Below are 72,089 nucleotides of genomic sequence, written 5' to 3'. Positions count from 1 at the left end.
CCTGTTTTAAGCACAATGATCCAAATGGGTCCTGATTGGACAGTAATCGCAGAGAAATTGTACATATGTAGTTATAGCCATGTTCATGAAGCAGAGATTCCTTTATATTTCACACTTATTTGTAGCAAAGGTGATTGTTCAGAACAGGCTGCCTGCCAACTTACAGTACTGCAGTGAAACCTCTGGACACTCATCATTCAATCATCGTTCACGTCTCCAACAGAGGGCACAGACGTCGGCTTTCATTCTTCCTTCAAATCAAATCAATGTCTGTTCCATCATGGAGCCCCATTGCTTCAGGGGCTAGTTAGGATCAATCTGCAGGGTATTGTCTTGCAGGATGATGTCTGTTCACTAGCTAGCTGCTTATATCTGGTACTGAGGCACGTGTGTCTATAGACTAATTGAATTATCAGGGGTAGTACGCTCCCTTGGGATATTTCCATATGGTTTCATATGTATCTGACAATATTAGGTGACTTAAAGATATATGGGGTGACAGGTACCCTAGTGGTTAGAGCGTTGGGCCAGTAACCGAAAGGTTGCTGGATCGTCTCCCTGAGCTGACATGGTAAAACTTTGTCTGTCTACCCCTGAACAAGGCAGTTAACCCACTGTTCCCCACTTAAGGTTCTTAACTGACTTGCCTATTTAATTAAAGGAGAAATAATATTTTTGTGTTATTTAATTGTATATATCAGAACTGTCTTCTGTGTCTTAGTGGAGATTCTCAGTGCATATCAGGTAGTCCTTAGATGTTATTCAATTATTGTGATTATGATCCAAAGGAGATCTTTTATGTATTTCAAATAACTTGCTTTTGTCCTCTCCTGTGACCTCCTACACCCCAGTGTGTCAGTCAGTACATCAGTCTTACTCGCCTAACAATGTCCAAAAAGAGTTACTCAACCACAGACTCACCACCTGTGCCTCTCCCTCAAGACAACAGTCTCCCATTTCCAAGCTATTCTCTTAGTCATGATTCATTGAATGAAGTACTTTTCGTGCCCACGGGCAGGTTTTCATAATAGGCAAAAGAAAAGTTGTTTAGTAAATCATAATTTATCTCAGGCCACTTCAGGGCATTCTCTCCAAAGGGATTGTGATGGCATATTCCCTTTGTAACTGAGAGTAAAATGAATACAATAAATCACATCATAAAATGAATACACTTGCAATCAGTTATATACTGTAATGTTGGGTCTCAGACAACTATTTCCTTTGTTCTACTGCTGCAAAAATGCTCTTCTAGTTGTTTAATGTAGGATCAGTGTGGCAATATCTCATTCCATCCAAACACAAGGTCCATCTTTATTTCAGAGGGAGATAATCCCAAAAACTCCAATCCAGGAAAGAACATTTATCCCTTTTAAATATCAACAATTTGAACAAATGGTGCAAACAGACATTCTGTTCAACATATGGTTGTGTGGGAGAATATACTAATCACTATCCGTTTATGTTGTTGGCATCACCAGTTAATCTTGGCCCAAACAAGCACATAAACACACAGTGAGATATACCTCAAGATGGGTGCAGACATGCAGCTTTTCGTTTAGTCTCTTTTTTGTGACCAACTTTTTATTCAGTTGTGTCATTGTTAGGATGCCACCTTTCCAACAAGTCAGGTTGTTACATTTCTGCCCTGAGAGAGCTTCCCCGGTCAACTGTAAGTGCTGTTATTGTGAAGTGGAAACGTCCAGGAGCAACAACGGCTCAGCCGTGAAGTGGTATAACACACAAGCTCACAGAACGGGACTGGCGGGTGCTGAAGCACGTAGCGCGTAATAATTGTCTGTCCTCGTTTGCAACATCATCAGCAGCATACCACCCTGCATCCCACTGCTGGCTTGCTTCTGAAACTTAGCAGGGTTGGTCCTGGTCAGTCCCTGGATGGGAAACCAGATGCTGCTGGAGGTGGTGTTGGAGGGCCAGTAAGAGGCACTCTTTCCTCTGGTCTAAAAAAATATCCCAATTCCCCAGGGCAGTGATTGTGGGCATTTCCCTTTGTAGGGTGTCGTCTTTCAGATGGGATGTTAAACAGGTGTCTTGACTCTCTGTAGTCACTAAAGATTCCATGGCACTTATTGTAAGAGTAGTGGTGTTAACCCTGCTATCCTGGCTAAATTCCCAATCTGGCCATCATACCATCATTGCCACCTAATCATCCCCAGCTTACAATTGGCTCATTTATCCCCCTTCCTCTCACCTGTAACTATTCCCCAGGTGGTTGCTGTAATGAGAATGTGTTCTCAGTCAACTTACCTGGTAAAATAAGGGTTAAATAAAATAACACTGCCTCTGAAAGCAAAAGCTGTTTTTCATGCTTTGGGCTAGGCCCCTTAGTTCCAGTGAAGGGATATCTTAACGCTACAGCATACAATGACATTCTAGACCATTCTGTGCTTCCAACTTTGTGGCAACAGTTTGGGGAAGGCCTTTTCCTGTTTCAGCAAGACAATGCTCCCGTGCACAAAGCAAGGTCCATACAGAAATGCTTTGTGGAGATTGGTGTGGAAGAATTTGACTGGCTTGCACAAAGCCCTGACCTCAACCTCATCGAATACCTTTGGGTTGAATTGGGACACCGACTGCGAGCCAGGCATAATCGCCCAACATCAGTTCCCGACATCACTAATGCTCTTGTGGCTGAATGGAAGCAAGTCCCTGTAGCAATGTATTAATCCAGGGCTTTTGATCAGGGAAGCAAACCCTCACCGTGGGGCAACGTCACCAATGAATTTCCTAATGAAGCCAGTGACGGAGATGCTTAGCTCAATGTTATCAGTGGAGTCTCGGAACATATACCAATCAGCGCTAGCAAAGCAGTCCTGTAGCATAATCTCTGATTCTGGTGACCATTTCTCAACAAAGCGAGTCACAGGTACTTCCTGTTTGAGTTTCTGCTTGTAAACAGGAAGCAGGAGTACGTAATTATGATCTGATTTGCCGGAAGGCGGACGAGGTAAGGCCTTGTATGCTTGCTTGTGGGTAGAATAGCAGTGTTCTAGGACTTCATTGCCCCTAATGGCATTGAAGACGTGTTGATGGAAGTTGGGCATCAAGTCTCTTGGTGACACGGAATTAAAATAGCCGGAAACCAGAAAAGCAGCCTCTGGATATAGGTTTTCTTGTTTGTTTATAGCTCATAGTTTATAACTTCCACCTCGCTGGAGTTAGCACACTAGCTGGTGTTGATGTAGAGGACCCTCCCTTGATTTCCCTGACATCACTTTCCTGTCCGCCTGGTGAATGGAGAATCCATCAAGTTGGATAGTATCTGTCCAAGAGCCATGTTTCAGAAAAGCAAAGAATATTGCAGCTTCGAGAGTCCTGTTGGTAGCAAATCCGTGATCGGAGGTCATCCATCTTATTTTCAAGTGACTGTAGAATGGAGGGAAGAGGTGACCGGTTTCCCTTCAACTTAATATCACCAGCACCCCCCCCATAGGGCCGGAATTACAGAGAGAGCCCAGGGAAGATGAGCAGAAGCTGAAGCTGGGATTGGGGTAAGTAGCTGCCAATCTGATGTTCAAAATTTCTTGTCGGTTGTAAGAAATAATAGAGGATACATTTTGTGAAAATAAAGTAAAAATAAACAACAAAATAATCACAAAATAACAATGTTGGGTCGGCGCTTGCAAAACGGCAGCCATCCAGTACGGCACCATTTTTGTTTAAGGGATACATCAGTGAAGAACACCTCTTCCAGGGCAATAGGAGACACCATATTTCTCTCTATACTCAGCCAGGGGCAGAAGAATCATGTTTAAACAGATTTAAGATGGGGCAAAATGCTTGTGCATGGAAATACAATTTAAAGTTAGGTACGAATAGTCCTCCTACGTCTTTCTCACTTAGTAAATGTGTTCATTGTATCCGGGATCGTTTACCTTGCCATATATATTTTGAAACCACACTATTAATTTTTTCCCAATAGCCAGAAGGAGGAGGAGCCATGGGAAGCATTAAACGACAGAAATTCAGCCATAGCAATACATATTTTTTGACAATAGATATTATGCCGGGTAAAGCAACTGGGATTTTATTGCAGCTACTGAGGTCGGGTTTAATTGATTTGAGCATTCTGTTCAAGTTTCTGGCAATGGTTTTATCTAAAGAAGGAAATATCTACTCTCAAATATTTAAAATGGGAAACAAGCGGGATTCCATAAGTAGAGATTGAGTCCACCATTGGGGTTTTGAGAGGACGTAGGGCTGATTTGGCTAGATACATTTTATAACTTGAGAGGAAACTGAATTTATCTATGATCTTCAATGAGCTTGGGAGCAATTGAGAAACATTTTTCTAGATATAGCAAAATATTGTCTGCGTATAATGACATGAAGTGATCAGTAGATTTGAGAGAAATTTGTGTTATTTCCTTCAATTAACAAATTGCCTGGGCCAGGGGTTCCACGCATAACAAGAATAGTAGAGGTGAAATTGGATCACCTTGTATACTGCTCCTAGTGATTCTGAATGGAGCATAACAGATATTGCCTGTTATAACTATGTCTGAGGGATTGGCATATAGTACTTTAATTATATAAATAAAATTGGAGCCAAGTCCCACATGTTCCAAGACAGACCAGAGAAATGACCATTCAAGCCTATCAAAAGCTTTTTCTGCAACGAGAGATAATATAGCCAAGGAGCTGTTGCCAAGTAAGTCTCAAGACGGGACGACAACATTTTGGAAAATCTGTGTTTATCAAAGATAGTGGGCGACAGTGGCAACACTGGGTGGCATCCTTAACTTTTTTTTTTTAATTATAAAAGTGAAATTAGTGCTGTATTCACATCTCTCTCAAATTAATCTTTGTGAATGGCTCTATTAATAATGTCAATCAATAGTGGACCTAATTGAGTCCAACATTTTAAATAGACCTCAGGAGGAATACTGTCCCATTCAGGTGATTTGCCTTTATTCATGCTATCCAATGCCTTTTTGAGTTAATTGAGAGAGATTTGGGTTCCCAGCGAGGTGGCTTCCTCTGTTCAGATTACCATGGAAGTAATGGTGGAGTCTTACTCGATGGATGGCAAATTCTGTTCTCTGTCTTATCAATAAATTAATCTATGTCTTGACTTTGGTAAGAGTAATAGCTACCTTGTCTAAAAAGAGTGTTTGCTCTAACACAGCTAACAATATTTCCAATTCTGATATTTTCTTTAATTGTGATTTATTCAACCCATATCCAAATGCAGTTGTATTATTTTGTATAAAATCTTTGGTGGCATCCCATAGAATCCGAGGGGGTCATTGACTGAATGACAGAATGTAGAATTTTGCAGTAATGATGTTTTGTGATAATTAAATGCTGAAATGCCCTGTTGGGGCTCTTTTAGGTGGGATTCTGAAATTTGAAGTTGGCAGTAGTAAGCGTGGTGGTCAGACAAAGCTCATATGTGGGATTTCAATTTTTTGGATCAAAGAAAATAGATGTGTAGATAATAGTATGATATCAATTCGTGAGAACGATTTATGCCTGTTTTAGTAGAAAGTGTACTCTTGCTTTAGGATTATGTGCTCGCTAGGCATCAATAAGGTTGTAATCAGAGTATATGCTGGAAAGCCTTGGTTGCATGTGGATTGTAGTTGATCTTATTACATTTGTCTAGCGTGTAATTTTTTATTTTTTTTGATGTATGCCTGTCCCAATAACCTGATGGAATTCGGTTAGTTCATAATTCATATAAATTTGGATCATATACATACATTTTCTTTCCATTATGGATACATGTAAGGAAAGAGATTCTTCCTTCTCGTCTTTACCCAAGATGGTAATTTTGAGTTTCTTATGTATCATTACGATTACACCTTTAGTTTTGTTTGGGACTGATGGAAAAGCAGCCAGTTTGCACAAATTGTTCTCTGTTCTATTTTTTACTGTCTCTCCTGACAAAACTCCTACTAAACAGTCAGCAGCTGTTACCTCAAACGACAGTGGTGTCCCACGGCTTGTTGTTGTTCTCTGTCTGGTTACTCATTACTGATCACACCACAACTTTGCCTTTACTTCTGTCTGTCTGCTGAATGTTGTGTGTCCTCTGATAGATGAGCCAGATGCTGAGAGCCGAAGGGGCTGCTGTGAAATCAATAGGCCTCACAGATTGATGAGTCACTATCACACAGACTCATCTACCCCACCCCTTTGCACTTCCCTGATCTTGGTTTGTGTGAGAGCTAGAAGAACAAGAAAGACGAACCCAGCTAACAACGAACGTTCCCACAACAAGAGAGAATGTTCCCTTAAGAGTCTCATTAGTTCATTACCTAACGTTTTCATAGGAATGTTCCAGTGATGTTTCCAAGAGACCATTCAAACATAACTTACCCAGAACGTGGTTACCGTGTTCTCAGAATATTCCATATTAATGTTTCATTGGAACGTGTTTTCTGAGGGTTAGGAGAATATCCATCAACGTCACACCTAACATACACAGAACATGGTTTCCATGTTCTCAGAATATAAGATATTAATGTTCTAGACACGTTTCATGGGAATGTGGCAAAAAAAGTAACGTGTCCAGTTTTCTGAGGGTTAGGAGAATATTCCAACAACGTCCCAACAAACATACACAGAACATGGTTGCCATGTTCTCAGAATATAAGATATTAATGTTCTAGAAAGGTTTCATGGGAATGTTGCAAAAACATTCCTGTGTCCAACTATGTTTTGGTATTTTCTTCATTAATCCACTGTTTGTACAGTGCTAAAAGGTTTTGCATGTCAGCAGTCAAGTTTTCAAGATAATATCTGTCACTTGCCACATCATCATTATATAGTTTTTGAGTGGTTGTACCTTTTAAGTGAAAATTCTCCTAACTCAAAATGCAAAACATGCTAAATAGATTCTCAGGACGTTTTTAGCTAACATACATAGAATGTTCCCGTAACTAGGGAACATTGTCACTAAGGAAAACGGGACACTCAAACACCAGGGGAACATTACAGGTAACATTACAAAAACGTTCTCTCTCTCCCTATAATTGTTAGTTGGGAAGTGAGTGTACTTGTTTTTGTGTCTGCTGCATGCACACTGTCGAACTGATGACAGATTGTGTCAAAATACTCTTCCTGTTTACACCATCATTAATTGTTAGAGACCGTTTGGAAATGAAGGATCTGTCTTCTCAGGCTAAAATCAGTAGTCTGTAAAAAGGTAATAGTTTACCAAGTGAAAGTCTCCTTACAATACTGTGGAACTAATCCTGTGGAAACAAGTGGTGAGTTTCACCTCCCACGAATGAACTAAACCAAACAATCTCTGTACCGACGGCATTAACCCTTATAGAAAGAGACACTGGATAAATATTTAATGGCTCTGAAGTCTTCCTCATTAGTGCGTTCCTCTGATTTGGTCATTGTGCTTGTATAGTACCCTCTATAAGGCAGATGGCCTGTTCTCTCAGTTGAGGATGAGGGGGGTTGAAGTGTGCCTGGTCTGTAGTCAATGGCCAGTGCTTAGCTCAACAGGCCATAGACACAAAGGCCAAAGGCATTAAGAGGGTGACATCCCCAGGCCACTGTGAAAGCCTACGAGTGAAGCCCGGCCAGTGTGCTTTGTGGCTCTGGACAATGCAGGACGGCATATATGGAGCAGGGCCATACTCAGCTCAGTGTGGCAATCCTCCTACTGAGAGGCTTTACACCAGCTGTTCATTGAGAAGAAAAGGACATATCTATGGGTTGTGTTACTACCAGACGATTGGTGTGCAGTGTTTATATTTGTTCAACTGAAATTAGGAATACTCAGTTTAGCCACACATTCGAGGGACTACAGAAATTAGACATTCAGAAAATACACAGTACAATAATTTGTTTTGGACCGGTCAACTGAAAACGGTCTCTGTGATGGTAAGGGAAAGATTACCCTGGCTGACCCTTTCAGAGATTATGTGTTTACTCAGTGTGTGTCAAGTTATTAGTGTAACTAACAAGCTCTTACAGGTACCTAAGCTCTAACAGGTGTCTAAACTTTAACCCTTCAAGTGACCCGCAAATAACGTACATAAAAGTGTTGCAAATGTGAGTAGATGCTCTTTTACACTGTCACTGTGGTTCATCCATCCAAACTCTGATAAGATTTAAAGCTTGGGCAAGTTAAAACAGTAGACATTTTAAGGTCATCAGTCATTTACAGATTATATCACCATCTAATTTGTAAAGATGACACAATGTTAGACCTCTGGTTTTGGTTTTAAAGTAATATATAACACCACTGGAATGTGTATAATAATTAAAGAGGTGGTTGGAATAGCATCAATCACAGTGAAATGTAGTAGGTCTAGTAGTTCTAAATGACAGTGGTGAAAAAAGTACACAATTGTCATACTTGAGTAAAAGTATAGGTACCTTAATAGAAAGTTACTCAAGTCAAAGTGAAAGTCAGCAAGTAAAATACTACTTGAGTAAAAGTATAAAAGTATATGGTTTTAAATATACTTAAGTATCAAAAGTAAATGTAATTGCTAAAATATACTTAAGTATAAAAGTAAAAGTATAAATACCTTAAAATTCCTTATATTAAGCAAAGCAGACTACACTATTTTGTTTTATTTTTTAAATTTACGGATAGCCAGGGGCACACTCAAACACTCAGAGATTATATACAAAAGATGCATTTGTGCTTAGTGAGTTCGCCAAGCCAGAGGCAGTAGGGATGACCACGTGTTGTCTTGATAAGTGCGTGAATTTGACTATTTTCCTGTCCTGCTAAGCAATCAAAATGTAACGAGTACTTTTGGTTGTCAGGGGAAATGTATGTAGTAAAAAGCACAATATTTTCTTTAGGAATGTAGTAAAGTTAAAATAAAAGTTGTCAAAAATTTCAACAGTAAAGTAATGTACATACACCATAAAAAAACTACTTAAGTAATACTTTTAAGTATTTTTACTTAAGTACTTTACACCACTGCTAAATGATAAGAGATATATCTTGACATTAGGACCCACTGTGGTTGACACAAATATTACTATACAAATTACTATACAAAATTCTTGCAACTTTTAGAATGTTATATATATGGGGATACAATCTTCCCAGCTCTGCAGATTCTGCTGTGAGGAGGCAGAGTCATTAGATCATTTATTTTGGTATTGTCCATATGTAGCTCGTTTTTGGTCACAGGTCCAGGAATGGCTGAAGAATTGCAACATTTGCCTAGAACTAATGATGCAGACAGCAATACTGGGTGATTTGAAAAGCCATAGTCAATCAATCAATAATATAATAATTATTTTAGCAAAAATGTTTATTTTTAATTTACAATCTGTAGAAGCTATGAGAATAGAAAGGTTCAATTAGTTTGTGAAGCATTAAAGCACAGTTGAGAAATATATGGCAAATAGAAATCCAAAATGAATGATGTTGAGAGATAGATGGGAGAGGTTGCATGGAGCTGAAGGGAGGGACTAATAGCAAGATAAACCATGTAAAACATACGGGGTCTGTAAAATGTATATAGGTTCAGATCTGTTGTGAAATAGCACAGTTACAAATAGAAATCAAACTGGATGGACATCAGAAAAAGAGGAAGGACTAAAAACAAAAACAAAAATAACTACTGTAAAATAGACTGTGTATGTCAAATGTGTATTAGATGTATAAATTGAAGGTAAAAGCCGAAGTGTTTATTAGTTTACTCCAATTGGGGGATCGGTGGTAGGGTTTGCGGGGAATAATAATAAAGGTATATTCTTTTAAAAAGTATGTATGTCTATATAGGTATGTGTATGTATATATGTATGCATGTGTGTATGGATATATATATTTACCAAAATGATGCAGACAATTACATTGATGGAACCAATATTCTTTCCGCAATATTAAGCTGATCCACCTCTTTAAAAAAAATATATATATTTTTTTTAAAGGGGTATATATATGCAAATAAAATTGTTAACATTGTTGGGAAAAGTGGTTCTAAGAGAGCACAACTCAAAACACAAACACTGGAAACAAGGTGTCACATGAGGTTCGATGTTGTTTTTGAGTTTTATTTTTTAAGAACTATTCTCATGCTGGGTTTCAAACCCGGTTTCAGCTAAAGCTGTCACTATAGATTCTTATTAAGTTGAATTTATAATGCAGTAAGTGAGGTTCTAAGCCTCCCTCTCGGGTCACTCTAGGTTGTGCATATGACACAGTGACCATAAATCTCTGCCCCAGCGACCCCTTGTCACTCTCTAATGCCTGTGATTGGTTAACAAAGACAGATCAGGGTCAGACCTGGTTGTTTTGACTTCAGAGATAAAATTACTCTGCCTGTTAGAGGTTCCCCACCCCCTGCTCCAAGTCACAGAAACACACAAGTAGCATGTGCATTACCAGTTAGACAACTGTCTATTGCATAATTATGTGTGCACTGTTGTGTTTTTGTTTGTGTATACTTTTCACTTTCTAAAGAGAAGCACCAAAAACACAGAGACAACTAATTCAAGCCCTGGCAGGGAAAACTATGTAGAGAATCACCCTTGGGTGGTATTTTATGACGCCTAGACCTCTGTTGTAAAAGAGAATCCTGTCTGTGCAGTGAGTGCTCTTCTATTCACATGTGTCTGTTGTATATTATGTGGAAGGACTGAAAGCCATTGGAGGAATTGCCTGCATGCTCCATTGTATCTGATATGAATTATGTTTCAGGCCATGAAGAGAAAAGCCAATAGATGGTGCTAATCTTTTCCTTTATTTATTCATTTATATAATCATTTAGTATTTACATAACTCATGCATACTTCTACTGATCTAGGATCTTATTAACAACTAATTCGTAACATATAGTACGAATTGGATTCGTTACACATATCATAAGAATTGCAAAACCAAAAAAAGGGCAGAAAATAACACATCATATGAAATTGATGATGTAAGTACACAATTTGATGACATAGTACACAAAAAAGCAGAGACCACAAGTATTAGAGTTAGGAGAACATTCCCCTTTCCTGCAGTCAAATCGCCTAGTGGCCTCATGGGTGGAATATTATAAATATTTTTAATAATTTCATAATTCAAAAACATTATTTAAAAAAAGCAAAAATCCATTGTTTGTTTGTCAAACGGTTTTGTTATACAGTATTTCAGTCTTCCGTTATGTATATAAAGTGTAGTATTAGGATGCAAACTCAACATTGAATACATTTCATCCCTATATCTGACATGGTGCAGGTGTATTCTTTTTTTTAAGCCGATAACCATGTATGTGAGGTGTATACTTTTGTTTCAAAGTATATTTGTTTAAGACTACCAAGAAAGACTCTGTGTGACACTGATTTAGCCCACTGCAGTAAAAGGTTAATGTCAAACAGAACTTACCCGGAACATGGTGGCCATGTTCTCAGAATATCTAATATTAAATTTTTTTACTTTTACTGTTGAAAAGTGATATCCCAGGGATAAATACAGTAAAGTACACACTAAAGGGTAACAAAAATTAGTTTTGAGCAAAATAGTGTAAACTTCAAAGAGTAGGGCATTCAAGGAGTTGGTCTGATGGTAATCCGTGATGTCATCGGCCTCCCACCTTGGTTATGGAACAATAGAGAAGCAATAGAGAACAAAAGAGGAAAAGCCCACCACCCACTTGTGCTATACCATGACTTACCGTGACCACCTACTGAGATTTGCCTTTTGTTAAGTAAATCTAATGTTAAAAAAGGTGAAAATGAGACTGGAGTTCCACTCCCAACTCACAATCACAGCTGCTGCTCCTGAGTGGCGCAGCAGTCTAAGACACTGCATTTCAGTGCCTGAGGCATCACTACAGACACCCTGGTTCAAATCCAGGCTGTATCACAACTGGCTGTGGGAGTCCCACAGGGCAGTACACAATTGGCCCAGCATTTGTCCAGTGTAGGCAGCCAAGGTAAATAAGAATTTGTTTTAAACTGACATTTCTCGGTAAATGAAATAAAAATTATGTTCTAGACATGTTTCATTGGAATGTTGCATTAACATTCCTCTGTCCAACCACTTTAAAACACAGGACATTCTGCCATAGTCCCCTGGAGGCGTTTGGCTTGCTCAAATCAAATCAAACTTTATTTGTCACATGCACTGAATACAACAAGTATCAAGTACTTTACCGTGAAATGCTTACTTACAAGTCCTTAACCAAAAGAGCAGTTCAAGAAGAGTTAATAAAATATTACCAAATAAACTAAAGTAAAAAACTATAAAAAGTAACACAATAACATAATAATAACGAGGCTATAAACAGGAGGTAGCAGCAGTGTACAAAACAAATGGGGGGCGGTCAATGTAATAGTCCGTTGGCCATTTGATTAATTGTTCAGCAGTCTTATGGCTTGGAGGTAGAAGCTGTTAAGGAGCCTTTTGGTCCTAGACTTGGCGCTCCGGTATCGCTTGCCATGCAGTAGCAGAGAAAACAGTCTATGACTTGGGTGACTAGAGTCTGACAATTTTATGGGCTTTCCTCTGACACCGCCTATAATATAGGTCCTGGATTGCAGGAAGCTTTGCCCCGGTGATGTACTAGGCCATACGCATTACCCTCTGTAGCGCCTTACGGTAAGATGCCGAGCAGTTGCCATACCAGGTGGTGATGCAACCGGCCAGGATGCTCTCGATGGTGCAGTTGTAGAACTCTTTGAGGATCTGGGGACCCATGCCAAATATTTTCAGTCTCCTGAGGGGGAAAATGTTTTTGTCGTGCCCTCTTCACGACTGTGTGTGTGTTTGGACCATGATAGTTCAGTGGGGATGTGGACACCAAGGAACTTGAAACTCTCGACCCGCTCCACTACAGCCCCGTTGATGTTAATGGGGGCCTGTTCGGCCTGTTTTTTCCTGTAGTCCACGATCAGCTCCTTTGTCTTGCTCACATAGAGGGAGAGGTTGCTGTCCTGGAACCACACTGCCAGTTCACTGACCTCCTCCCTATAGGCTGTCTCATCGTTGTCGGTGATCAGGCCTACCACTGTTGTGTCATCAGCAAACTTAATGATGGTGTTGGAGTCGCGTTTGGCCACGCAGTCATTATTGAACAGGGAGTACAGGAGGCGACTAAGTACAAACCCCAAAGTGGCCCCAGTGTTGAGGATCAATGATGCAGATGTGTTGTTACCTACTCTTACCACCTGGGGGTGGCCTGTCAGGAAGTTCAGGATCCAGTTGCAGTGGGAGGTGTTTAGTCCCAGGGTCCTTAGCTTAGCGATGAGCTTTGTGGGCACTATGGTGTTGAACGCTGAGCTGTAGTCAATGAACAGCATTCTCACATAGGTGTTCCTTTTATCCAGGTAGGAAAGGGCAGTGTGGAGTGTGATTGAGATTGCGTCATCTGTGGATCTGTTGGGACAGTATACAAATTGGAGTGGGTCTAGGGTATCCGGGAGGATGCTGTTGATGTGAGCCATGACCAACCTTTCAAAGCACTCCATGGCTACAGACATGAGTAATACGGGGCGGTAATCATTTAGGCAGGTTACCTTCACTTCCTTGGGCACAGGGACTATGGTGGTCTGCTTGTAACATGTAGGTATTACAGACTCAGTCAGGGAGAGGTTGAAAATGTCAGTGAAGACACTTGCCAGTTGGTCCACGCATGCTTTGAGTACACGTCCTGGTAATCCATCTGGCCACTCGACTTTGTGAATGTTGACCTGTTTAAAAGTCTTGCTCACTACCGAGATCGTTATCACATAGTCATCCAGAACAGCTGGTGCTCTCGTGCATGCTTCAGTGTTGCTTGCCTCGAAGCGAGCATAAAAGGTATTTAGCTCGTCTGGTAGGCTTGTGTAACTGGGCAGCTTGCGTCTGGGTTTCTCTTTGTAGTCCGTAATAGTTTTCAAGCCCTGCCACATCTGACGAGTGTCTGAGTCGGTGTAGTAGGATTCAACCTTAATCCTGTATTGACGCTTTGCTTGTTTGATGGTTCGTCTGAGGGCATAGCGGGATTTCTTATAAGCGTCCGGATTAGTGACCCGCTCCTTGAAAGCGGCAGCTCTAGCCTTTAGCTCGATGCGGATGTTGCCTGTAATCCTGTGGGGATGACGTCTTTGATGCACTTATTGATGAAGCCGATGACTGAGGTGGTATACTCCTCAATGCCATTGGATGAATCCCAGAACACATTCCAGTCTGTGCTAGCAAAGCAGTCCTGTAGCGTAGCATCCGCGTGGGGGTGCATCTGACCACTTTATTGAGCAAGTCACGGGTACTTCCTGCTTTAGTTTTTGCTTGTAAGCAGGAATCAGGAGGATATAATTATGGTCAGTTTTAACAAATGGAGGACAGCTTTGTATGCATCTCTGTGTGTGGAGTAAAGGTGGTCCAGAGTTTTCACCGGGGACATACCCTAAATACATTTTTAGGACATCACCTTATCCCCAAATTTGTTTTGTTTTTGTTACTGTTGTCAAGAACTTCAAGTCTCTGATTGGTGAACCACTGATTCATTCCAAGCTCTTTGTCTGTTGGCAAGGTTAGGGACACCCACACAGTGCTTTCAACATAGAGCATATTTGGCACGCAACTACCTTGGGCATTTTCATTTATACAGTAATTATTATTCAACATGTCCTCACTTGGGATTTGAACTTACAACCTCTTAGTTCACCGCATTCCGATCTTCCTACTACGCCACCATATCTGTGTGAATGAGTGACTTCACCTGTATTGCTACAATTTGCACTTCAAAGTAAATCTTAGCTCTGTTAAAGATACTGACACAGACATGGTGGCTTAGCAGGAAGATTGGAATTCCGTGAACCAAGATGTTGTGAATTCAAATGAACGTAATCAATGTAATCCTGTTTGTCAAATATGTACGTTGAAAGCATTGTTCATGTGTGTGGGTGTCCCTAACCTTGCCAGCAGACAAAGAGCTGTGAATAGATCAGTGGTTCACCAATCAGGGCCTTGATGGGTTTGGAAAATTTTAATTTCTTTAAGTGCAGTCGCAAAAACTAGCGCTTTGATGAAAATGGCTCTCAAGAGGACCGCTACAGGAAAGGAATACCCAGAGTTACCTCTGCTACAGAGGACAAGTTCATTCGAGTTACCAGCCTCAGAAATCAGCAATTTATTGCACCTCAGATTGCAGCCCAAATAATTGCTTCACAGAGTTCAAGTAAAAGACACATCTCAACATCAACTGTTCAGAGGAGACTGCGTGAATCAGGCCTTCATGGTTGAATTGATGCAAAGAAACAACTACTAAAGGACATCAATAAGAAGAAGAGACTTGCTTGGAACAATAAACACGAGCACTGGACACTAGACCGGTGGAAGTCTGTCTGATGAATCCAAATTTTTCTTTGTGAGATGCAGAGTAGTTGAACGGATGATCTTTACATGTGTGGTTCCCACCGTGAAGCATGGAGTAGGAGGTGTGATGGTGTGGGGGTGCTTAGCTGGTGACACTGTCGGTGATGTATTTAGAATTCAAGGCACACTTAACCAGCATTGCTAACACAGCATTCTGCAGCGATACGCCATCCTATCTGGCCTGCGCTTAGTGGGACTATCATTTGTTTTTCAACAGGACAATGACCCAAGACACACCTCCAGGCTGCGTAAGAGCTATTTGACCAAGAAGGAGAGTGATGGAGTGCTGCATCAAAGGACCTGCCCTCCACAATCACCTGACCTCAACCCAATTCAGATGGTTTGGGATGAGTAGGACCGCAGAGTGAAGGAAAAGTAGCCAACAAGTGCTGAGCATATGTGGGAACTCCTTCAAGACTGTTGTAAAAGCATTCCAGGTAAAGCTGGTTGAGAGAATGCTAAGAGTGTGCAAAGCTGTCATCAAGGCAAAGGGTGGCTATTTTGAAGAATCTCAAATGTAAAATATATTTTCATTTGTTTAACATTTTTTTTACTTACTACATGATTCTATATGTGTTATTTCATCGTTTTGATGTCTTCACTATTATTCTACAATGTAGATAGTAAAAATAGTAAAAATAAAATAAAAACCCTTGAGGCAGGAGACAGTCTCAGGTTTATAACTACTGAATTTATTAAAGCACCATACATAAAAGCGGGACGAAACCCAAAATGACAAAATAATGAAGTACTCAGGAAATAGTAGGAGAGTTTCCTCTCAGGAAAACAACCAGCATTTTACTACATGATTCCATATGTGTTATTTCATACTTTTATTTCAAAGTAGATTTGTTTGACTACCAACAAACCCTATGTGTGACCCTGATTTAAAGGTTGTTAAAAGGTTGTGTGGATGTCCCTGACCTTGCCAACATACAAAGAGCTATGAATGGATCAGTGGTTCACCAATCAGGGCCTTAATGGGCTCAGCAACAGTAACAAGACGTGGTGTGTAAAGAAACGTTTCTTTTTTTGGAGAACCATCGAGCAACGTCCTAAAAACGTCTTTAGGGATGTCCCAGAACAAGCTGGGAACTAGACAAAAACCTGCAGGGTTTGTTCTTGCAACTTTAACATGAAACGTGTCTGGAACATTAATATCTTATATTCTGAGATCATGACAACCATGTTCATTGTATGTTTGAAATGTGATATTGATGGAATATTCTCCTAACCCTCAGAAAACTGGCCACATGGTTACCAAGTTCTGGGTATGTTCTGTTTGAAAATAAGGGAATGGTTTCTTGGAAACAGTCCTTGCACATCACTGGAACAATCCTATGAAAACGTTAAGTAATTACCCAATGCAACTCTTAAGGGACATTTTTTTGTTAGCTGGGTCACTACCAAGAGTTCAGGCACTCATAGTTTAATGTTTCACATCAGATATTATTTATTGATTTCACCTTTATTTAACCACGTAGGCCAGTTGAGAACAAGTTCTCATTTACAACTGCGACCTAGCCAAGATAATGCAAAGCAGTGCGACACAAACAACAACACAGAGTTACAAATGGAATAAACAAATGTACAGTCAATAACACAATAGAAAAAGTATATACAGTGCCTTGCGAAAGTATTCGGCCCCCTTGAACTTTGCGACCTTTTGCCACATTTCAGGCTTCAAACATAAAGATATAAAACTGTATTTTTTTTGTGAAGAATCAACAACAAGTGGGACACAATCATGAAGTGGAATGACATTTATTGGATATTTCAAACTTTTTTAACAAATCAAAAACAGAAAAATTGGGCGTGCAAAATTATTCAGCCCCTTTACTTTCAGTGCAGCAAACTCTCTCCAGAAGTTCAGTGAGGATCTCTGAATGATCCAATGTTGACCTAAATGACTAATGATGATAAATACAATCCACCTGTGTGTAATCAAGTCTCCGTATAAATGCACCTGCACTGTGATAGTCTCAGAGGTCCGTTAAAAGCGCAGAGAGCATCATGAAGAACAAGGAACACACCAGGCAGGTCCGAGATACTGTTGTGAAGAAGTTTAAAGCCGGATTTGGATACAACAGGATTTCCCAAGCTTTAAACATCCCAAGGAGCACTGTGCAAGCGATAATATTGAAATGGAAGGAGTATCAGACCACTGCAAATCTACCAAGACCTGGCCGTCCCTCTAAACTTTCAGCTCATACAAGGAGAAGACTGATCAGAGATGCAGCCAAGAGGCCCATGATCACTCTGGATGAACTGCAGAGATCTACAGCTGAGGTGGGAGACTCTGTCCATAGGACAACAATCAGTCGTATATTGCACAAATCTGGCCTTTATGGAAGAGTGGCAAGAAGAAAGCCATATCTTAAAGATATCCATAAAAAGTGTTGTTTAAAGTTTGCCACAAGCCACCTGGGAGACACACCAAACGTGGAAGAAGGTGCTCTGGTCAGGTGAAACCAAAATGGAACTTTTTGGCAACAATGCAAAACGTTATGTTTGGCGTAAAAGCAACACAGCTCATCACCCTGAACACACCATCCCCACTGTCAAACATGGTGGTGGCAGCATCATGGTTTTGGCCTGCTTTTCTTCAGCAGGGACAGGGAAGATGGTTAAAATTGATGGGAAGATGGATGGAGCCAAATACAGGACCATTCTGGAAGAAAACCTGATGGAGTCTGCAAAAGACCTGAGACTGGGACGGAGATTTGTCTTCCAACAAGACAATGATCCAAAACATAAAGCAAAATCTACAATGGAATGGTTCAAAAATAAACATATCCAGGTGTTAGAATGGCCAAGTCAAAGGTGGAATGGGAAAAAAATTCAGTCTCTCGATGTGCAAAACTGATAGAGACATACCCCAAGCGACTTACAGCTGTAATCGCAGCAAAAGGTGGTGCTACAAAGTATTAACTTAAGGGGGCTGAATAATTTTGCACGCCCAATTTTTCAGTTTTTGATTTGTTAAAAAAGTTTGAAATATCCAATAAATGTCATTCCACTTCATGATTGTGTCCCACTTGTTGTTGATTCTTCACAAAAAAATACAGTTTTATATCTTTATGTTTGAAGCCTGAAATGTGGCAAAAGGTTGCAAAGTTCAAGGGGGCCGAATACTTTCGCAAGGCACTGTATACAGTGTGTGCAAATGGCGTGAGGAGGTAAGGCAATAAATAGGCCATAGTAGCGAAGTAATTACAATTTAGCAAATTAACACTGGAGTGATAGATGTGCAGATGATGATATGCAAGTAGAAATACTGGTGTGCAAAAGAGCAGAAAAGTAAATAAAAACACTATGGGGATGAGGTAGGTAGATTGTATGGGCTATTTACAGATGGGATATGTACAGCTGCAGAGATCGGTTAGCTGCTCAGATAGCTGATGTTTAAAGTTAGTGAGGGAGATATAAATCTCCAACTTCAGCAATTTTTGCAATTCATTCCAGTCATGGGCAGCAGAGAACTGGAAGGAAAGGCGGCCAAAGCAGGAGTTGGCGTTGGGGATGACCAGTGTGATATACCTGCTGGAGTGCGTGCTACGAGAGGGTGTTGCTATGGTGACCAGTGAGCTGAGATAAGGCGGAGCTTTACCTAGCATAGACTTATAGATGACTTGGAGCAAGTGCATCTGGCGACGAGTATGTAGCGAGGGCTAGCCGACGAGAGCATACAGGTCGCAGTGGTGGGTGGTATATGGGGCTTTGGTGACAAAACGGATGGCACTGTGTTAGACTGCATCCAGTTTGCTGAGTAGAGTGTTGGAGACTATTTTATAAATGACATCGCCGAAGTCGAGGATCGGTAGGATAGTCAGAGGGTATGTTTGGCAGCGTGAGTGAAAGAGGCTTTGTTGCGAAATAGGAAGCTGATTTTGAATTGGAGATGTTTCATATGATTCTGGAAGAAGAGTTTACAGTCTAGCGAGAAACCTAGGTATTTGTAGTTGTCCACATATCGGAACCGTCCAGAGTAGTGATGCTAGTCGGGCGGGCGGGTGCAGGCAGTGAATGGTTGAAAAGCATGCCTTTAGTTTTACTAGCGTTTAAGAGCAGTTGTAGGCCACGGAAGGAGTATTGTGTGGCATTGATGCTCGTTTGGAGGTTTGTTAACACAGTGTCCAAAGAAGGGCTAGATGTTTACAAAATGGTGTCGTCTGCATAGAGGTGGATCAGGGAATCACCCGCAGCAAGAGCGAAATCGTTGATATATACAGGGAAAAGAGTTGGCCTGAGAATTGAACCCTGTGGTATTCCCATAGAGACTGCCAGAGGTCCGGACAACAGGCCCTCCGATTTGACACACTGAACTCTATCTGAGAAGTAGTTAGTGAAGCAGGTGAGGCAGTCATTTGAGAAACCAAGGCTGTTGAGTCTGCCGATAAGAATACTGTGATTGACAGTCGAAAGCCTTGGCCAGGTTGATGAATATGGCTGCACAGAACTGTCTTTTATCGATGGCACACCCGTGACCAGCTCGGAAACCAGATTACACAGCGGACACGGTACGGTGGGATTCGAAATGGTCAGTGGTCTGTTTGTTAACTTGGCTTTCAAAGACTTTAGAAAGGCAGGGCAGGATGGATATAGGTCTATAAAAGTTTGGGTCTAGAGTGACACCCCCTTTGAAGAGGGGGATGAATGCAGCAACTTTCCAATCTTTAGGGATCTCGGACAATACGAAAGAGAGGTTGAACAGACTGGTAATAGGGGTTGCAACAATGGCAGCGGATAATTTTAGAAAGAAAGGGTCCAGATTGTCTAGCCAAGCTGATTTGTACAGGTCCAGGTTTTGCAGCTCTTTCAGAACATCTGCTATCTGGATTTGGGGGAAGGAGAAGCTGGGGAGGCTTGGGCAAGTCGCTGCGGGGGGTGTGGAGCTGTTGGCCGGGGTTGGGGTAGCCAGGAGGAAAGCATGTCCAGCCGTAGAGAAATGCTTATGGAAATTTTCGATTATCGTGGATTTATCGGTGGTGACAGTGTTTCCTAGCCTCAGTGCAGTGGGCGGCTGGGAGGAGTTGCTTTTATTCTCCATGGACTTTACAGTGTCCCAAAACTGTTTGGAGTTAGAGCTACAGGATGTAAATTTCTATTTGAAAAAGCTAGCCTTAGCTTTCCTAACTGACTGCGTGTATTGGTTCCTGACATCCCTGAAAAGTTGCATATCGCGGGGACTATTCGATGCTAGTGCAGTCTGCCACAGGATGTTTTTGTGCTGGTCAAGGGCAGTCAGGTCTGGAGTGAACCAAGGGCTATATCTGTTCTTAGTTCTACATTTTTTTTAATGGGGCATGCTTATTTAAGATGGTGAGGAAATTACTTTTAAAGAACGACCAGGCATCCTCTACCGACGAGATGAGGTCAATATCCTTCCAGGATATCCAGGCCAGGTCGATTAGAAAGACCTGCTTGCAGAAGTGTTTTAGGGAGCATTTGACAGTGATGAGGGGTGGTTGTTTGACCACGGACCCATAGTGGATGCAGGCAATGCGGCAGTGATCGCTGAGATCCTGATTGAAAACAGCAGAGGTGTATTTGGAGGGCAAGTTGGTCAGGAAAATATCTATGAGGATGCCCATGGTTACGGATTTAGGGTTGTACCTGGTGGGTTCCTTGATAATTTGTGTGAGATTGAGGGCATCTATCTTAGATTGTAAAACTGCCTGGGGTGTTAAGCATATCCCAGTTTAGGTCACCTAACAAAATGAACTCTGAAGATAGATGGGGGGCAATCAATTCACATATGGTGTCCAGGGCACAGGTGGGAGCTGAGGGGGATCTGTAACAGCCGGCAACAGTGAGAGACTTATTTCTGGAGAGATTCATTATTAAAATTAGAAGCTCAAACTGCTTGGGAATGGACCTGGAAAGTATGACAGAACTTTGCAGGCTATCTCTGCAGTAGATTGGGACTCGTCCCCCTTTGGCAGTTCTATCTTGATGGAAAATGTTGTAGTTGGGGATGGAAATCTCCGAATTTTTGGTGGCCTTCCTAAGCCAGGATTCAGACATGGCAAGGACATCAGGGTTGGCGCAGTGTGCTAAAGCAGTGAGTAAAACAAACTTAGTGAGGAGGCTTCTGATGTTAACATGCATGAAACCAAGGCTTTTACAGTTACAGAAGTCAACAAATGAGAACGCCTGGGGACACGCAGTGCCTGGTTATGGTTTTGTAATGTTTTGAACTTATTTTTCCATTTCTTTGAATGTCTTGAACTGAAAGGATATATCAGAGATTTGCATACTTTTAGGTAAAAGCCAATGAGAGGAGCTCAAGATTTGAAAGAGAAAATAGGGGGGAGATGTTCAAATGAGCATTACAATAAAGAGTTAACTGACCCAGGGATGAATGATGGCTGCCACACCACACAGCACCTGCATGCTCTCTCCCACGCCCACCCCTCCAGCCACTCTGTTTGGCCATTGACCATGTTTTCTCCTGTTTCCTTGCGATTAATAAGTTGACCTCTCTCTTGGTTTATCATCCTCTTTTCCCAATAAATCAAGAGAGGAATGGTACCAACTCCAGCATAGAGCTCCACTTTGCCCTGCAGCCATGACAGGGGCTCTGCACTCCAGTGACATAGAGTATTCCCATGTGTATCTGTGTATGGATTCCAGGGTCGGTGCTGCCAAAAGAAACAAAAGATGGCTTGTAATGTTGTGACCAAGGCCCCAAAGGCTAATTTGTAAGGAAAAAGGGAAACTTTCATCCAAAGATGCCTTGGGAGGCAAATCAATCAAAGTGTTGAGCAATATGTCTTGACACTAAATAATACATTACATGTTCTCTCTTACAAACTGTTTTTTTTTGTAAATTTTATTGTATTTAATAATGAACGTCACATTCAAGCATTCATTGAGGTCCACTGTACAAGGGAGAGCAGAGTTCCACTGAAGTCCACAGTGAGAATATTAGAGAAGAGGCTGTGGAATGATTTCACTATGAAACCGTCACTGATGATAGCATGTGACAGTCTGCTGAGCAAACCACTTCCTGAATTGGGTGGAACATATTGTGCTTTGCCATGTTGTGATATATTTTCCAAAAGATAGCTATTTTTAGTCTCACTTTACGTAATACTTTATCTATGCAATGTAAACAACAACTTTCTACTTCAGGAAGTTGACATCTAATACACAGGTGGATCTGCTCGTTTACAAAATTCTAAATTATTTTCTCATAAACTATGTACAATACAAAGGCTAATACTGTATCAATTGGCATCTGTTTCTATTTCCTGTTGGAATATGCTAGCAAGGTTAGAATCTGAATAAGCTAGTCTGCACACATTCAAAAACAAATCTTTAATATTTTTAATTAAATATTTAACTATGAAGTTGAACATGTTTATGAATGTATTTTAGGGAGGATAGGGAGGATTGCATCGAGTGTCAGAGTTCAATTAACAATAAATGTTTTTACTTGGTGTAAGGGCCATCTAGTGGAAAGACTGCTGTCATTACACAATGGGTGCACCCTACAAGGTTGACTTATTTTCTCAGAATGGTCTGAAATGTGTCCAGTCCAGTCTTATGTTTCTTTGCACAATTGAGAACAAACCAGATCAGATCCCCAGGGAAAACAAAGCGTTGTTGTGACTCTTGTTGTGACTCACCTAATGATATGTAAGCTCCTATCAGGAATAAGAGAGCTTAAGTTCAATACAGGATGTCATCAAGTGATACTATTAGGTTACCGACGGACATTGGCTAGTAGTGAAAAGGTTTGTGAGAAGAAAGTTAGACCCTCATGGTTGGATTAAATAGCAGATCAGAAGCTCAGTAGATAGATTACAAAGCAGCTCTTGCTGCTGGTGAGTCTCTGATCCACCTCTACGCAGACGACACCATTCTGTATACTTCCGGCCCTTCTTTGGACATTGTGTTAACAACCCTCCAGGCAAGCTTCAATGCCATACAACTCTCCTTCCGTGGCCTCCAATTGCTCTTAAATACAAGTAAAACTAAATGCATGCTCTTCAACCGATCGCTACCTGCACCTACCCGCCTGTCCAACATCACTACTCTGGACGGCTCTGACTTAGAATACGTGGACAACTACAAATACTTAGGTGTCTGGTTAGACTGTAAACTCTCCTTCCAGACCCATATCAAACATCTCCAATCCAAAGTTAAATCTAGAATTGGCTTCCTATTTCGCAACAAAGCATCCTTCACTCATGCTGCCAAACATACCCTTGTAAAACTGACCATCCTACCAATCCTCGACTTTGGCGATGTCATTTACAAAATAGCCTCCAATACCCTACTCAACAAATTGGATGCAGTCTATCACAGTGCAATCCGTTTTGTCACCAAAGCCCCATATACTACCCACCATTGCGACCTGTACGCTCTCGTTGGCTGGCCCTCGCTTCATACTCGTCGCCAAACCCACTGGCTCCATGTCATCTACAAGACCCTGCTAGGTAAAGTCCCCCTTATCTCAGCTCGCTGGTCACCATAGCATCTCCCACCTGTAGCACACGCTCCAGCAGGTATATCTCTCTAGTCACCCCCAAAACCAATTCTTTCTTTGGCCGCCTCTCCTTCCAGTTCTCTGCTGCCAATGACTGGAACAAACTACAAAAATCTCTGAAACTGGAAACACTTATCTCCCTCACTAGCTTTAAGCACCAACTGTCAGAGCAGCTCACAGATTACTGCACCTGTACATAGCCCACCTATAATTTAGCCCAAACAACTACCTCTTTACCAACTGTATTTAATTTTAATTTATTTATTTATTTTGCTCCTTTGCACCCCATTATTTTTATTTCTACTTTGCACATTCTTCCATTGCAAAACTACCATTCCAGTGTTTTACTTGCTATATTGTATTTACTTTGCCACCATGGCCTTTTTTGCCTTTACCTACCTTCTCACCTCATTTGCTCACATTGTATATAGACCTGTTTATACTGTATTATTGACTGTATGTTTGTTTTACTCCATGTGTAACTCTGTGTCGTTGTATCTGTCGAACTGCTTTGCTTTATCTTGGCCAGGTCGCAATTGTAAATGAGAACTTGTTCTCAACTTGCCTACCTGGTTAAATAAAGGTAAAATAAAAAAATAAAAAATAAAAAACAAATAAAATTGTAATTGATTTACTACTATTTGTGAGTAAATTATGCACTTTATCTGAAAATGCCGAATGATAATATAAGTGAAGTGTAGTGATGTATTTCAGTGATCACGTGATGTGAGTGCAAACTGTAACCAGATCCAAAATTAAAGTAGTTATCATTAATGGCAGGCTAAATGTAGGCTCAATGTTGTTTGTTGAATACTGTTTGTTGTGTGCAAATGTGGTGAAATGTACAATCTAGTAGTGTTTGGGAGAATCTCAATTGCATTTCCTTGATTCCTCAATCCTTCTCTCCTTGTCGCCTACTCAAAACCCACTGGATGAAAAGGTCAGGGGGCGGGATTGGATGAGAAGGTCACAGGGGAGGAACCTCTGAACTTTTGAGAAGGTGGCGAAGAAAGGAACCAAGAAAATGCCATTTATATTCTCCCTTTTTCCTGTAGTTTGAGACAAGGCATCTAGATGGCATGCTAACACAGACATAAAAGTACACAGAACAAAAATACAAACGCAACATCCAACAATTTCTAAGATTTTACTGAGCTACAGTTCATTTAAGGAAATCAGTGAATTAAAATCAATTCATTAGGCTAATCTATGGATTTCACATGACTGGAAATACAGATATGCATCTGTTGGTCACAGATACCTGTCACAGATACCAGTCAGTATCTGTGTGACCACCATTTTCCTCATGCAGCGCAACATCTCCTTTGCATAGAGTTGATCAGGGTGTTTATTGTGCCCTGTGGAATGTTGTCCCACACCTCTGCAATGGCTGTGCGAAGTTGCTGGATATTGGTGGGAACTGCTGTCCTACACGTCGATCCAGAGCATCCCAAACATGCTCAATGGGTGACATGTCTGGTGAGTATGCAGCCAATGAAAGAACTGGGACATTTCATCTTCCAGGAATTGTGTACAGATCCTTGCAACATGGGGCCATTATCATTCTGAAACATGACGTCATGGTGGCGGATGAACGGCACGACAATGGGCCTCAGGATCTCGTCGTGGTATCTCTGTGCATTCAAATTGCCATTGATAAAATGCAATTGTGTTCGCTGTCTGTAGCTTATGCCTGCCCATTCCATAACCCCACCGCACCATGGGGCTCTCTGTTCACAATGTTGACATCAGAAAACCGCTCGCCCACACGATGCCATACACGCTGTCTGCCATCTGCCCAGTACAGTTGAAACCAGGATTAATCCGTGAAGAGCACACTTCTCCAGCGTGTCTATGGCCATCGAAGGTGAGCATTTGCCTTCTGAAGTCAGTTACAAAGCTGAACTGCAGTCAGGTTAAGACCCTGGTGAGGACGACGAGCACGCAGAGGAGCTTCCTTGAGACCGTTTCTGACAGTTTGTGCAGCAATTCTTTGGTTGTGCAAACCCATAGTTACATCAGCTGACCAGGGTGGTTGGTCTCAGACCATCCCGCAAGTGAAGAAGCTGGATGTGGATGTCCGGGGCTGGCATGGTTATATGTGGTCTGCGGTTGTGAGGCCGGTTGGACGTACTGACAAATTCTCTAAAATGACGTTGGAGGCGGCTTATGGTAGAGAAATGAGCATTCAATTATCTGGCAACAGATGGTTGGTGGACATTCCTGCAGTCAGCATGCCAATTGCACAATCCCTCAAAACTTGAAACATCTGTGGCATTTTGTTGTATGACAAAACTGATCATGCTGTTAAATCAGCATCTTTAAAAAAATATATATATATTTTTTTTTACAGCTTTTCTGCTACATATACATACACTTTATATATACATTTTACATACACATTTTACATACATAGTACTTTTATATAAATCAGTCCCATAACAATAATACATTACCAAACATAAACTCTTTAATCCCACCCCTCAACCACTCTCAGCCCATCCCACCTATCAGCATAGACCACCCTCGTTTGGTTTCCATGTGCTATTAATCATTCCCATCTGTTCATTTCCAGCTGCCAAAGAGAAGTTGGAAAGTGGTCCGAAATGTCAGTATAAAGTATAGCTGTATTAGACACATTATTCAAAGAATTTGTAAAAAATATTATCAATAAAGGTGGCATATGATTCTCACTTTATATAAATGTATGTTGAAATCATCCAATAGAAAACAAATTGTATCTTCATTATTAATCAAATCCTAGGTTGATGCAAGGATATCAATGAAACTACCAATGTCAGAATCAGGTGATGAACAAAAATGGACACTCCTCTCACTCTTGATGTTCTACAGTGGTGAACAGCATTATAAGGAGACATGTCATAAAGCATGGTTGTCAACCATGTTTCTGGAAGGGCAACAATGGAAAGTTCATGACTGAGAGAAGACAGATAATGAACAAGGTGGTCATGATTTTTAAGAAGACTGAACGTTCAAACGAAAGGTAGAAAATAAGCTTGTCTTGGAATTAGATAAACTGCTATACAGGTTGATAAATTGCTTAACAATAAATTACTTCTGGTAAATGTCAAGAAATTTGAATCTGGATCAAACACAATCATTATATTTATAATTTGCTTCATTAATATCTAATGGGTTAAAAACCATGTTATCAGGTTTGATATCCTGCCCAACTAAGTGATTGTCGACTACAGGAAAAGGAGGACCGAGCACGCCCCATTCTCATCGACGGGGCTGTAGTGGAGCAGGTTGAGAGCTTCAAGCTCCTTGGTGTCCACATCACCAACAACCTATCATGGTCCAAACACACCAAGACAGTCATGAAGAGGGGACGACAAAGCCTATTCCCCCTCAGGATTTGGCATGGGACCTCAGATCCTCAAGTCTCTCACCGTTGCCACTTGTTATAAACCCTCCTCAGCCCTCAGCTGTGCACTGGACACCATTTGTGAATTGATCGCCCCCCATCTAGCTTTACAGTTTGTTCTGTTAGGTGACCTAAACTGGGATATACTTAACACCCCGGCTGTCCTACAATCTAAACTAGGTGCCCTCAATCTCACACAAATTATCAAGGAATCTACCAGGTAATCCCTAAATCCATAACCATGGGCATCCTCTTAGATATCATCCTGACCAACCTGCCCTCTAAATACACCTCTGTTGTCTTCAACCAGGATCTCAGCAATCATTGCCTCATTGCCTGCATCCGTAATGGGTCTGCGGTCAAACAACCACCCATCATCACTGTCAAAAACTCCCTAAAACACTTCTGCGAGCAGGCCTTTCTAATCAACCTGGCCCGGGTATCCGGGAAGGATATTGACCTCATCCTGTCAGTAGAGGATGCCTGATTGCTCTTTAAAAGTAATTTCCTCACCATCTTAAATAAGCATGCCCCATGGGAAGTCAGGAGCCAATATACACAGTCAGTTAGGAAAGTTAAGGCTAGCTTTTTCAAACAGAAATTTGCATCCTTTAGCACTAATTCCAAAATGTTTTGAGACACTGTAAAGTCCATGGAGAATAAGAGCTCCTCCTCCCAACTGCCCACTACACTGAGGCTAGGAAACACTGTCACCACCGATAAATCCACGATAATAGATTATTTCGTATCGTCTGAGATCCCCAAAGATTGGAAAGCTGCCGCGGTCATCCTCCTCTTCAGGGGGGTGACAATCTAGACCCAAACTGTTAGAGACCTATATCCATCCTGCCCTGCCTTTCTAAAATCTTCAAAAGCCAAGTTAACAAACAGATCACTGACCATTTCGAATCCCACTGTACCTTCTCCACTATGCAATCTGGTTTCCGAGCTGGTCACGGGTGCACCTCAGCCACGCTCAAGGTCCTAAATGATATCATAACTGCCATCGACAAAAGACACTACTGTGCAGCCATCTTCATCGACCTGGCCAAGGCTTTCGACTCTGTCAATCACCGCATTCTTATCGGCAGACTCATTAGCCTTGGTCTCTCAAATGACTGCCTGGCCAGGTTCACCAACTACTCAAATAGAGTTCAGTGGTACAAATCAGAGTGCCTGTTGTCCGGACCTCTGGCAGTCTCTATGGGGTGCCACTGGGTTCAATTCTCGGGCCGACTCTTTTCTCTGTATATATCAATGATGACTCTTGCTGCTGGTGTTTCTCTGATCCACCTCTATGCATACGACACCATTCTGTATACATCTTCAATGCCATACAACACTCCTTCCGTGTCCTCCAACTGCTCTTAAATCTAGTCAAACTAAATACATGCTTGATTAACATCACTACTCTGGACGGTTCTGACTTAGAATATGTGGATAACTACAAATACCTAGGTGTCTGGCAAGACTGTAAACTCTCCTTCCAGACTCAAATTAAGTATCTCCAATCCAAAATTAATTCTTGAATCAGCTTCCTATTTCACAACAAAGCCTCCTTCACTCATGCTGCCAAACATACCCTCGTAAAACTGACTATCCTACCGATCCTCGACGATGTCATTTATAAAATAGCATCCATCACTCTACTCAACAAACTGGATGTAGTCTATCACAGTGCCATCCGTTTTGTCATGAAAATCCCATATACTACCCACCACTGCGACCTATATGCTCTCGTTGGCTGGCCCTCGCTACGTATTCGTCGCCAAACCCACTGGCTCCAGGTTATTCTATAAGTCTTTGCTACGTAAAACCCCACTTTATATCAGCTCACTGGTCACCATAGCAGCACCCACCCCTAGCACACGCTCCAGCAGGTGTATTTCACTGGTCATCCCCAAAGCCAACACTTCCTTTGGCTGCCTTTCCTTCCAGTTCTTTGCTGCCAATGACTGGAACGAATTGCAAAAATCACTAAAGCTGGAGACTTATATCTCCCTCTCTAACTTTAAGCATGTCAGAGCAGCTTACCGATCCCTGTACCTGTACACAGCCAATCTGTAAATAGCACACCAAACTACCTCATCCCCATGTTGTTTTTCTTTCTTCTTGCTCTTTTGCACCCCAGTATCTTTACTTGCACATCATCATCTGCACATCTATCACTCCAGTGTTAATGCTAAATCGTAATTATTTCACCTCTATGGCATATTTATTGCCTTGCCTCCCTATTCTTCTACATTTGCACACACTGGCCATAGACTTTTCTATTGTGTTGACTGTACATTTGTTTATGTGTAACTCTGTGTGACGAGCTAGCTGAGGTATCCTCGGTAGACTCAGCAACAGACGCTTGACCGGCCAACCAATTCTTGTGAACCTGAAGTGCTGGCTGAGGCATCCTTGGTTGCTCCGGCAGTGGCATCCGGACCCGACCTTACCTACCAACACAGAAAACCCTCCCTGATACTCCCCTTAGGTGAGGCGTTATATGTAACGTGTACGCTGAGAGTTAGGAAGCAAGTAAAGGGAGTGAATAATTTCATAAATAAACAAACACGGTCAAAACAAGAAACACGAGCAAAGTACAGACATGAAACAACGGAACAGAAATGCATGGGGAAGGAACCAAAGAGAGTGACAGATATAGGGAAGGTAATCAAGAAGGTGATGAACTCCAGGTGAGTCTGATGAGGCGATGGTGACAGGTGTGCGTATTAATGAGCAGCCTGGTGACCTAGAGTGCCAGAGAAGGAGTATACATGACAATTGTGACTTGTTAAGCACATTTTTACTCCTGAAAATATTTAGACTTACCATAACAAAGGGGTTGAATACTTGGCTCAAGACATTTCAGCTTTTTATTTAAAATTAATTTGTAAGAATTTCTACAAAAATGATTCCACTTTGACATTATGGGTTATTGTGACCCGTGACCAACAAATCTCAATTTAATCCATTTTAAATTCAGTCTAACACAAAATGTGGAACAGGCATTCAAAACCTTTTACGGTTGTTTTAATGCATTAGTGTAATTTTCACAGTTATGTGGTACATTCTCACAACTCTCAGTACAAAACAGACTAAAAAGGCAGTTGTTTCAACTCTAAGCACATTTTAAATTGACTAAGTACAACATACTCATGCAATACATATTCATATCAAGTAATTGCTTTCACAATACAATGCTCACAATACTTTTAATATGATTCTCTTCTCATTTGTTAAAATACAATTTACTATTACTTAATCCGACTGCTCTTAATTGATAATCACTTAAATGTTTGGTAAACCTATAGATTTTACATGTAAACTGGTTTGTCTACTAGTTTTGAGAACTACATAATGAAAATGTATGTCTGTAAAGTAGAAACAAAAAGTATAATATTAAGTGCGTTTTGAAAGTATTCAAACCCATTGACTTTTTCCAAATTTTGTTACATTAAAATTGCTTATTTTCCTCAATCTATACACAATACCTGATGACAAAGCAAAAACAGTTTTTTGCTAATTCATATAAAAATATTCTTAAATATCACACTTAGATAAGTATTCAGACCCTTTACTCAGTACTTTGTTGAAGCACCTTTGGCAGCGATTACAACCTTGAGTCTTCTTGAGTATGATGCTACAAGCTTGGCACACCTATATTTTGTGAGATTCTCCCATTGTTCTTTACAGATCCTCTCAACCACCCTCACCCCAGTCGGAGGTCCTTAGCACTCTGGAGCAGGTTTTCATCAAGGATCTCTGTATTCCGTTCATCTTTCCCTCGATCCTGACTAGTCACCCAGTCCCTGCTTCTGAAAAACAGCCCCACGGCATGCTGCTGCCACCACCATGCTTCACCGTAGGGATGGTGCCAGGTTTCCTCCAGACGTGACACTTGGCATTCAGGCCAAAGAGTTCAATCTTGGGTTCATCAGACCAGATAATCTTGTTTCTCATGGTCTGAGAGTCCTTTAGGTCCCGTGTGCCAAACGCCAAGTGGGCGGTCATGTGCCTTCCGTCTGGCCACTATACCATAAAAGCCTGATTGGTGGAGTGTTGCAGAGATGGTTGGCCTTCTGGAAGGTTCTCCATTCTCCACAGAGAAAGTCTGGAGCTCTGTCAGAGTGATTATTAATTTCTTGGTCACCTCCCTGAATAGTGCCCTTCTCCCCAGATTGCTCAATTTGGCCAGGAGGCCAGTTCTAGAAAGAGACTCGGTGGGTCTAAACTTCTTCCATTGAAGAATGATGGAGGTCACTGTGTTCTTAGGGGACCTTAGATGTTGCAGACATTTTTTGGTACCCTTCCCCAGATCTGTGCCTCAACACAATAATGTCTCGGCACCTCTACGGACAATTCCTTCAACATCATGGCTTAGTTTTTGCTCTGACATGCACTGTCAACTGTGGGACCTCACGTCTGTAGCCATGAAGTGCTTTAAAAGGCTGGTAAATGCTCACATCAACACCATTATCCCAGAAACCCTAGACCCACTCCAATTTGCATATCACCCAAACAGATCCACAGATGATGTAATCTCTATTGCACTCCACACTGCCCTTTCCTACATGGACAAAATTAACACTTATGTGAGAATGCTATTCATTGACTACAGCTCAGCATTCAACACCATATAGTACCCTCAAAGCTCATCACTAAGCTAAGGATCCTGGGACTAAACACCTCCCTCTGCAACTGGATCCTGTACTTCCTGATGGGCCGCCCCCAGGTGGTGAGGGTAGGTAGCAACACATCTGCCACGCTGATCCGCAACACTGGAGCCCCCCAGGGGTGCGTGCTCAGTCCCCTCCTGTACTCCCTGTTCACCCACGACTGCATGGCCAGGCACGACTCCAACACCATTATTACGTTTGCAGTGGTAGGCCTGATCATCGACAACGACGAGACAGCCTATAGGGAGGAGATCAGAGGCCTGGCCGGATGGTGCCAGAATAACAACTGATCCCTCAACGTAACCAAGACTAAGGAGATGATTGTGGACTACAGAAAACGGAGGACTGAGTACGCCCCCATTCTCATTGACGGGGCTGTAGTGGAGCAGGTTGAGAGCTACAAGTTCCTTGTTGTCCACATCACCAACAAACTAGAATGGTCCAAACACACCAAGACAGTTGTGAAGATGGCACAACAAACCTATTCTCCCTCAGGAGACTAAAAAGATTTGGCATGGGTCCTGAGATCCTCAAAAGGTTCTACAGCTGCAACATCAAGAACCTTGTGACCGGTTGCATCACGGCCTGGTACATCAATTGCTCGGCCTCCGACAACAAGGCACTACAGAGGGTAGTGCGTACGGCCCAGTACATCACTGGGGCTAAGCTGCCTTCCATCCAGGACCTCTACACCAGGCGGTGTCAGAGGAAGGCCATAAAAATTGTCAAAGACCCCAGCCATAGACTGTTCTCTCTACTATCGCATGGCAAGCGGTACAGAAGTGCCAAGTCTAGGACAAAAAGAAATCTCAACAGTTTTCTACCCCCAAGCCATAAGACTCATGAACAGGTAATCAACCCCCCCCAACCCCTCTTCTACGCTTCTGCTACTCTTTGTTTATCATATATGCACAGTCACTTTAACTATACATTCATGTACATACTACCTCAATTGGCCCCACCAACCAGTGCTCCCGCACATTGGCTAACCGGGCTATTTGCATTGTGTCGCGCCACCCACCACCCGCCAATCCCTCTTTATGATACTGCTACTCTCTGTTCATCTTATAGGCATAGTCACTTTAACCATATCTACATGTACATACTACCTCAATCAGTCTGACTCACCGGTGTCTCTATGTAGCCTCGCTACTGTATATAGCCTCGCTACTGTATATAGCCTCGCTACTGTATATAGCCTCGCTACTGTATATAGCCTCGCTACTGTTTTTCACTGTCTTTTTACTGTTGTATTTATTTCTTTACTTAACTATTGTTCACCTACTACCTTTTTTGGCACTATTGGTTAGAGCCTGTAAGTAAGCATTTCACTGTTGTATTCGGCGCACGTGACAAATAAACTTTGATTTGATTTATATAGACAGATGTGTGCCTTGTTGTGTACCTGCAACATGTCATTTCCGGTCACAACTTGCAGACTTGTTTTCGAGTTGCTGTGCGTTTTGTTGCCAACCTATTTTGCTACCTGACAACTTTACGGTTTTTACTTTTTAATTACCGTTTATATTTTTGTTTTTTTCCCCTCAACTTTTTCACTCCGGACGCTTTATCTGGACACGATTCGTCAGGACCTCCAACAGCCGAAGCTAAGTATTAACATTAACATGATGCCTTCTAATTGCGGTCGCTGTACTCGCCTTACGGCGAGGATAACTGTGCTGCAAGCCCAGCTTCAGATGCAATCGTTAGGCAAGGATGAAACAGCGTCTGTGCCACCAGTAAGTACAGATAGTAGTATAAATCACCTGGCACAGTCCCCGCAGCCGGACAACTTTCTCACGGTTTCTGGAAGGAAATGCTGTAGGAACGCTCAACCGGTGTCGCTCATTCAGCCGACAGAAACTTTCAACCGGTTTTCCCCATTAAGCAGCGAGTCGGAGTCAGAGGCCGAGTCTTCTCTGGTCTCTACTCCTCTCGTTACGGGGTCTGAGACGCCGAAGCTTCCCACCATTAGCTCTGACAAATTGAAAACTCTAGTCATTGGCGACTCCATTACCCGCCGCAGTATTAGACTTAAAACGAATCATCCAGCGATCATACACTGTTTTCCAGGGGGCAGGGCTACCGACGTTAAGGCTAATCTGAAGATGGTGCTGGCTAAAGCTAAAACTGGCGAGTGTAGAGAGTATAGAGATATTGTTATCCACGTCGGCACCAACGATGTTAGGATGAAACAGTCAGAGATCACCAAGCGCAACATAGCTTCTGCGTGTAAATCAGCTAGAAAGATGTGTCGGCATCGAGTAATTGTCTCTGGCCCCCTCCCAGTTAGGGGAAGTGATGAGCTCTACAGCAGAGTCTCACAACTCAATCGCTGGTTTTCTGCCCCTCCCAAAAGATAGAATTTGTAGATAATTGGCCCTCTTTCTGGGACTCACCCACAAACAGGACCAAGCCTGACCTGCTGAAGAGTGACGGACTCCATCCTAGCTGAAGGGGTGCTCTCATCTTATCTACCAACATAGACAGGGCTCTAACTCCTCTAGCTCCACAATGAAATAGGGTGCAGGCCAGGCAGCAGGCTGTTAGCCAGCCTGCCAGCATAGCGGAGTCTGCCACTAGCACAGTCAGTGTAGTCAGCTCAGCTATCACCATTGAGACCGTGTCTGTGCCTCGACCTGGGTTGGGCAAAACTAAACATGGCGGTGTTCGCCTTAGCAATCTCACTAGGTTAAAGACCACCTCCATTCCTGTCAGTATTGAAAGAGATCATGATACCTCACATCTCAAAATAGGGCTACTTAATGTTAGATCCCTTACTTCAAAGGCAATTATAGTCAATGAACGAATCACTGATCATAATCTTGATGTGATTGGCCTGACTGAAACATGGCTTAAGCCTGATGAATTTACTGTGTTAAATGAGGCCTCACCTCCTGGCTACACTAGTGACCATATCCCCTGTGCATCCCGCAAAGGCGGAGGTGTTGCTAACATTTACGATAGCAAATTTAAATTTACCAAAAAAAATGACGTTTTCGTCTTTTGAGCTTCTAGTCATGAAATCTATGCAGCCTACTCAATCACTTTTTATAGCTACTGTGTACAGGCCTCCTGGGCCATATACAGCGTTCCTCACTGAGTTCCCTGAATTCCTATCGGACCTTGTAGTCATAGCAGATAATATTCTAATCTTTGGTGACTTTAATATTCACATGGAAAAGTCCACAGACCCACTCCAAAAGGCTTTCGGAGCCATCATCGACTCAGTGGGTTTTGTCCAACATGTCTCTGGACCCACTCACTGTCACAGTCATACGCTGGACCTAGTTTTGTCCCATGGAAATAATGTTGTGGATCTTAATGTTTTTCCTCATAATCCTGGACTATCGGACCACCATTTTATTACGTTTGCAATTGCAACAAATAATCTGCTCAGACCCCAACCAAGGAACATCAAAAGTCGTGCTATAAATTCACAGACTACACAAAGATGCCTTGATGTCCTTCCAGATTCCCTCTGTCTACCCAAGGACGCCAGAGGACAAAAAGCAGTTAAACACCTAACTGAGGAACTCAATTTAACCTTGCGCAATACCCTAGATGCAGTTGCACCCCTAAAAACTAAAAACATTTCTCATAAGAAACTAGCTCCCTGGTACACAGAAAATACCGAAGCTCTGAAGCAAGCTTCCAGAAAATTGGAACGGAAATGGCGCCACACCAAACTGGAAGTCTTCCGACTAGCTTGGAAAGACAGTACCGTGCAGTACCGAAGAGCCCTTACTGTTGCTCGATCATCCTATTTTTCTAACTTAATTGGGGAAAATAAGAACAATCCGAAATTCCTTTTTGATACTGTCGCAAAGCTAACTAAAAAGCAGCATTCCCCAAGAGAGGATGACTTTCACTTTAGCAGTGATAAATTCATGAACTTCTTTGAGGAAAAGATTACGATTATTAGAAAGCAAATTACGGACTCCTCTTTAAATCTGCGTATTCCTTCAAAGCTCAGTTGTCCTGAGTCTGCACAACTCTCCCAGGACCTAGGATCAAGAGAGACGCTCAAGTGTTTTAGTACTATATCTCTTGACACAATGATGAAAATAATCATGGCCTCTAAACCTTCAAGCTGCATACTGGACCCTATTCCAACTAAACTACTGAAAGAGATGCTTCCTGTGCTTGGCCCTCCTATGTTGAACATAATAAACGGCTCTCTATCCACCGGATGTGTACCAAACTCACTAAAAGTGGCAGTAATAAAGCCTCTTTTGAAAAAGCCAAACCTTGATCCAGAAAATATAAAAAACTATCGGCCTATATCGAATCTTCCATTCCTCTCAAAGATTTTAGAAAAGGCTGTTGCGCAGCAACTTACTGCCTTCCTGAAGACAAACAATGTATACGCAATGCTTCAGTCTGGTTTAAGACCCCATCATAGCACTGAGACGGCACTTGTGAAGGTGGTAAATGACATTTTTAATGGCATCGGACCGAGGCTCTGCATCTGTCCTCGTGCTCCTAGACCTTAGTGCTGCTTTTGATACCATCGATCACCACATTCTTTTGGAGAGATTGGAAACCCAAATTGGTCTACACGGACAAGTTCTGGCCTGGTTTAGATCTTATCTGTCGGAAAGATATCAGTTTGTCTCTGTGAATGGTTTGTCTTCTGACAAATCAACTGTAAATTTCGGTGTTCCTCAAGGTTCCGTTTTAGGACCACTATTGTTTTCACTATATATTTTACCTCTTGGGGATGTTATTCGAAAACATAATGTTAACTTTCACTGCTATGCGAATGACACACAGCTGTACATTTCAATGAAACATGGTGAAGCCCCAAAATTGCCCTTGCTAGAAGCATGTGTTTCAGACATAAGGAAGTGGATGGCTGCAAACTTTCTACTTTTAAACTCGGACAAAACAGAGATGCTTGTTCTAGGTCCCAAGAAACAAAGAGATCTTCTGTTGAATCTGACAATTAATCTTAATGGTTGTACAGTCGTCTCAAATAAAACTGTGAAGGACCTCAGTGTTACTCTGGACCCTGATCTCTCTTTTGAAGAACATATCAAGACCATTTCAAGGACAGCTTTTTTCCATCTACGTAACATTGCAAAAATCAGAAACTTTCTGTCCAAAAATGATGCAGAAAAATTAATCCATGCTTTTGTCACTTCTAGGTTAGACTACTGCAATGCTCTACTTTCCGGCTACCCGGATAAAACACTAAATAAACTTCAGTTGGTGCTAAATACGGCTGCTAGAATCCTGACTAGAACCAAAACGCAACATATTTAAATCTTTTAAATTTAGTTATTTTAACAACCAGTTAATCCAATAGCAAAACATTTAAGATACATGTTTGAAATGTGCCCTTTGAATGTAGTTTTCTACAGTACTGTAAATTACAGTACATCACATTCTTTTCACATTAGGCAATACAATTGCACTACCTTCTAAAAATCCCATGTGTGATCAAAGGTGTGATCATTGAAGACATCTTTCACAGTGTAGTCAAATGAAAGAAATTGAAGAGACAATGTTTAGCAGGCACTAGTTTGCATCAAGCAAGTCTTGAGCATTTGGCTATAGATTGCAGTAAATATCTATTTTTCATGTACCTGGTGAAAAACCTTTTGGCATGGCGAATCCAAGCCTGACATACAGTAAGACTGGATTGAAATCAGTGCATGCCTCATCCATAGACTGAAGCAGGGTGGTACGCTCATGGGGATAGCAATTTTACATCTCCCAACTGTATTGTAATTGTTTATTGTATTTGAAAGTATTGTAATACACTTTATGTATTGTAGTGGTCCTGTACATGGTTCAGATCATAAGAGCATGGCACTAGCAACACCAGAATTGTAGGTTCGACTCCCACATGTACCAAAATGTGTTCGCTGTTGTCACTTTGGATAAAAAAAAGTGTCTTCTATGTAAATGTAATATATTACGGTATTACAGTACTGTATTGACCAATACAATTTTAGTAAAGCAGACCCCCCTCCCCCCATCAACGAGACCCCAACAACTTTATTTTTTGCATACATGCTTACTGTATAGGGAAGGGGTATGTATTCAACTGCGAGGTATTGGGCCTGCTGGTTTTCTATTCTACCTGATAATGTATTGCACATACCTGGTGTCCCAGGTCTAACTCAGTCCCTGATCAGAGGGGGACAATGGAAAAAAAGATGTGGTTGAGTTTGAAGGGTTTTGGGGATTCATTTATTTCTTGTTTTGGACTTCCTGAATAATTTTCATATTGGTATTGTATGATATTGTATTACTGCACTGTAGGAGCTAGAAACAGAAACATTTTGCTGCACCTGCTGTAATATCTGCTAATCTGTGTACACAACTGATTTGATTTGTTACATACAGTACGTCTCTGATCATGTCAATATCAGATACATTTTTATTTACTGTGAACTAAAATCATAATAGTCATCATCGCTGTACATTTGGGTATGTACAGTGCCAGTCAACAGTTTGGACACACTGTCACATCAGCCTTTGCTTTGGCTCCCCCTCCTGTCTAGCTCAGGCGTTCAGCGTCGCCTGCCTTCTAGCTGCTGCCGAACCTGTAGCCGGCAAACGCCCTTCACTCCTCAACCCCAGACTTGTCTGGTCATCATTACACACACCTGGTTCCAGTCCCTATCAGTGTATATATATTCCCTCTGTCATTTGTCTTTGTTGGTCATTGTACATGCTGCTTGTTTTCCTGAGAGGAATCTCGCCTACTATTTCCTGAGTACTTTATTATTTTGCACTTTGGGTTTCGTCCTGCTTTTATGTATGCCGCTTTAATAAATTCAGTAGTTCTAAACCTGCGACTGTCTCCTCTTTTCTACATTGTAGAATAATAGTGAAAACAACAAAACCATGAAATAACACATATGGAATCATGAAGGAACCAAAAAAGTGTTAAAAAAAGGAAAATATATTTGAGATTCTCTAAAGTAGCCACCCTTTGCCTTGATGACAGTTTTGCACACTCTTGGCATTCTCTCAACCAGCTTCATGAGGTAGTCGCCTGGAATGCATTTCATTCCACTTGTCAAAAGTTAATTTGTGGAATTTCTTTCCTTCTTAATGCATTTGAACCAATCAGTTGTGTTGTGACAATGTAGGGTTGGTTTACAGAAGATAGCCCTATTTGGTAAAAGACCAAGTCCCTATTGTGGCAAGAACAGCTCAAATAAGCAAAGAGAAATGACAATCCATCATTACTTTAAGACATGAAAGTCAGTCAATATGGACAATTTCAAGAACTTTGAAAGTTTTTTCAAGTGCAGTTGCTAAACCATCAAGCGCTATGATGAAACTGGCTGTCATGAGGACTGCCATAGGCAAGGAAGACCCAGAGTTACTTCTGCTGCAGAGGATAAGTTCATTAGAGTTACCAGACCCAGAAAATGCAGATCAAATAAATGTTTCACAGAGTTCAGACACATCTCAACATCAACTGTTCAGAGGAGGCTGCATGAATCAGTAGTCGAATTGGTTGAATTGCTGCAAAGAAACCACTACTAAAGGACAACAATAAAAAGAGACTTGCTTGGGCCAAGAAACACGAGCAATGGAGCAATTACATGAACATGTAATTGGATAATGAAAACCAGGTGTGTAGAAAATAAAGACAAAACCAATGGAGAATGAAAGATGGATCAGCGATGGCTAGAAGATCGGTGACGTCGACCTCCGAACGCCGCCCATACAAGGAGAGGGACCGACCACGGCGGAAATCGTGACACACACATACATTTCATTATGTAGTTCTCAAAATCTGCAGTAGACAAAAGTTTACATGTAAAATCTATAGGTTTACCAAACGGTTAAGTGATTAACAATTAAGAGCAGTCAGGTTAAGTAATAGTCAAATGTATTTTAACAAATGAGAAGACAATCATATCAAAAGGAATTTGAGCATTGCGTTGTGAAAGGCAATTCCTTCATATGATCATGTATCGCAATGTGAAACATGTATTTCTAGATGAAACTCTAAGTTTGGTGAAAAGGTGACAGTATGATTTTGTGTGTTGTACTTAGTCAATTGAAAATGTGCTTAGAGTTTTGAAACAACTGCCTTTTTGAGTATCTGTTTTGTGTGAAAATGTAGCACATACTTGTGAAAATTGCACCAAGGCTAAAAAAAAGTAATCAAACTGAAATACCTGAATTCATCAATCCATGTGTTGCATAGTTCAACAAAATTATGAGCTTATCAAATACCATTTGTATTTCCTATTACATATATGCATTGCAAATAGTAAGTAGGGAGGCCTACTATTGGTTATGAATTATATATTTTTTTAACCGGTCTGTTTATTTTGTACAGTTCAAATCTTGTTGAGAAATTAGATGTCCCTCACTCTAAACATCAAATGATACATTTATATAGTACATTATGAATGAGCCACAGGGGGCGTATCGAGGGAGGGAAGTGACAAAACCTATAGAACAGCCCTATGACATGACGAACAACATAAAACGATAAGGTTTGAAACATATAATAGGCTAAAAGAGGAAACGAGAGAGAGAGAGAGAGGAGCAATTGACAAGCATTCACATGACTTGTGTCGCCGAACGTGGATATTTCTGTGATAGCGCACCAGTCCAAAGACACAGGTAGGCTTTCACAAAGGATGACGTTTTATAAACTTTTTGATAGTCATTAACCAGAACGGTTTGATCTAGCTCCGCTACAGAAATTAAGGTACGCAAAGTTTATGCTGCTGTAAAATGGGATTTAAAAGAAATCTCGTGTGGTAGGCTTACTTGACAGACAGTTACCAGTCGACAAGCATCAGTAATTGATCGATCTATATTATTCATTACTCCGAATATATTGTGTTATTGGATAACGACAGACATAAACAGTTTAATAATACAAAATAATAATATATATATATATATATGCAGTATGATACGCATTTGAAACGCAACATGCGTCACATTTTTAGAATAGGTAGGCCTAGGCCCTAGAGTATGCTCTTTTTGAATAGTCTACTTTATCCTAAACTATTATGTTACTGTACCTGGACAAAAACTCTACAAGCACCGATCCTTCAATAATTTTCACAGAAGTGTAATTGATTTGGCTGTTTTAATTTGCTCTGGGCTGTCGGAATTGTTCCTCAGCATGAGTCAATGGAAACAAATTCAACAGCTCCAGATCAAATACCAGGAGCAGGTGGGCTACCTTTATGATGACAACTTCCCTATGGACATACGGCAGGTGCTCTCCAACTATATTGAGAGCCAGGACTGGTGAGTGTGTGTGTATGTGTGAGCGTGTGTGAACGTGCGTGCATGCATTTGTTTGTGTGTGTGTGTGTGTGAGAGAGAGAGAGAGAGAGAGTCTGTATGCATGTCTGTGTGTATGTCTGAATGTGTGTTGGTGCCTGTGTTACTGTACAGTAATATATATAATAGATATCAAGTTGGGTTTCCAGTGAGCATGTTCAGGAACTAAAACACAGCATGTGGATACCATAATTGATAACACTTTACTTGAAGGGGCAATAAGGCATCCATAACACCTTTATGAGACCAGCCATGACACTTTAATGAGTGTTGAAGTGTTTTACTGCATTAACACATCATGGTAATCCAGCTGTGACTGACATGTAGCCTTTTCATGTATTGGGTCGTTCCATGAAATGAGTCACTTTGATATTTTTAGAAGAAATTGTGAATCAATATTGGATTTTAAAAGCCTGTTATATTAAATGAAGTACCCTTTAATATAGACCACATGGACAATTCAATGAATCTGATTTTTAATATGAAAAAAAAAGTATTACATATGTCCGTCTCTGTATTCTCTGTGACTTCTCTGAAGATTTTAACCCAGTTAACCCAGTTAACCACTAAGTGTTTTCACCATCATTGTAAAGTCCTATTTATTTTTGTTGCTTTGACAAAGAGTATTATTTATTACATGTGATTAGGGATTCATTTGAAGGTTAAAAAAAACAAAAAGAGTTTTAATATGGTAAAACTATTCCTTTTAAAATATTTTTTTCAAATCATAGTGTTAAGGGAGGTGAGCTGGTTCTACTCTCTTTGGGCATTTGCTGGTGTTTTGTGGTGGAAAACTGAGTGTGTAGAGCTTAACACTACATACTGTAGATAGCTTCTTCTTTTTTTAAAGCTTACAGTCAAATGACCAAAGCATCCTCTAATAACAAAAAACATGTAGATGTGCTCATTATTACAGAATGTACAAATTAGGTGAAATAAAATGATTTTTTCCCCCCACCAAGTTACACTACCCAAACGGGACTCATTTCATGGAACCACCCTATTGCGCTTGTACAAAACAGCAGAAGAAATCATTTGATGATATGACATGCTGAAAAAGGAGTATGAGTGATTTTCCCCCTTTTCCCTTGTCGATTATAACATGATGTCTACAGTATGTTCTACATGCTCTTATTAATAACTTTTTTTATTGAGCACTGAAAACTGTTAAATTAGATACAAAGCTAAGACAACATGTATGTGTTTTCTTCACAGGGATACTGCCGCAAACCATGAGTCCATGGCGGCAGTTCTCCTCAGCAATCTCCTGTCTCAGCTGGACAGGCAGTGTTCTCAGGAACAGAACTTCCTACAAAGACACAACTTGAAGTTCATCTACCAGCAGTTACAGGTGCCACAATAACCTCCCATACAATATCATACACCTAACCTGGTTTACAACCAGACTGAACTCTGCGCTAAATTCGTTTGCCAGGCAACCATATACCCTGCAGATCCAACATTGATAACATTAAACAGTCTCTCCTTGTCATTGATGCATTTAAGCATTGAGGGGATTTAGTACAAACAACCAACAACTTCCCGTAAATAGGGAGTTGCACTGTGTAGTATGTTATGACAGTATGTATGTGTGTGTGTGTATGTGTTCAGTGTGGAAAAGGAAGTGAAAGACGAGAACTGTTCATTTGTGTGTTTTTGTCACCTTTAGGGATTGGCTTATGGTTTAGTGGCATTCCTCAAACTGAGCTTCCTTTCACTTGTGATGTTGTATGTGTGTTGTATGTCATTTCTGTTCCAGACAATTTCACCTCTTACCCTATTCAGGGGAATCCAAATTCTATTATGCTCTCTGAGGTCTCAGGACATTGACTGGCAGTATATTTCTTAGAATCTCTGAGAATTGTACCTTAAAACACTGTAACAGGAACAGGAAATAGCTGTTTGAGGCTGATGGCTGAGGCCGGTGAGGCCATATTTCTGTATAAGACACATACCTCATCAGAACCTTGTGGTTTCCAGAACTTCCATTTTGTCTGTGTGTGTATTTGACTGTTTGTTTGTGTGTACAGATGGTGTGATGTTTCTCAGAGGAAGTAGTAGCTCAAACACAAGAGGACACAAGAGGTTTGGTTTGGTGTCGCGCTTGGAGATGTGCATTTTGTTTTTGTTTAGCTGTGCTGTCTATTACGCACAGATGACAGATGGAAAGTGTCTCTTTCTATGCAATCATTTGTGCTGAGTCTACCTTGCAGGTATACAAGCATTATTTATGATCCATTTTTTTGAACTCAGTCAATTTAGGGAATTCAATGGAAATGCATTTCATGAATTGAATGAACCCTCCTCCACTGGTTCATACCTGAATTGCATTTTGTTGTGAGGGATCTGACCCTAACCTTGTATAAAATAAATATGTCACTGAGTGAAGAAAACGGTCAACCCACTATGCATATACATTAGGACTTTTAGTACTGGAAATAAATATTGCAGTTCTTATGTCTCATCTAAAGCTAGGAAAGGCTGAGTGGTTGGCTCTAAGGGGATTTCTCAGTCTGAGGGAGGATCTGAATACAGTGGCCCGAATGACGCTGCTGAAGACTGCTGAACTGACACTGTTTGTTTGTGATGTCGTCGTCATTGTGATGATGGTAAAGGGTATTGCGTAGGTTTTCAAGATTGAATCCCCCTTCTGTCTTTCGTTGCAGACTCAAATCAGTAGTCACAGACAATGACTGAAAGACAAATCAGGTTTCACATGTTCACATCAGAACTTTCCCTTGTGTCTCAGAGGCCTAGACAGAATCTGTGGAATTTTGTCAAAAACAGACAAAGATGTCAAGATGCACATGGTGTTTGAGACATGTTTTGCACAGAACTGGGTTCAGATCCCAGAGACAGACAAAACGCAAACTAAAAGGACAAATTATGGGCCATCCATGGTTGTATTCCTTAGGGATCATTGTAGCAAACAAGTACTTCTTATTGGGGTTCAGGTAGTACCACCCTGTTTCATTCTGTTTTCTTCATTTTTCTGGCCTAATAAACATGTCCCATGTCTGTAGGCCTTTTTACACTAAATGTCTCCTTGTTTAGACTGTCATAGTACATTACTTTTGGTTTTGTTTTCATACTGAGTCTGTACCTGGTTCAGTCGCATTCTTTCCTATGGAATGATTTATCTTGTTTCTTCACACACCTGATGGCATACTTTCTGTGTGGTGTGTCGGTGGAGAGGTTGGAGAGAAGGTACCGTGTCTGAAAAACACCTTTCAATACTTCCTTATTAGCCCATTTACACTATACATTATAAGGAGAACGTAGAGCAAACCTGAACCTCCCTGTTTTACTCACACTCTTTTGTATTTCCGAGGAAGAATCTCAGTTGAGAGAGCAAGCTTTCAAAGAGCTCTTAGAAACTCACACAATTCGCACAATTCAGGAGACAGACACTCATACAGACAAGTCAGTTGAAATGTTGTTGTTTTTAAAAATATATTTTGTTAGTATTTTCTGCTTTAATTGACAGGGATACCCATGAAATGAAGAGGGAGATAGATTGTGGGCATAATGTTAAGAAGTGCGCTGGGGGCAGGATTCGATCCCATGCAGGCAGGGGACTGCGTATGTCAAAAGGTGTAGACAGCAGTATAATATTGTAGGCTGGATCAGGACTCGAACTCAGATCCTGCAACTGTCAACCTAACACATGAACAATTTCACAGAGAGATTCGAATGGCTTGACAAGGTCTCTAGGTGTTTGACATCTCCATGCCTTCCTGTGCATGTATACATGTGTCTGTGGGGTCATATGTCCATGTTCTTTTTCAGACTAAATGCAAAGCCAACCCTCTGCTGATGGCCGGGGTCATTTCCACTTGCCTCAGAGAGGAGCGTCGTATCATCTCCACAGCCAGCATTCAGGAACAGGTGAGTCTCTTTGACTCTTTGACGTCATCAGGAAAGTCCCTTGTGTTTCCCACGTATCCTTTTTATATCTTCTTCCTCGAAACACCTGGAAAGACAGAGGCAGTAACAGGAAGAGTAAAGACTAATTGCAATAGGACGGTATCTGTGTGTGTGTGTGTGTGTGTGGGGGGGTGTCTGCATATGTGTGTGTGGTTTACTTCACCTCATCATCATCTTGATAGGGCCCATTGGAGAAGTCAATGCAGAATCCGGTGGCCTTCGAGAGACAGAAGAACATGGACAACAGGGTGGCTGTGATCAGGAGTAGTGTGCAGATGATGGACCAGGCAGTGAAATACCTAGAAGACATGCAAGACGACTTTGACTTCCGCTATAAAACTCTCCAGTCTCGAGGTCAGCCATAAACCCAATCCATACCCTTATGGTCTCCCCTAAGATCTGATGTGATTTTACAGCTGTCGTATAATATTGGATAGCTGTAAGTAAAATGGCAATATCTGCACCTTGCCCTCTGACGGCCTGATGTGGTGAAATTATTGACTAACTATGGGCAACACTTGACTTAAACCGCATAGTTTTTAAACCCAGAGGCCCAATATCGCAATACTTCCAGGAACGCTTGCAAAGCAGACTAGGCCGGGGTATTTATTTACCTTTATTTAACTAGGCAAGACAGTTAACAGCAAATTCTTATTTTACAGTGACGGCCTACTCCGGGCAAACCCTCCCCTAATCTGAAAAAACCCTGTCCCAATTGTGCGCCGCCCTATGGGACTCCCGATCACGGCCGGTTGTGATACAGCCCGGGATCGAGCCAGGGTCTGTAGTGACACCTCGAGCACTGAGATGCAGTGCCTTAGACCGCTGCCCCAATCGGGTATGGGGTTTAGCATGTCAATAGAAGTGAAAAAAAGTGTAAAATATAAATGCAAAACCTAGATTTGCGCCAATGTCTTAATTAGCTGAAACCTGGTTATGGTGACAAACTGACACGTTTTCATTTTCATCAAAAACAACTTCATATCAAAGGAATGCCTTTGATTAGACGGCCTGCACATCCGCTGTTTGGCTCGAGACAACCGTTAGACCCGATGACGTTTCTGTGCATCAGCTTAGCTAGCCAACATTGCCATGACATCAACTACAAGCGTGATCGAGGGATTTTATTGGAGAGGCAGTTTCTGGATATCTTAGTTTTTAGTATCTTTGCTTAAACCCAGCAGGTATAATTGTTACTGTAATTTCATTATTTCCAATATGTTTTCATTAATTGAATTCACTTAGTCTATTTTATGAGAATTTGTAAGATTCTTATTTGCATAAAATAGACAGAGACCCGTCTTATCAATAATGGATAATAGTATTTATTCTCGGAGCGCGCTCCCATTTAACCACGAACAACAATTTATATACAAAATATGACGTCATTGGTGAATGAATCTCCTCCTCTCGACCAAGACAGAGCAAGTTTAAAAGTTCATTCCGACCCACTAGCACACACACAGGACACACAACATAACTGAATTAACTCTTGATCCCTCACCATTATCGATCACCACTTAGCTGACAGTTCTAGTTAACAGAAAACCTAGGAATGCACTCACTGCCTTATCTAAAACACCCCAGAGCTAAGTTTCGTCGGTTCAACCATAGGTTAAAGACCTTTTCTGCTTACTTAAAAAAAACACTCCTAATCTCCTCCAACCTGGCTGGAATGGTATTTATTTAAATGTAATTACCCCCTGTTTCAGGCTCCACAATCCCTCACTTATGAACTCATATTGTTAATCAGATATAATAAAACAGAGTATAAGTTTACTTAGTTAGAGTTCTATTTAAAATGGGGATATTGTTTAGTCATTTATTCATAAAATTCCTAACAATAATGCAATATGCTGTGGTTATAATGCATTGTAAGACTTGTCATAAGCATGTTTGACCCCCTTTTAATGTATATTCTTATCATCTCATTATGATCCTGACTGAATGACAACCATAGGTTTTAAAGGGGCAATAAAAAAAACACGTTTTATTTCACCAAATTGTAACGTTCTGTCATGATGAGCACATGTTCAACTTAAAGGTCCAATTCAGCCATTTTTATCTTAATATCAAATAATTTCTGGGTAATAGTGATTGTGTTCAATTAAAATGGTCAAAAGAAGCAAAAATGGCTTCTTAGCAAGAGCAATTTCTCAAGAAGGAATTTTGCTAGGACCTTTTGGGAGTGGTCTGAGTGGGGAGGGGAAAACTGAAAACTAGCTTTTATTGGCAGAGAGGTTTGGAATGCTCTTTCTTGTTGGTATATTAACCAATTTACCGACTGGTGATGTCACCAGGCAGGCCAAAACTCCATCCCACCAATACTGGCTGAAATTTCAGGCGGTCTTTTCAAACAGCTCAAACAATCATAATTTTCACAACACAGTATTATTCCAACCTCATAGTGTGGAAATACATTTAAAACACATGGAAATCTAGTTTTTGATTGCACTGGACTTTTAATTAAAAACATGTTTTCCCATTTCAAGAGGTTAAATACAAAAATTACAATAGTAATTGACCATAACAGGGTTGACGATTTAATCTTAAATCAGCCAAAATGTTTATTTTTTCTTTATTTGACTAGGCAAGTCATTTAAGAACAAGTTCTTATTTTCATTGATGGCAGTGGGTTAACTGCATTGTTCAGGGCAGAACGACAGATTTGTACCTAGGCAGCTAGGGGATTCGAACCTGCAACCTTTCGGTTACTAGCACAATGCTGTAACCACTAGGCTACCCTTGCCGCCCGGTGTGATAAGGGGGACGGAAGCTTGATGTGTGTAACAGGGAGAGGCAGCTCATAGAAGCTTCACAATAATTGTTTTTATTGTTAAAATATTTCTAGCCTGTCTATCTATGAGGGTTGATGTGTTATGCTCGACCCACTCATTTTTCCACCACAAAACACAAGAAAATGGCCAAAAAGAGTCGAACCAGCTCACCTGCTTTTACGCTATGATTTGAATATCAGATATCCAGTCTTTCTTTTGAGAAAAACATTTTACAAGGAATAGTTTCACCATATTAAAACTAGAGTTTAGTTCACAAAACAGGGTTGACCTTAAAATCAGGGACAGGTGTGTTTTTAAATGAATCACTAATCATTAAATAAATACAAATCGCCACAAATGACTTTGTCGAAGCAACAAAATAACTAAGACTTTACAATAATGGTGAAAACTTTTGGGATTAAAGGGGTTCAAATCTTCTGAGAAGTCACAGAAAGTGGACTTATTTAGCAAGTCTATATTCAAATAAAATGTTATTTATTTTTATTGAATTTATTGAATTGTCCATGTGGTCTATTAAAGGGCACCACATTTAATATAACATGCTTTTAAAATCCAATAAGGGTGTACAATTTCTACTTACAGTTTCAAAGTGATGCAAAAGGGACTCATTTCGTGGAATGACCCATGTACCAATCACAGGTTGCGCCAATAAAGTGGTGCAAAGAAGTGCCACACTTTTATTCAATGTAACTTACATCAATTGTACATGGGTTCCCACTGTGTTTTATCCTCTGTCACGCTGGATGTATTTTTGTCCCTTAGATCCAGTGGACAGGAACACAGCGGCGATGAAACAGGAAGTGACCCGACTGCAGGAGATGCTCAACAACCTGGACTTTAAGAGGAAGGTGTGGGAACACTACATAGATTAGATAAACCAGCAATCAGCTATGGTTGTTACTATAGGCCTAAGCTTTGTGTTTAGCGTGTAAACAGTTGAACATCAGCGATGCCTTATCTTTGAGTAATATGCATTTATTTGAATTGGGGCCACTGTTTCTGTCATGCAGTTGCTGTCTTACACACTTTTAGTCTATACAATTCTATATGAATATTTACTATATAGATACAATGGTTAAAAAGAAAACATTTTGTTGGGCTGCAAAGTGTGGAGAGCACTGTTGCATCCAGCACGATATTGCTAGTTAGATTTTCGCCTGGCACTGCAAGACAGCTGAGTGAGTTTTAGATATTGAAATCTTGAGGATATTTATTGAATTCACTTCGGGGACTATTCAACAAAACACACGTTTATGTATAATATTATAATATATGGCATTTAACAGACACTTTTATTCAATGTAACTTACATAAATAGTACATGGGTTCCCAACCTAGGCGCCAACGTTTTGTGGGGAAGCGTGGGAACTTCCTTGATTTGAGGGGTAAAAAAAACATTTAATTTTTTTAATTTTAATTTGTGATTGTTTATACCAATCAAAAACGATGCATACATCTGTGAAGCTTCAGGCTATAAACAAGCAGTACATGCCAGAGGAAGATGCAACTCTGATGCAAAGTGGAATTTCTTTGGTTTTTCTCTATGACATTCAGAAAATGAACTACGACCTAAAGTCGAGGAGTCAAAGAAATTGGACTTTGCTTGGAAATAAATCTCATATGATGTGTGTTGCTATCAATTGCTCCAATCACTTTCTGTAAAAGAGAATATATACAGTATAACTACATTGAGGGTTCATATAAATGATCCTAATAAAACATATTTGGTAGCGGAATAGCATTTGGGGAAATCGGGTCTAGACTATTTTCCCTATCCATTATTGATGTGATTATCATTAAATATCCTTCCTAAAAGATGTCATGAGTCTTGTTAATCCACATATAATTGCATAAAATTAACTTAAAACATAATTTTTTCCCAAGTCAATCATACTGGGGGAATTGAACCCACAACCTTGGTAGTTCCAGGATCATGCTCTTACCAACTGAGCAACACAGGACCAGCAGTGAGATGTTGTTATTGTTCCCCCATAGGAGAACCTATCTAAGATGAGTGACGTGATAAAAGAGATTGATGCTCTGATAGTCTCCCAGCTGAACCCAGAGCTGATGGAGTGGAAACGCAGGCAGCAGGTCAACTGTATAGGTGGCCCACTGCTCACTGGACTGGACCAGCTCCAGAACTGGTAATGTAACCAAGCTTGCTTACACACATACACACACATTACTCAATCTTATAACTATATTCCAAAATAACGTGGGATTTTAGGTCAACCTCAATTCATGCACACCCCATCACCCTCTCTCTCTCCTAGGTTTACTCTGACAGCCCAAAGTCTGTTCCAGATGAAGCGTCAGCTGGACAAACTGGGGGAGCTTATATTAAAGGTGACGTATGAGAGTGACCCCATCCCACTGCAGAGACCGCAGATGGAGGAGCAGGTCAAATACCTCATCTACCACCTCATCAAAAGGTACTGACCTCAACAAAGCCGAACACCTACTCTAACCAAGTGCATGAAATATCCATATCACAAAGTGATTTTCCAAAGAACTGGAAGCATAGGGAAGCATGAGTGGGAAGTAATGGGAAGTCTAGATAACAGGGAAATGAACTTGTGGCTGTTATGTTGCAGCCATCCAAATCTAGGTGGCATACACAACTGCTATTATGCTATTGTAGTTCTCTTGTAGGCCATCGTTGTGTCATCCTTTGTACAATGTCCACAGCTCCTTTGTGGTGGAGAAGCAGCCATGTATGCCAACCCACCCCCAGAAACCTCTCATCATCAAGACCGGGGTGCAGTTCACCACCAAAGTCAGGTACTGTATGTGTATTAAGATGTAACACAACTCAATACTTGATGCTTATCAATCCATTGTGTGTGTGTGTACATCTTAAATATACACTCACTAGAGAGTTTATTAGGTACACCCATCTAGTACCGGGGTCTAGTACTTTTGCCTCCAGAACAGCCTCCATTCTTCGGGGAATTTTACAATGTTCGGAAATGTTCCATAAGGATGTTGGTCCATGCTGATGTGATGGCATCATGCAGTTGCTGCAGATTGGATGGCCGTACATTCATGTTGCGAACAGCCGGTTCCAACTCATTCCAAATATGTTCTATTGGGTTGAGGTCTGGGACTGTGCAAGCCACTCAAGTAAACTGAACTCGCTGTCATGTTCCAGGCAATGTTTTTCCACTCCTGAATTGTCAAGTGTTGGTGATCGCGTGCCCACTGGAGCCGCTTCTTTTTGTTTTTAGCTGATAGGAGTGAACCTGGTGTGGTCATCTGCTGCAACAGCTTATCCGTGACAAGGACCAACGAGTTGTGCCTTCCAAGATGCCATTCTGCACACCACTGTTGTACTGCACCGTTATCTGTCTCTTTGTGGCCAGCCTGTTAGCTTGCACGAACATTATCGGTAAACCCTAGACACTGTTGTGTGTGAAAAGCCCAGGATGGCGGCCGTTTCAAATCAAATCAAATTTTATTGGTCACATACACGTGATTAGCAGATGTTATTGCTTGTGCTTCTAGCTCCAACAGTGCATTAATATCGAACAAGTAATATCTAACAAATTACACAACATACACTTAAGACTATATACATATGGACGAGCGATGTCAGAGCGGAACGGGCTAAGATACAGTAGAATAGTATAGAACACAGTATATACATATGAGATGAGTAATGCAAGATATGTAAACATTATTAAGTGAATGAGATACCTTAGAATAGTATAGAAAACAGTATATACATATGAGATGAGTAATGCAAGATATGTAAACATTATTAAGTGACTCAGATACTGTAGAATAGTATAGAATACAGTATATACATACAGTATGAGATGAGTAATGCCAGATATGTAAACATTATTAAAGTGACTAGTGTTCCATTCCTTAAAGTGGCCAGTGATTCCTAGTCTATGCCTATAGCCAGCAGCCTCTAATGTGCTAGTGCTGGGTGTTTAACAGTCTGATGGCCTTGAGATAGAAGCTCTTTTTCAGTCTCTGTCCCAGCTTTGATGCACCTGTACTGACCTCGCCTTCAGGATGATAGTGGGGTGAACAGGCAGTGGCTTGGGTGGTTGATGTCCTTGATGATCTTTTTGGACTTCCTGTGACATCGGGTGCTGTAGGTTTCCTGGAGGGCAGGTAGTTTGCGTTGAGCAGACCACACCACCCTCTGGAGAGCCTTGCGGTTGTGGGTGGCGCAGTTGCCGTACCAGGCGATGATACAGCCCGACAGGATGTTTTCAATTGTCCATCTGTAAAAATGTGTGAGTGTTTTAGGTGACAAGCCAAATTTCTTTAGCCTCCTGAGGTTGAAGAGACTCTGTTGCGCCTTCTTCACCTCACTGTCTGTGTGGGTGGTCCATTTCAGTTTGTCAGTGATGTGTACGCCGAGGAACTTGAAGCTTTCCACCTTCTCCACTGATGTCCCGTCGATGTTGATAGGGGGGTGCACCATATGCTGTTTCCTGAAGTCTACGAACATCTCCTTTGTTTTGTTTACATTGTGTGAGAGTTTGTTTCCCAGGCACCACACTCCCAGAGCCCTCACTTCCTCCCTGTAGGCTGTCTTGTCATCGTTGGTAATCAAGCCTACTACTGTTGTGTCGTCTGCAAACTTGATGATTGAGTTTGAGGCGTGCTTGACCATGCAGTCATGGGTGAACAGGGAGTACAGGAGGGGGCTGTGCACTAACCCTTGTGGGGCCCCAGTGTTGAGGATCAGCAGAGTGGAGGTGATGTTTCCTACCTTCACCACCTGGGGGCGGCCCGTCAGGAAGTCCAGGACCCAGTTACACAGGGCGGGGTTCAGACCCAGGGCCTCGAGCTTAATGATAATCTTGGAGGGTACTATGGTGTTGAATGCTGAGTAATAGTCCATAAACAGCATTCTAACATAGGTATTGTAAAGAACACGATGGGAGACAGAGAGCTGGTTTCAAGCGCAGGGCGCGGCAGGTGTTTATTGTAAAGGACCACAGGAGGAGGCAGGTTGCTGGGTTTCAGAGGCAGGCAGAAGGTCATACACAGGGGGTCCAAAAAGGCAACAGTACAGGCAGGGAAAAGTTAATGTCATCCAGGAGATCAGGCAATAGATAGGTAACAGGAAATCTGATAGGCTAAAGTACAGAAAGGGAATAGGCAAAAGGCGTCGTTAATGAGGCAGTCAAAAACTATCATACACGGGAGGAGTAAATTACGTAAAACCAGAGCTCCGAATAAAAGTGTGTCACAAAACAAACAATACCTCACAATGATGGGGTGCAAATAACTGAACTAAATAGTGTGTGGTAGTGACATACAGGTGTGTGATCAGAATTCATGTGATTGGGATCTGGAGAGCGAGCTGCGTTCAGGGGATCTATGTGTTTGAGAGTGTAAGCTGGAAAGTGAGCTGCGTTCAGGGGATCTACGTGTTTGAGAGTGTAAGATGGAAAGTGAGCTGCGTTCAGGGGATCTACGTGTTTGAGAGTGTGAGTTGGAAGCAGACGTTACAGGTATTCCTCTTGTCCAGATGGGATAGTTCAGTGTGCAGAGTGATGGTGATCTGTGGATCTATTGGGGCGGTAAGCAAATTGAAGTGGGTCTAGGGTGGCAGGTAAGGTAGAGGTGATATGATCCTTGACTAGTCTCTCAAAGCACTTCATGATGAAAGAGGTGAGCGCGTAACAAGGCGATAGTCATTAAGTTCAGTTACCTTTGCCTTCTTGGGTACAGAAACCATGGTGACCATCTTGAAGCTTGTAGGGACAGTGCACTTTGATAGGGAGAGATTGAATATGCCCGTAAACACACCAGCCAGCTGGTCTGCGCATGCTCTGAGGACGTGGCTAGGGATGCCGTCTGGGCCGGCAGCCTTGTGAGGGTTAACACGTTTAAATGTTTTACTCACGTCGGCCACGGAGAAGGAGAGCCCAAAGTCCTTGGTAGCGGGCCTCGTCGGTGGCACTGTGTTATCCTCAAAGCGTGCAAAGAATGTGTTTAGCCTGTCCGAAGCAAGACGTCGGTCTCAGTGACGTGGCTGGTAAATGGTTATAAATGCAGTGGTGCGCGCTTTCAGTTTCGCGCGAATGCTTCCATCTATCCACGGTTTCTGGTTAGAGTAGGTTTTAATAGTCACAGTGCGTACTACATCTCCTATACACTTCCTTATGAACTCAGTCACCATATCCGTGTATGCGTCTAGATTATTTTCGCAAGCTACCCGGATATCCCAGTCCTCATGATCAAAACAATCCTGAAGCGTGGATTTTGATTGGTCAGACCAGTGTTGAATAGTATGAAGCACGGGCACTTCCTGTTTGAGTTTCGGCCTATAACGGGAGGAGCAAGTTGGAGTCGTGGTCAGATTTGCCGAAAGGAGGGCGGGGGAGGGCCTTGTAAGCATTCCGGAAGTTTGAATAGCAATGGTCGAGAGTCTTAGTAGCGCGAGTAGGACAGTCAATATTTTGATAGAACTGTAGCCTAGTCCTCAGATTTGCTTTGTTAAAATCCCCAGATAAAATAAATGCAGCCCAGGATATGTGGTTTTCGGATTGAGGTGAGATTAAACGGACGTGGTGATGACGGAGGAGGATTCTCTTGGTAGATATTATGGTTGGCATTTAATTATGAGGTATTCTAGGTCAGGTGAACAAAATTACCTGAGTTCTTGTATGCTCCTAGAATTACACCATGAGTCGTTAATCATGACACACACCCCTCCGCCCTTCTGTTTCCCAGAGAGATATTTATTCTTGTCTGTGCGATGTACTGAAAATCCTGCTGGCTTTACCGACTCCGACAGAGTATCCCGAGAGAGCCATGTTTCTGTGAAACAAAGTTTTTTTACAGGCCCGATGTCTCTCTGGAAAGGAATCCTTACTCTAAGCTCATCAGCTTTGTTATCCATAGACTCAACGTTAGCGAGTAATATACTCAGAAGCGGTGGGTGGTGTGCGCCTCCTAAGTCGAACCAGCAGGCCACCGTGCCTCTCCTCCACCGGTGATGTTTTGGGTCGGCCTCTGGAATAAGTTCAATTGCTCTGGGGAGAGTGAACAAAGGATCTGCTCCAGGAAAGTTACGTCGGCGCCATCTTCTATTTGTTGGTAATCCAACAATTTGTGGTTTCTGGCACCGATGATCATACCACGCTCGAGGTCCCTTAGGTCACTCGATTTCCCCATTCTAACGTTAAATGGAACAGTAACTGAATGCCTCAATGCCTGTCTGCCTGCTTCATATAGCAAGCCACGGCCAAGTAACTCACGGTCTGTACCTAATAAACTGTCAGGTGAGTGTATGTTTTCGCTAAATATTTATGTTTTGTCACTATTCTGTCTAGATTGCTGGTCAAACTTCCAGAGGTGGATTACCAACTAAAAGTGAAGACAATATTTGACAAGTGAGTATTAGTGTAATGTAACACAGCAATATGTGGCGCATTTGCTTCAAAGTGATCATGCTTTGCAAGCTCTGTTAAACAAACTGACAACACTGTGTGAACATGAAAATATTTCAGAAACGTAATGTTTCATAGACATCAAGATATTCTTCATTGACGTTTATAAGCAAGCTAGCACTACATTACTGAGTAATTTATGTACTGTATTATCTTCCCTGTGTGTAGGGACCTCCCCCCTGGCAGAGTGTGAGTATATCCATGCAACCTCCATGTGGGATGTTCTGTGGGGATTTCCTGTTCTTGTTATTTAGGCCAATATTGAACATTCTCATGTGGCATGTGTGAACATTGTTCTTTGGGAAGGGTGATTGTTCTATGTGGAACCATACTGACCCCAAGAACCTTTTGAGCCCTTCAGTAGTTCTTTGTAGTTCAAATAAGGTTTCTTTCCTCTTTTAGTGATAATTAAAATGTAGGGTCATGGCTCAATATAATATTTTGGGGCGTGGTTTTTGCACAGCTTTTTTTGCGCAACAATGAGTGAGAGTGTCATTCTAGTTGATCTAATATGTTATGTTATGCTGTTACATGTTATACAGTGGTGTAAAAAAGTATTTCTGATATTTTTTATACTGAATGTTATCAGATCTTCAACCAAAACCTAATATTAGATAAAGGGAATCTTGAGGTTACAAATAACAAAAAAATGCATGCTTATTTTATTGATTTAATTAACAATTACACTCAATAACTGATTGTGCCACCTTTCGCTGCAATGATTGCAACCAAATGCTTCCTGTAGTTGTTGATCAGTCTCACGTCGCCGTGGGGGAATTTTCCGTGGGTTTTCAAACATGAACTGATCGTTTCAAGTCCTGACACAACATCTCAATTGGGATTAGGTCTGGACTTGGAGTAGGTCATTTCAAAACGTCAAATTTGTTGCTTTTTAACAATTTTGATGTATACAGTTGGAGTCAGAAGTTTACATACACTTAGGTTGGAGTCATTATAACTCGTTTTTCCACCACTCCACAAATGTCTTGTTAACAAACTTTAGTTTTGGCAAGTCGGTTAGGATATCTACTTTGTGAATGACACAAGTCATTTTTCCAACAATTGTTTACAGACAGATTCTTTCACTGTATCACAATTCCAGTGGGTTAGAAGTTTACATACACTAAGTTGACTGTGCCTTTAAACAGCTTGGAAAATTCCAGAAAATGATGTCATGGCTTTAGAAGCTTCTGATTGACATAATTTGAGTCAATTGGAGGTGTACCTGTGGATGTACTTCAAGGCCTACCTTCACCTTCAAACTCAGTGCCTCTTTGCTTGACATCATGGGAAAATCTAAATGAATCAGCCAATACCTCAGAAAACAAATTGTAGACCTCCACAAGTCTGGTTCCTCCTTGGGAGCAATTTCCAAATGCCTGAAGGTACCACATTGATCTGTACAAACAATAGTACGCAAGTATAAACACCATGTGACCACGCAGCCATCATACCGCTCAGGAAGGAGATGCGTTCTGTCTCCTAGAGATGAATGTACTTTTGTGCGAAAAGTGCAACTCAATACACAACAGCAAAGGACCTTGTGAAGATGCTGGAGGAAACAGGTACAAAAGTATATCCACAGTTAAACAAGTCCTATACCGACATAACCTGAAAGGCCGCTCAGCAAGGAAGAAGCCACTGCTCCAAAACCGCCATAAAAATGACAGACTACGGTTTGCAACTGCACATGGGGACAAAGATCGTACTTTTTGGAGAAATGTCCTATGGTCTGATGAAACAAAAATAGAGCTGTTTGGCCGTAATGACCATCGTTATGTTTGGAGGAAAAGGGGGGTGGCTTGCAAGCCGAAGAACACCATCCCAACCGTGAAGCACGGGGGTGGCAGCATCATGTTGTGGGGGTGCTTTGCTGCAGGAGGGACTGGTGCACTTCACAAAATAGATGGCATCATGAGGAAAGAAAATGTTGTGGATATATTGAAGCAACATCTCAAGACATCAGTCAGGAAGTTAAAGCTTGGTCACAAATGGGTCTTCCAAATGGACATTGACCCCAAGCATACTTCCAAAGTTGTGGCAAAATGGCTTAAGGACAGCAAAGTCAAGGTATTGGAGTGGCCATCACAGCCCTGACCTCAATCCCATAGAAAATGTGTGGGCAGAAATTAAACAGCATGTGCGAGCAAGGAGGCCTACAAATCTGACTCAGTTACACCAGCTCTGTTTGGATCATTGTCTTGCTGCATGACCCAGCTGTGCTTCAGCTTCAGCTCACAGACGGATGGATGGCCTGACATTCTCCAGTAAAATTCTCTGATACAGAGCAGAATTCATGGTTCCTTCTATTAAGGCAAGTCATCCAGGTCCTGAGGCAGCAAAGCATCCCCAAGCAATCTTATTATCAGCGCCACGCTTGACTGTTGGCATAAGGTTCTTACTGTGGAATGCAGTGTTTGGTTTTCACCATCTCATCCAAAAACGTTTACTCAAGTTTGCCAAAAATCAACTGGAAGCACCTAGATGATCATCAAGGATTTTGGAAGAATGTATAACTTTTTGGAAGAGTGAGTTTAAAGCAATTCTGCATAGAAGAGTGGGCCAAGATTCCTCCACGGCGCCGTGAGAGACTGATAAAAAACTACAGGAAGCGTTTGGTTGTAGTCATTGTAGCTAAAGGTGGGACAACCAGTTATTGAGTGTAAGGGGGCAATTACTTTTTCACAGCACTGTATATGACTATGGCCAGTGACGGTGTCTTGTGAAAGGCTCACATATGGCCGTGCGTCAATTGAGAATTGTCGACTAAGACAGTAGTTCTCAATTCTCTTCTCAGGGACCCCCAGCTGTTCCAGAGCTAGCACACCTGATTAAACTTGCTAATAAACACAATAATAAAACTATGGAATTTTAACAATATAATGTGTCTAATTAAACCAGAATTTAAAACAATTTTGGTTCTACAAAGAACCTTTGAGATTGAGAAAGGTTTTTTATAGAACCATTCTCCATAAAGGTTCTATAAAGAACCATGAAAAAGGGTTCTATATAGCCCCAAAAAGGGTTGTAACCATAGCGGAAGCCTTTTTTGGTGCAAATCTTTATTAATGGTTCTTTATAGAATCTTAGGAAATCGTTCTTTATAGCACATTACATGTTCCATTTAGAACCTTATGAGTATGGTTATTTTCATAGAACCTTAAAAAAATGGTTCCATATAGCACTAAAAAGGGTTCCTCTTGCTTACAAGCCAAATAACCTTTATTTGGCGATATATAGAACTATACTTTGTATAGTGCGTACTTTGTATAGTGCGTGAGAACAGTGACAAAGAGAGAAATATGAGATGTGTTTGATTACTTATCAGTTGACACAGTTTAAGTAAGCAGAGTAATCCCCTTTTTAGCTGCCTGAAATCCAACTTGAATTTGAGTTGTTTCTAACCGCTGCATGTGTTTGCCATGTACAGTATCTTAGCTCATTTGGTTGTTGTTGCTGTTCTGTGTTTGTATGTGTTTGCGCGTGTGTATGCTTAGTTCAGACTACTAACTACGGCTTTGCCCCGTCCCTCTCCATTCAGAAATCGTCAGTTCTTCATCCTGACTACCACCACCAAAGTAATGGACGTGGAGGAATCATCCAATGGCTGCCTGTCTGTAGAGTTTCGACACTTGGTAACCTCTGACTTTCACTGTCCCCACTAACACACTGACATTTTAATAATAATTCAACCTCAATCTGTTCATCCACAGTTTTAGTGAAACATTTTAGTGGACTCCAACTAATTTGGTTCAATGGGGCTGGCTGGCAACGGTCATATTGGAAATAACAGACAACTGTTTGCAAAGACGGTGTTATATAGTAAACATTTTTTATTAAGATCGCCCTGGCCTAGCTGTACATGACATTGTGTGAACAGTTCATTTGATATTAATGTAAGTACATTTATTATGCATTGATATCATATTTGTATCTTCTTCAGCAGCTGAAAGAGAAGAAATACGTTAATGGAACCAAGGTGAACGAGGTGAGAGGAGTGATATGGAAGTTGAACAAGACTTTTAGTTTTTCCATGAATGATGGTTAAGGGTCAGTGACGCAGGCCTATCTAAGATTACACTCTAGTAAAGTGACCTTTAGAAAAGCTTGACCGTTGGAACATGGCCTTCAGATTTGTTTGCTATGGTAGAATTGCTTTGTCGAGCCAAAGATGGTAGATAAATGAAGATGTCCCACTCAGGCCGTTTACCATTGAAATAAATGGTCAGTTCCGGTCTGCTTAACGGGGTGGCTCTCCCATAGGCACCAATGCTTTAGCAGCTGGGTCTGATCTGCTTAGTTTATTGACTGTAATGTAACCAGAAAAGATTAGGGAGTAGGATGTCTCACTTCTTCTTCTGTATCTTTGTAACAACTTCAAGAGATATATTCTGGTCAACCAGAGATCATTTGATTAGAAGTCATTGGACACAGAAGTGAATTAAGAGTTTAAAACTTATGATTTATTTAGAGGTAAATCTTTTGTTTTACTTTGCCTGAGGTTGGGGCGGCAGGTAGCCTAGTGGTTAGAGTGGTGGGTCAGTAACTGAATGGTTGCTGGCTCAAATCCCTAGGCTGACAAGGTAAAAAATCTGTCGTTCTCCCCCTGAACAACCCATGGTTCCCCAGTAGGCCGTCATTGTAAATAAGAATTTGTTCTTAACTGACTTGCCTAGTTAAATATATAATATCTATAATAAATCAAAAACACTTCCGTTAAGAAAGAGGTAGTTGCTTTCTTAAAACAGTAGAAGGCAACATTGCCAAGGATTTGCAAAATGTTCCCCTTAATTTGAAGTTTTAACTCCTTTTCAGGACAATGGTGCTTTTGCTTGCGTACGTTTTCAGATGGCTCCATAACTTATCACAGATGGAAAACCTTGTTAACTCCCTAGTAAACACTTAATTGAAAAAACATGTGCTCTTTCTGAGAAAGTTTTATCATAGATTGACTTTTGAATTTTATTTAGCCTTTTTATTCATGTGGCTCAACAAAAGTCAAGACAAAACTTCATTCACATAATTTAAACACTAGGATACAGGATCCTTATCTTATTACAGAAAATTACTGATGAATACTGCTATCAAACTTCGCCCTAATGCTCATATACTGTAGAGGGAATATAATCATCCTCAAAGATCATTTCCTTGAGTTTTTCAACGGCCTTGTTATGGAATGCTGTTCTTTAGTAAATAGGGCAAATTCCTTATCCTGTTGATAGAGCCTGCTGTGTTTTTCATTGAGATGTGTTCAACTTTTTGGTGTGTCCCTCACTGCACAAAAAATGTTTTTTCCCTCTGCTACTGTATTTAATGTGTTCTGAGAAAAAGGATTTGTGAAATGTGGTGTAGTAGAGTGTTTGTAAGAGGAAGAGGAAGGCGTTTAGTAAAGTGTGTGTGTGTGTGTATCTTTGTGTGTGTGTGTGTGTGTGTGTGTGTGTGTGTGTGTGTGTGTGTGTGTGTGTGTGTGTGTGTGTGTGTGTGTGTGTGTGTGTGTGTGTGTGTGTGTGTGTGTGTATTCTGCTGGTTCCAGGGTCCTGTCTCTGTGACGGAGGAGCTCCACTCCCTCAGCTTTGAGGCCCAGTTCAACATACAGGGCATTAACATCGACCTGGAGGTCAGTCAATTTCTACACACTCCTTCATATCTCCTATATAAGACACACACTCTCCCACACACACATTCTGACAATAATCCACACCATCCCACACCTCAAATAAACCCCCACACAGTCTTCCTAGCATACATTGTCAGTCATTATTACAGTGCCTTGTAGAAGTATTCATCCCCCTTGGTGTTTTTCCTATTTTGTTGCCTGACAACCTGTAAATCTATTTTAATTCCAGGTTGTAAGGCAACAAAATAGGAAAAATGCCAAAGGGGGTGAATACTTTTGCAAGCCACTGTAGTCTTTGTGTAAGCTAATACTGTGTGTGTGTGTGTGTGTGTGTGTGTGTGTGTGTGTGTGTGTGTGTGTGTGTGTGTGTGTGTGTGTGTGTGTGTGTGTGTGTGTGTGTGTGTGTGTGTGTGTGTGTGTGTGTGTGTGTGTGTGTGTGTGTGTGTGTGTGCGTGTGTGCGTGCGTGCGTGCGTGCGTGCGTGGTATGTGTGCGTGCATATATGTCTCTCTCTCTGCAGACCTGCTCCTTTCCTCTGGTGGTCATCTCCAATGTTAGCCAACTGCCTGGAGGTTGGGCATCTGTCATGTGGTACAACCTGCTGACTGACGAACCCAGGGTGAGCTGAACACACACACACACACACACATACTCTACCATTCTTTTAGGTGTTTTATATTTTATCTCACTCTCTTTCCTCTGTGCCGCTCCCTTTTTTAGAACCTGGGCTTCTTTGCCAGTCCTCAGCGGGCCAGTTGGGGCCAGCTCTCTGAGGTACTGAGTTGGCAGTTCTCCACCTTCGCTGGACGGGGCCTCAACAGGGAACAGCTGTGCATGCTAGGAGAAAAACTCTTGGGTACGGTGGCCTAGTGGAACACTTTTCATGGGGGCATAACAGTGTTGGAACAGCACACATACACCATTTATTTGCACAGGTCATGAGGAAAAGCACTCCTGTCCCTTTACAAGTATTTTCAATTATGAGAGAACAGGAATGTGAATTGTCATGAGATTGTTCAACATCGGTCTTTGGCTTCCAACCACCACAATAGTATGGACTCCCCCTATATTATCTAAGGTGGTGTTATTTCTGTTCAAGAATAATTGAATATTCATTCTTAGTGTATGAAATTGTAATGTTTTTGTTGTTGTTGATAATCGTAAATCTATGAATCATCTTCACTGTAGGTCAGCAAGCCTCCCAAAACGAATGTCAGGTATCCTGGTCCAAATTCTGCAAGGTCGGTGCTATTGCTTCTTTATACTCCTACGACTACAAGTCTTAAACACAAAATGAAGGATGTCATATCTTAGTAACAAATACTCTCCCTTCCCACTTCATGTAGAATCTTTCACAGACCTACTGTACTGTCATTCTCCATCTTGACTTGACTTATTTTCTTCAGCTCCTAGTGGAGTCATTCTCCATCAACAATTCATAATTGCACCACCCTGAGGAATTTTTCCAGTGCTCATATTAAATTAATAACTTGAGGCTGTCTTTTTATTGAAAGATGCCATAAAAACTTTTAAGGGTAATTCTCATCTCTTTCCCATTCTGTCTGCTTTTTCCAGGAAAATATTCATGGGAAGAATTTCAGTTTCTGGATGTGGCTGGATTCCATCCTGGAGCTCATCAAGAAGCACCTACTTCCCATCTGGAACGACAAGTGAGATTTAGGGCCGGTCAGAAACAACCCCTATCCCTTTTCCCCTAGGCACTATGCCATATGTGGACAATTATTAGGGGGACAGATGGAGTTATTGCCATGTTGCTTCTACAATATTCTCAGATCTACATAAATGCTTAGGCGATAGATGCTAGGGGCTACAAGTTGTCTGTGGACACTCCTCTGCTTTGTGTACCCCACTGCTGATCCCTAAGCTACCTTTTGCTACAGTGTTGGGTTCAGTACAATTTAATGTAATTTGTGAATCATTAGGTTCAGTTCCATTTGAAATGGATTTAATGGACTGGATTGATCTATTCACTGCTCAGTGCTTTAGACCACAGTGTACTGTTAAATTAGTGGGTATAAAATAAGTAATGTAACGGTGCTGTAACTGATGGTGTGTTTTGGGTGTGCTTCCTTCAGCTGCATCATGGGTTTTGTCAGTAAGGAGACTGAGAGGGCCCGTCTGAAGGACAAGGAGCCTGGGACTTTCCTGCTGCGCTTCAGCGAGAGCCACCTGGGCGGGATCACCTTCACCTGGGTGGAGCAGTCCGATAGTGGTGAGGCCTGCTCGGCTGTCGATTACTGTGGTGTCGTGAAAGAATTATCTATCACTATTTGGAATTTTTGCATCTGCTCTTGAGCCAAAGGGGGACCCCTACATGGAGAGAAAAATTATCCAGAAATGACCTGATTAGACATAAAGGGTCACACCTCCCCACACCCATTAGTAAAATCAAATTGTTTGCCCAAAACTAGTGATTTGTTTCATAAGATAATAAATTGATTCATATTTTATCTAAACCATGAGGTCAACATTGAAATCCACAAAACAATTAGCATCTAAACTTCCACAGTGTCTTTAACATTGATTCTGTAAACATTTAACTCTGATTGGCGCTTTGGTTGTGTCTGTGTCAACAGGAGAGGCCAAGTTCATCTCGGTGGAGCCGTACACCAAATCACGCCTCAGCGCTCTCCCGTTTGCCGATATTATCCGGGACTACAAGGTCATCGCAGACGGAGAGGTCCCTGAGAACCCACTAAAGTTCCTCTACCCAGACATCCCCAAAGACGAGGCCTTCGGACGACTTTACAACAGCCAGCAGAGCAAAGGCAAGATGTCTGCCAAGACATGTTTATGATGGAGAGGGTTTTGGTTTGTACTGTATCTAAAATAATTCTGACCACCTAGGTTCCAGCAACTTCTCTGTGAGTGAGAGTAAGTATGTTATGGGATTGCATCATTTTCTACTCATTGTTTGTTGGTGATGTGTTTTTACCTGTGTGTTACTGGGAGTTGGGAGTTGGTGCGCAACATGCAATTATCGCTCATAACCAACCCAGCAAACCAGGAACATTCCCAGAACATTAGCTAAGATTCACATTAAGTTCTAATTCAGGTTTTATCTAACATTAGGATAATAACAACCCAAAAGTATTCTAAGATTGTTTTTGATGAGAATTTTTTTTTTTCTTCTTTTGTGTTTTTTAATGTTGCGCACAACATCTTTAACACCCAGATCAGAACATTCTCCAAATGTTATCATTAGGTTTCCAGGTAATGTAATAACACAATGTACCAGTTATGTTTTTAGAACATACTGTCGCAGCAAAATGTGAGAACAATAGAATTGGTTCTGAGAAAACATTATGGAAACGTTCTGCTAGTGTTGATGGAGATGTTAACAACAAGCAGGGAATATTCCCACAATGCTCTCATAAAGTTATAGTTTCACGTTATGGCATGATTGTTCCAATAACGTTCCCTAAACGTTCTTCTGCAATCATGTCTGGATTCAATTCAATTGCTTCTGAGAAAACAACATTACTGGAATGTTTCACTAACATTAATGGAGATGTCATCCGAGACACCTTCCCAGGTATAGGATCTTAAATTGACCAGTTTCTCACAGCAGGAAAATAATCCTACAGCAAAAAGAAATGTGAATTACTTTGTGGATTATAATTAATACATTTTAGTTTTGGCAAATCAAGTCTGACATTTTAAAGTTGAAATTACAAACTTTGGAAGCATTTTAAACCTCAAATACATTTCAAGTTTTCATTTCCTGTGGCACAGGGACATTTATCCAGCAATCGGGTGGTCAAATTAAGATCCTGTATAGGCCTAACAACCAATTATGTGTATTGATAACAACCAGCAGCCCAGCAAACTGGGAACCTTCCCACAACATCAGCTAACATTCCCATTAAATTATAGTTAGGGTTTGAGCTAACATTAGGATGATAATGTCCCACAAACATTGAAAGAATGTTTTTGATCACCAAATATTTTTTTTCTAAAAACGTTTTGAAATGAATTATCCTTGAAATGTTCTCCTAACATTCTCTAAAATGTTCTTTACAATATCTGTAGAAACTACCACAGAACATTCCCATAAGGTTCTCATTAGGTTGCCAGGGATTATAACCCAATGTTCCGGTCATATTCATAGAATATACTACCACAACAAAATGTGGGAGCAGTAAATTGTTTTATACAAACATTGTATAATCATCAGCACAACTGGACAATCAAATGTTCTGGAACTGGGAAGCAGGATTGACATTGCCAACAATTTGAATGATTGTTTACTAACATGCCCATAATCTCCTATTTAAAAAAAAAAATCTTCTTGCAGTCTTTCCATACATACCATCTATGCTGATCCCCATCTCAACTTTGCAGTGAGTACTTAAGTTTAAGTTTGTTAAGATCTTATAATCTGTGCATGCCAGGAGTTGAATGCAGACCTGCGCCGAAGATGTGTATCCGAAATATTAGGCTATGTTAGATATCCTTTGTTTCTATAGTCTAAACCATTCCCTTGACTTATATCTCTCTCTTTCTCTCCACTGCTGCCGCCCCCGCCCTTAGAACCACACCTCCCCCCTGCTCCTCCCCAGAACCCCCCATGTCCCCTGGGATGTTTGACATGCTCACCCAGCACCTCAGCCCCTTGGAGATTGAGACTGCCGTGAGTACAGTAACCACCCTATCTTAAACAGACACACTGCAGCTAGACTAGTCCCAAACTGTAGGCCCATCTAATGTAGCCAACTCTTCCATCATTGCAGATACACAGTTGCCTCTCTAAGCCAGTAGGTGCTGGTATACAATAACCTTTGTCTCAATTTTGGTGATAATACAAGAAATGCATTTTCAACTCTGTTACACTTGTATGAGTGGAGGCTCCTCAGAGGAGGAAGGCCCGAACAAAACGGGGCTAAACCTACCTGAGTTTGTCCAATACAAACTCTTGTCTGCAACTGTTTTGGACTAGTGTTTACACCCTAGATCAGCTAGTGTGCAAGGCGGTATTGATTGTGTCACTGTCTACCACCTTGAATACTCCAATTTTGTCTTTCGACCTGTGCACTGACGTTTTAAACTTTAATTCATAGGCTAGGTTGCAGCAACCTCATGATGGGTATAGGGAAATTTGAGCATCATGTAGTAGCCTAAGCCTATTGATGTTACATTGAGCTGGGTGAATGGAATAGGAATGACAGTCATCCAATATGCTGTGATAGAAATAAGGCCATGCGCATAAGAAAACTTAAACAGCACTGACCACAACTGACTTGGTGTATGGTGTATAGTAATGATAGAAGAGTTGGCTATAGAACACATCATGTACAAGGTTGGGACTAGGCTACACCGCAGCAATGTATTAAAACACTCTAGAGATTAACTAGGTTCAGAAGCCTAAGTTGACTTTATCTCTGCTCTGGCTTTGACGTTAGATCCGACTTTTAAGATGATGTTCCTTTGTGAAATAAACAAGTCATCATGAAGTTTCCTTGTAATCCTCTGTGGTGATTGGACTGAACCTGCTGAAACAATCGTTATATTCTAGTTGCATTGGCATCTGCTATTATGGGTTTTGTTTGACTTTTACAGATGAGTTCTCCGTACTCCGAGTAACACAAGATGACCTGCAGAGTATGCCAAGTAACACAGTCTCTACTGAATCCCTGCACAAGTGTAATTGTCTCTTACATTTGATCACAATACATTGCTCTTCTACCCAACTGTTAGTATTGTCTTTGAGCCCTTTGTCATGAAAACAAAGATATAATATTATGTTTTGAGCATAAAGTAGATATTACATGCAAGGCGGTATTGAATGTGTCCAGAATACATCCAGCTTGTTATGTCTCTTCTCATAAATTTACATCTTTATTTACTTCTGTGCACGCACACTATTGCTTTCTGTTTGTGTCTGTGTGCACAAGTAATGTTAGTATGTTATATATATATATATATATAGTGTCTTATGCCCCGCTATCAAGAACCAAGTTTTGTACAAATAATACATGTTTATTATCGCTTTAATCACTTTTTGTGTTTTCATTAGTTTACCAATTGGATATTTTTGCACTTAGAGCCCAAGGTGTAATGGTCCCATTTTCATTGACACGCCTTTCCACCAGCAAAAGGGTTAAACAAAATATGATTTCCCCCTTTCAACTGTCTTTACCACTGAGTAATAGTATACCTGTAGGTAATAATAATAAATAATCATTCATGAAACTTTTAAAGTGCTATTCATTACATGATAGTAGGGTTGAATAGTGGGAACACGGTTACCGAGATTTATCTCCCAAATCCACTCCCTTTCCCAGGATAAATAACTGCAAGAAACCAGTACATTTTTATATAGTTTTATATGAACAGCATGGTGTGAAATGGAACTGTTGAATGATATGTGATGACAGACAGTACATCTCAGTATGGAGCACAGTTCACAATGCATGTAGACCTAATCATCTCATCACGATCACTTTTTTTCCTGTCAAAGGTAGGCCTACATTTGCCGCAGCGTAGTCTATGACACAGTAATATAAAGGCCGAATTTGCCTCAAATTTACCCATCTCCATCTGGCTTTCAGGGGTCACCTTGTTTTTTAATTGTAAAGATTATTATGTGTTTAATTGCAGCTGCATAGTTTTAAAGCAGCCTGTCACTCAAATATCTTGCTTTAAATCAGTGCATGCCCCATAAGCTCTCTATCTTACTTTCTCTCCATCAACTCCATTCAAATTGCATCCAAAACAGACAATCCTGTTCAATATTGATATATAGCCCTATATATAGATGTCCTAGCCTACCTCTTTTAGGTAATGAATTCAATGCAGTATTAGCCTTATATTTAGCAAATTAATGATGGTTATGCATAATAAGCTTCTAACTTATGGCCTCTGTCTCTTGTGCAATACCTGTGCTCAGCTGGCCTTTCCTTAAAAAACTCTCCTTAGCTCTTGGAGTCCCCTGCAGGAAAGCTAGAATAGCTTGCTGGACCATGTTTTATTTTTAGCATTTCTTATACCAATAGACTATTCTAAAAGGCTAACAAGCTTTTTTTGCTGAATGTTAAATACAGCAGCCAATAGAACTCACGGGGAGTTTTAAAGAAGAGTGAATGCGCGATGGCAGTAGGCTATAGGAGTTATTTATTCAGACCCATAACCATTCAATCTTTGTGAAGACAAGTGAAGGCCTTCTGTATCTAATTCTAGTCCTATATTATTCAAGGATGACATTAGAATGATAAGATAAGGACAACTAAACATATTTCATTTAACTGTTGAAAGCGAGGAAGGAATGAAGCAACATTAGAGAGAGGAAGAGGAGGTAGGCTAATAGCATTAGGGAAAATATTATCAAAGGTATATACTGTATATGCATCAGCCTACTAATTATACAAATAGGCCCTATCATATTTCAAAATTAAAATCAAATTCACTAGCCTATACTTGTAACTTTGTAGCCCGCATGTGGTTCATCAGAATTGCATGTTCTCTTCTGCTTTATCATGGCTTGAATGATGTGTGTAATTCCAGCCCATATAATACAGTATAATACAATACAGTACAGTAATACAGTTCACACTCAAAAAGATTTTACCTACAGAAGCTAGTTTCATTTATTTACCCAAGAAAGCATATAGCTGGCTACATCTATGGGCTTTTTTTTCTGTTGTGCGTAATGTGCTTTAGCCTTTATCGTATATGTGTTGGATAACGGCACAATAATTTGATATTTTTTGGGCTTGGGCTCATTAAATGTCGTTCATGTGGGGCTCATAAAATGTAGACTATTTCTTATCAGGCTCAGGTAGCATCAGGTTTGGATTTTCATGCGGATCAAAGCTCTAATCAAATTCAGACTTTTATATGCTTTATAATGGTTTTGAATGATACGGGTAATACCGGGTTACCCAGGAGAAAAGTGATTTTATTCTCGGGATGGAACATTTGTAAAGTACCGGGAACATATTCAACTCTACATGATAGTAATGGTCCATGGTCAACACTCACAGTGGATGTTTAAAATACTGCACTGGACAAAGCAATAAAAGTCATCAGATTTTCTCTCCTTGAATAAAGGTCACCTCCTTGGAATATTAATTTCCTTTGTTTTTATTAATTGACGACTAGTAATGACTGCTCTTCAGGTCATAACCTATAGTACAATACAGACAGACAATCAAGTATAAAGTGCTGGAATGCCCAATTTGAAGGGCTTGATCTTTTTCTGGTGCAAAGGTACAGTATTACTGATTAAACACTAGAAATGCATTTGGGAATCCCCCCATGCAGTAATAGCCCAGGTGGTTATGCACGTACCTATGCACCATACAAAAAAAAACAAGTCCTCCAAATTGGGACATTCCAGCACGTTGTACTTGATTGACTGTCTGTATTGTACCATAATCTTGCCATTTAACTTTTCTAATCATGATCTCTTACTTGATCGATTATTTTGCCTTTGAGCTTCTTTGTATGTGTGTAGGAGCCAGCAATAGGCCAAGTGTATTTCCCAGCCAGGGCCTTAATAAAGTTGGACTGTATATACATTTCAGAAAGTGATCAATGTACAAATTTTAAAAACCTCAATAATTGTGATTTATGTGGTTGGCCTATTAGGAGATGTTCCTGGAAGAAGAAGAAATACTTAAGATTTGGGCATGTTTTGGTTTATGCTGTTTCCTATACGATGATGCATACACTCTGGATTACTGATGCTATGTATTGGCCAATGAGAGGCTTTAAAGCCATATTGGTACTCCTCGGAAGGAGCAGTCCTCTATAGGAATTCATGGAATTCTACAGTATTTCAATAAATTGTTTAAAAGACAAAATTAGATGTATTTAAGTATGTATTTGTTGCAATGGGGACAGTAACCTTAGTATTCTCTACAAATTCTACTTTAAGCAAAATGTTTATATATATACACTGCTTGAAGTGGATGAAGAAAATACAAAGAAAAAAACAACCGTTTTTTTTCTACCACCATCTTTGAAATGCAAGAGAAAAGTCCCAGTTCTAGCCATCACTCTGTTTGTGGCAGCAGTGTATGCACAAAGTGTCACAAACGTTGTCAGGGAAATGACCGGACCAAGGTGCAGCGTGGTGAGGGTACATTTTTTATTTATTTTGAATGTCGCCAACAAAAACAAGAAACAACAAAACGAACGTGAAGTTTACTAGGGCTATACAGGCCACTAACAAAGTCAACTACCCACCACTAAGGTGGAAAAACAGGCTGCCTAAGTATGATTCCCAATCAGAGACAACGATAGACAGCTGTCTCTGATTGAGAACCATACCTGGCCAAAACATAGAAACAGAAAACATAGAAATAAAGAAACTAGAATGCCCACCCTAGTCACACCCTGTCCTAACCAAAATGGAGAATAAAAACCTCTCTATGGCCAGGGCGTGACATAAAGTTTCAGACAGATAACTTGAAGTATGAGTACAGCAAAGCTGTCATCAAGGCAAAGGGTGGCTATTTGAAGAATCTCAAATATAAAATAGATTTTGATTTGTTTAACACTTTTTTGATACCTACATGATTCCATATGTGTTATTTCATAGTGTTGATGTCTTCACTATTATTCTACAATGCAGAAAATAGTACAAATAATGACAAACCCTTGAATGAGTAGGTGTTCTAAAACGTTTGACCGGTAGTCTAGGCTTTCAAAGAAATCACTATAATGAGACATCGTCACCTGTCTGAAAATGTTGGCACAATCAGAAACATGATCGAGGCACAGGACGCATGTTAGCACCAGGTATAAATAGGGCTAAAGGTCCCCCAGAGAACAAATCTCCTGAGAAAGTCTTGAAGATATCCTCACATGGTCCTCAACGACATCCTGGGAACTTACAGCGAACACACAATGTCCTAATGACTAGAAAAATGAAATTCCTGAGAACTTCCTAAAAAAGTCCCGACCTGGTCTTCAGTGTCATCCTGGTAACTCACAGCGAACTAGACCTAGGTCCTCCAGAGAACATTCCCTTATGACCATTATGCAATGTCCTAATGATAAATAAATAAATGTCCTGTACTGGACGTCCCCTTTTGTTTGCTAAATAGCCTGAATATAACGTCCCATTGGAACAACCCACGGACCTTTTTGCAATGTTCCCTAATGGTCATTCTAAGATGTTATTGTAATAGTCTGTCTGTAACAATCCAAGGACCTGTCGGAAACGCCCCCTTGTGGTCATTGGATATCCCAAGGATAACGTCCTTAGGAACCTATTTGTAATGTTCTCTAGTGGACATCACAATACTTTATAATAACATTATACTGGGAACATTACATCATGTCTGTGAATGTTGTGAATGTTTATATGTACATATATATATATATATTTTTTTATTCAGTTGATATAATATCATTTCAAAGTATGCATTAAGGTGTCTGCAATAGAATGCACAAATGTAGACATTAATTAATGCATTTCCAAAACCTATTTTACAATAGTGGAGTAGTACAAAAATTGCATAAAGTATCTTATTAGACAGTGCTTGATATAGACTCAGCATTCTTTTTTCAAAGTGATTGAATGTGTAATAGTTAGTTAATAATGTTAATCAGTCTATGACCCAAGCAAGCCTACCACAATGAATGGCAGATGTCCTAGTCCATGTTCTGCAAGGTAGGTCAAGCAGTTATATTACACACACAAGCTGGATCACGTCATGTCCTACTAACAAATTCTCTGTGAATGGGAGTAAGTATGCAATGCGGATGTGACGTCAGGGAAATTAACATAATATTCCTGTAGACACAGCCGCACCACCTTTTTAAGAAGCGAGGCGAGGTACTAAGATAAACATAACACGGGTTCTTTCAATCAAGGAGTGGAGCATGGGAATCAGAGAACATTATGCAACAACAATTTATTTAATTTTCAGTGTCACAAGACACAACATCCATAGGCCTACATCATCTTCGGGCTCCGGGAGCTTCGTACAACTGTCCTACAAGATAGACTTGAACAGTTAGCAATATCAGATTTCTCACAAACAAGTATCACTAGGTTTATGTTTAATTCATATACTCAAACTGACAAACTGATAATAATGTGTTGCAACACTCAAGGAGAGCGTGCCCAGGAAGAAGGAGAGTAGGTTTAGGTGGAATATGGGCGCCAATGCCTAAAAACAATACATTTACAATAATTCCTATTCCTCATACTT

General features: G+C 40.9%; 1 protein-coding gene across 3 annotated transcripts; it reads left to right on the top strand.

Annotated features, from left to right (window-relative positions):
• Positions 1-40,292: 40,292 nt before the first annotated feature.
• Positions 40,293-68,994, top strand: stat4 (signal transducer and activator of transcription 4). Of its 3 annotated transcripts, none has more exons than XM_042306333.1 (23): positions 40,294-40,457; positions 40,971-41,099; positions 42,351-42,486; positions 44,925-45,023; positions 45,245-45,416; positions 48,623-48,708; positions 49,856-50,007; positions 50,137-50,295; positions 50,552-50,644; positions 55,171-55,230; positions 55,456-55,476; positions 58,829-58,922; positions 59,234-59,275; positions 60,821-60,904; positions 61,424-61,522; positions 61,624-61,759; positions 62,092-62,144; positions 62,479-62,573; positions 63,000-63,136; positions 63,501-63,692; positions 65,222-65,267; positions 65,458-65,557; positions 66,484-68,994. In XM_042306333.1, the coding sequence occupies exons 1-23, from the start codon at positions 40,399-40,401 to the stop codon at positions 66,505-66,507; spliced, it is 2,268 nt and encodes a 755-aa protein (XP_042162267.1). In that variant the 5' UTR covers positions 40,294-40,398; the 3' UTR covers positions 66,508-68,994. The 3 variants fall into 3 exon arrangements, with proteins under 3 accessions (XP_042162268.1, XP_042162267.1, XP_024244596.2); XM_024388828.2 differs by having other exon boundaries at positions 40,295-40,457; positions 59,231-59,275; XM_042306334.1 differs by lacking the exons at positions 65,222-65,267; positions 65,458-65,557; positions 66,484-68,994 and adding an exon at positions 63,772-65,215 and having other exon boundaries at positions 40,293-40,457; positions 59,231-59,275.
• Positions 68,995-72,089: the final 3,095 nt, after the last annotated feature.

The sequence above is a fragment of the Oncorhynchus tshawytscha genome, linkage group LG26 (assembly GCF_018296145.1).
Source record: "Oncorhynchus tshawytscha isolate Ot180627B linkage group LG26, Otsh_v2.0, whole genome shotgun sequence".
In the NCBI taxonomy this organism is placed as follows: Eukaryota; Metazoa; Chordata; class Actinopteri; order Salmoniformes; family Salmonidae; genus Oncorhynchus; species Oncorhynchus tshawytscha.
This window is presented reverse-complemented; position numbering and strand designations above follow the sequence as displayed.

Excerpts from the sequence above, each read along its gene's own strand:
- stat4 (XM_024388828.2), top strand. The coding sequence starts at position 40,399 with ATGACTTGTGTCGCCGAACGTGGATATTTCTGTGATAGCGCACCAGTC. Across the intron at positions 42,487-44,924 it reads TCATCTACCAGCAGTTACAG|ACTAAATGCAAAGCCAACCC; the intron begins GTGCCACAATAA and ends GTTCTTTTTCAG. Across the intron at positions 50,296-50,551 it reads ATCTACCACCTCATCAAAAG|CTCCTTTGTGGTGGAGAAGC; the intron begins GTACTGACCTCA and ends CAATGTCCACAG.